Source organism: Homalodisca vitripennis, chromosome 6 (genome assembly GCF_021130785.1).
Source record: "Homalodisca vitripennis isolate AUS2020 chromosome 6, UT_GWSS_2.1, whole genome shotgun sequence".
Lineage (NCBI taxonomy): Eukaryota > Metazoa > Arthropoda > Insecta > Hemiptera > Cicadellidae > Homalodisca > Homalodisca vitripennis.
Genome location: NC_060212.1, coordinates 55596418 through 55668506, shown reverse-complemented (window position 1 = coordinate 55668506; position 72089 = coordinate 55596418). Strand labels below are relative to the sequence as shown.

General features: G+C 34.2%; 2 protein-coding genes across 5 annotated transcripts; both read left to right on the top strand.

The window, feature by feature from the left end:
* The first annotated feature begins 41666 nt into the window (after nucleotides 1-41666).
* LOC124365192 lies at nucleotides 41667-45394 on the top strand. Of its 2 annotated transcripts, XM_046821146.1 has the most exons (5): nucleotides 41667-41875; nucleotides 42504-42647; nucleotides 42985-43059; nucleotides 43691-43854; nucleotides 44734-45394. In XM_046821146.1, exons 1-5 carry the CDS (start codon nucleotides 41810-41812, stop codon nucleotides 45377-45379), a joined length of 1095 nt encoding a protein of 364 aa, XP_046677102.1. In that variant the 5' UTR covers nucleotides 41667-41809; the 3' UTR covers nucleotides 45380-45394. The 2 variants fall into 2 exon arrangements, with proteins under 2 accessions (XP_046677102.1, XP_046677103.1); XM_046821147.1 differs by lacking the exon at nucleotides 42985-43059.
* Nucleotides 45395-50115: 4721 nt separating this feature from the next.
* On the top strand, nucleotides 50116-57744 carry LOC124364337 (putative defense protein 3). 3 transcript variants are annotated; one of them, XM_046819723.1, is made up of 4 exons: nucleotides 50116-50291; nucleotides 51959-52324; nucleotides 53092-53183; nucleotides 57620-57744. In XM_046819723.1, exons 2-4 carry the CDS (start codon nucleotides 51989-51991, stop codon nucleotides 57696-57698), a joined length of 507 nt encoding a protein of 168 aa, XP_046675679.1. In that variant the 5' UTR covers nucleotides 50116-50291; nucleotides 51959-51988; the 3' UTR covers nucleotides 57699-57744. The 3 variants fall into 3 exon arrangements, with proteins under 3 accessions (XP_046675679.1, XP_046675678.1, XP_046675677.1); XM_046819722.1 differs by having other exon boundaries at nucleotides 50118-50291; nucleotides 51948-52324; XM_046819721.1 differs by having other exon boundaries at nucleotides 50118-50291; nucleotides 51934-52324.
* Nucleotides 57745-72089: the final 14345 nt, after the last annotated feature.

Genomic DNA, 72089 nt, shown 5'->3' with positions numbered 1-72089 from the left:
CGTTTAGGCGGTCAACAGCAATATTAATTTCATCCAACTGACAGTGTGTGTACATTTGCATGTCATCAGCATATAACATTGTCTTACAAAAAGTAATAGGTTCATCTATTCTATTTATGTACAAACTAAATAACAATGCCGACATTGTTGACCCCTGAGGCACCCCTACAGGGTTGCACCTCCATTCAGACAGTACACCACTTTGAGTTTTAACTCTTTGAACTCTATTTACTAAATAAGAGCAAAACCACTTAATAACTATGTCATCAAAATTATATGATTCGAGTACAGACAATAGTAGCCTATGGTTGACACACTCAAAAGCTCGACTAAAGTCCAAGAGCATTAATATTGTTAACTTCCTCTGATCCATGGCTCGTCTGATATCATCTGTTACTCTTATCAGGGCAGTTTGAGTGCTGTATACAGGGCGATAACCAGACTGGTATTTGAACAGGATATTATTTACATTAACATATATTCGCTGACCTGTTTATATGCAAGCTTATCAAGAATTTTCCCTAGGACACACAGAATATTTATAGACCTGTAGTGTTTGCATTCTAAAGGATTATCAATCTTTGGTAATGGCAGAATTAATGCTCTCTTCCACTGACTAGGATAAACACTATTATTAAGTGAATAGTTAAAAATGTAACATAAAACATATTTTATTTCATCATACACTAATTTGATGAATTTTAATGGTATGCCATCATTTCCCACTGCATTAGAGGAAATGTTTTTAATCTCACTATGAATTAATTCTACAGTAATATTAGTAAACTTAAAATTATTATGAGTATCTCCTAGTTCTCTCTTACTCTTGTAATATTCAATCAGGTTATTGTCTATACCATTATTAACACCACAAAAATAGTTATTAAGGTCATTGATGTTAACAATAGGGTCTGAAATATGTTTCTTTTCCTTACCAGCACCCTGACTATTTAAAATCTTCCATATGTCTTTGCTCGACTTTTGTTCCTCTAGTAACAAACGAAAATGACGATTCCTCGCATCTCTCTGTAATCTCTTAATTCTATTTCTTAACTGTCTGTACTCTTCCCAGTCCCCCACATTTTTGTTCTAACATAACGCTTATATTTAGAGTCTCTATGTGTCATCAACCCTTTCAGTACTTCATCTATCCAAGGACAAGGTTTTCTTTTCTTACGAATAACTCGTTCAGGTACAAATGTATTAAATAATTCTAACAATCTCTCCTCAACCACATTTACCATTTCATCAATATTATTACTACTATACACATTGCCCCAATTCGTATTTAAACATTCATTTTTTAAATTAATGATATTCACATGCTTAAAATCTCTTATAACTAATCTGTTCTTATTTACATTTAACTTAATTCTTAAATTTAATTCTACGTAAATCAATTCATGGTAAGAAATCCCTGAAACAGCCAACTGACCATGCTTTTTTACCTTATTTACATCATTCACTATAATTAAGTCCAACAGCGTATCGCTATTAGGTAAATGGTAGGTTGCATTCAGTGGTAAGATATTTAAATTAAGAGCATCAACATGATTCAATAATGCAGTTCTATCAGCAAAAACTCTATTAGAGCTGAGATCAGTATTAAAATCACCTAAAATTAATAAATTATCATGTGTGGGCATTAAATTAGCTATAATATCAAACAGCTCGGCTATTCCAGACGCTTTTGGGGGGCGATATACTGCACATAACAACAATTTCCAGACACACGTAACTTCTAACACAATATACTCTACTTTCTTACTATATCTAGAGTCGGATGAGGCTATTATTCTATAACTTAGATTACTTCTAAGGTACACAGCTATGCCACCTCCTTCTTTTCCTTCTCTGTCATACCTTATCATATTATACCCATCGATCATATAAGGCGCTGATTGCATAACTGGATCTAAAAATGTTTCTGTACCTACTATAATATCAAACATGTTATCGCTGAATAACTGAAGGAAAGATTCTCTGTGTGCTCTCAAACTTTCAACATTGATATGTGCAGTTTTTAACGTTTTTTTAGACGTACGAAAATAACTTTTAAGTTCATTTAAAGAATTCATGCTATCATTCAAAATTTCATCACTTGTTTCCATCATCAGTGAAGAAAAAAACTATACCATAAATAATGTACGCTTCCTATAAATAAACACAGAACAAAAACAATAAATAACAAGTATACAAATAGTGTGACGTTTGAGAGGTATAACACATAAACAGCATTTTCGAGTGCAACCTAAAACTAAACATACAAATAGACAGTGTACAGCAGGACGAATAAAGTCAAATGAGTCTTTGAAGGTCAGCTTCACAGTTGATGATTACATAACGCTCCCCTTGATTCTTCCGCATAAAAATTCGCCCATTCTTCACCCACAGGAAAGTGTAATGTTTATCTGCCTTCACTTGACGCGCCGCATTCAGCAACAGTCTCTTCGCCTTTGTAAGACTCTCGTTCACGTACACCGGTGTGGACTCGCCTGCCATGTAACCCAGGTCCCGGGAACTAACGTTTCTCTTCTGTCGTCTCTTCTCTAGAAAAGCCTCCATATCCAGCTTACGGACAAATTTTACCACGATTGCCCCTGAGCGTCCTGACACAGCCCCGAAACGATAACAGTTGTCTATCATGTCTCTATTGAAATCGAAACCAATCACCTGTGAAATCTTGCTAAAAATATCAAATACATTTTCTTTTGCATTAAATGGTACGCCATAGATCTCGACAACATTTTCCCTGGTAGCCTGTTCCAATGTGTCTACCTTAACAGTTAAATCAGCGTTGAGAGAGAGAGAGAGAGAGAGAGAGAGAGAGAGAGAGAGAGAGAAGAGAGGAGGAGAGAGAGAGAGAGAGAGAGAGAGAGAGAGAGAGAGAGAGAGAGAGAGAGAGAGAGAGAGAGAGAGAGAGAGAGAGAGAGAGAGAGAGAGAGAGAGAGAGAGAGAGAGAGAGAGAGAGAGAGAGAGAGAGAGAGAGAGAGAGAGAGAGAGAGAGAGAGAGAGAGAGAGAGAGAGAGAGAGAGAGAGAGAGAGAGAGAGAGAGAGAGAGAGAGAGAGAGAGAGAGAGAGAGAGAGAGAGAGAGAGAGAGAGAGAGAGAGAGAGAGAGAGAGAGAGAGAGAGAGAGAGAGAGAGAGAGAGAGAGAGAGAGAGAGAGAGAGAGAGAGAGAGAGAAGAGAGAGAGAGAGAGAGAGAGAGAGACAATTGACAAAATTGACAATTCGTTTATTTTACCTGCCCTGGCTTAGACCATAGGTCCACTCTTCCGCCAGGACAGGCTCCAAAAATAATACATTACAAAATAAAACAGAGTTGTGACGAATACATCATTTACAATAATATTTTAACTGTACTAAAATTGTATACAAAATTTTATATAATAACAATTAATAGTAATAAAATCTGTTTTCTGTACATGAAAAAAGAACAAAACTAAACAAATAAATAAATTACCACAATTATCAAAGTATTGACATTATATAAGTTGTATCAAGAATCAACATAATAATAATAACAATAAATTTTACAAAATGTAGAAATAAAATATTTTTTCTGCATATGAATAATGTAAATCTATTAAATACAAAAATTTATAATAACATTAAACAGTATAATCACAAAAAAAAAAAACACACTTTTGTCTCAAATTAATTAAATTGTTTATAATAATTAGGTATATCTCTGTAAAAGGATTCCTCTCAATTTTTCTTTAAACAATCTTTTACTTGTAGCATTTTTTTACATCGTCATCCAGTGTATTCATGTTTCTTATAGACTGAACATGGAAAGAATTGGAGTACGTAGTAGTCCTATGAATTGGAAACTGTAACGTGACATTTCCAAATCTCGTTTGCCTTGCATGTACTTGATCCATTCTGGTATAATTTTCAAACAAATAATCAGGTTTATGTTCCTTAAGAATACTGTACATAACTGTTAAAACATTATATTCAATCCTTTCTTTTATCTTTAACCACCCTAAATCTCTATAAAATGGTGTGTGACGTGATCATCTAATCTCAAACCATAAATATACCGTACGCACGCATTTTGTGCTCTCTGTAACTTAGTAATTAACGTATTATTTACATCACAATAAGCGGCCAAAGAATAATCAAAAACAGGAAAAATTAAGGACATAACTAACAACTTTTTAACATAAACAGGTGGGTTAAAGCACAATTTCTTAAATTGGTACAAACTACTGTAAACTCTTTTATGGACATAATTTACTTGATCTGTCCATGATAAAGAATTATTTATCCTTATTCCTAAATTAATTACAGATTTCTGGTATTCCAGATCTTCTCCATCTATTTTAACTCGTGTAATATTTTCTAAATTTAATTGTGACAACAGTCTTTGAGTACCAAAGATGATTGGCTTACATTTTGAAATATTCAGATTAAGACCATGATCACTGCACCATTTAAATAACACTTCCAGATCAACATTCATCATATTAACAGCATCATCAATTTTATCAATGTCACAATTAATATACAACTGCATATCATCTGCATAAAGCAACGATCTACAAAAAACAATTGGTTCATTTATTCTGTTTATATACAATGAGAACAATAGAGCAGACAAAGTGGAACCTTGGGGTACACCAACTGAATTTAATTTCCAATCTGAAAAGGTACCATTTACAGTCCTAATTCTTTGATACCTGTCACTCAAGTACGAATCAAACCAATCTATGACTACTTCACTCAAATTGTATGATTTAAGAATAGAAAGCAACAATTTATGACTGACACAGTCAAAAGCACGACTGAAATCTAAAAGCATTAAAATTGTCAGTTTTCTCTTGTCTATAGCTGATCTTATGTCGTCAGTAATTTTAATTAAAGCGGTCTGAGTACTATATGATTTTCTGTAACCTGATTGATACTTATAAAGAATATTATTTTCATTTACAAAATCACACAATTGTTTGTAAACTAACTTATCAGCGATCTTGCCCAATACACATAAAATATTAATTGATCTGTAATGCCTATACTCCAGCGGATTGTCTACTTTAGGCAATGGTAATATCAAAGACTTCTTCCACTGTTTCGGATATACTCCATTTAGCAAAGAAAAATTTAAAACATAACATAAAACATACTTAATTTCATCATAAATTATTCTAATGAACTTAAGTTGAATTCCATCATCCCCGATTGCGTTAGACGAGATGTCTTGTAATACTTTCAAAATACAATCTACAGTGACTTCCCTAAAACTAAAACTTATATTCCTAGCTTGAAACACATGTCTCTGGTTATTATAAAACTCAACAAGGTTATTATTTATATTATTGCTAATACCACAAAAATAATCATTTAAACTATCTATATTTACGACTGGGTCTGATAAACTTTTACGCTCCTTTCCACCTCCATTATCTCGAACTACCTTCCACAGATCTTTACAATTCTTATTGGTTTGAAATAACGTTTGAAAATACTGATTCCTTCCATCTCTTAAAAGCCTTTTTTATCCTATTTCGGAGAACTCTATAATTCTCCCAAATTGTAACATTTTTAGTCCTTAAAAAACGCTTGTACAATACATCTCTTTGTGACATTAAATCTTTTAATTCATTAGTAATCCAAGGACAACAAGTCTTTCGTTGTGATATTTTCCTCTCTGGCACATGTTTGTTATAAAGCTCTTTTATATTACTACTTAATATTTCTACTTTATCATCAATAGAATCGCTTAAGTACAAATCATTCCAGTTCAACGCCAAACATTCTCTTTTAAGACTATCTATCGATATATTCTTAAAATCTCTCACCATCACAGACTCCTTATTTGACACAAGTTTCATCTTTAAATTAATTTCTAAATAGATCAAATCATGATATGAGATACCAGACACTGGTTCTTGACCAAAAGTTTTAAACTCTACAAACATCATTACATATAATTAAATCAAGCCAAGTGTCTGATCTTGGTAGGTGAAAAGTAGGCTCCAACGGCAAAACAGATAAATTCAAATTGCTTATTAAATTTAACAACTCAGTCCTATCATAAAAATACCTCTCGGCACTCAAATCTGTATTAAAATCTCCTACGATGACTACATTATTATAAATTGGTAATAATTGCGCTAGGACATTAAAAAATTCAGAAATGAAACCAATTTTCGGAGGCCTATAAACTATACATAACAACAACTTCCACCCTTGAGATATTTCTACAATTAAATATTCTGGCTTACGACAATAAATTGCCTGTGACGTTGCTAAAACTTTGTAACCAAGTGACTTCTTTATATAAACACCAATACCTCCTCCCTCTTTATTTTCTCTATCGTGTCTTATAAAATTGTAACCATCAATATTGTATGGTTGGGACAAAACAACAGGTTTCAAAAATGTTTCAGTTATTGCAACTATATCAAACAAATTATTGTGAAACAAATCGATAAAAGACTCTTTGTGTACTAACAAATTTTCAACATTAACATGAGCTATTTTTACACATTTTCTCGAGCTATCAAATTTTTCTTTCAACTTTGCTACAAGAGAGATATTTCTATTAGAATCTGACATAAGACAATCTATTTGAGCTACAAACAAACAACACCGTACACCAACACAATGAGACAATATTTAAAACGGATAACCAAATAAATCAAACTTAAAACACATCCGTTTTCACACATATCATAAATAACTACATTAATAACACATTTTCCAAGGCTTTTTGCTGCTAGTCAAGCCAGCTTTTGTAAGTCCTCCATTGATTCAATTACAACAAATCGATCACCTTCATTTTTACGCATAAAGATACGTCCATTTTTAACCCACAGGAAGGTGTACAACTTGTCCCGCCTGACTTTACGGGCTTCATTGAGGAGTTTCCGCTTATCCTGAGTAAGGCTGTCATTGATATATATCGGTACCGCGTCCCCCTCCATGAACCCAAGGTCTCTGGAATTCACGTTCCTTTTCTGTTTACGTTTTGAAATAAACTGCTCCTTATCAAGTTTGCGCAGGAAACGCACAACAATACCGCCCGGTCTAGCGGAGTCCACCACAGCAGATCTATATCTGTAGCAATTATCTATCATTTCCTCTTGAAAATCAAAGCCAATTTTTGCAGACAGCTGCTTAATAATGTCCATAACATTTTCTCCTTTCTTCAATGGGACGCCGTTGATTTCTACCACATTGTCCCTCATTGCTTGTTCCAATTGATTTACTCTTTTAGTCAAAATTTCGTTATTTCTTTTTAAATTACACTGTTCCTGACTTATGATCTCAAAATCTTTGACTAACTGGGTCACACTGTTTTCAATAGATTTGATACTCTCTCCATTCTCCTGAACCCATGTAGAGTAGATTTCAAGAGAATTGGCAAACTCTTTATTTTTTTGATTAACCTCAAGACGAAACTCTTTCATTTCCTTGAGAATATCAGAAAGTGTAATATTCTCTTGTCTACAACTTGCCAATGTGGTTTCAACATTTGTCAATAGTCCTGTATGGGAATAGGCAACGGGACTAATCTTATCTGCGGCAGATAAGGCCGCGTCTGCTTTCTTATCTACCGCTACGTCTTGAACAATGCAGACAGGACACAACCAAGTTTTTTCTATCTTTAAAAAATCCTGTCTCGTCATTTTAATACATTTAAAATGAAAACTTTCGCAACAATAACTGCATTGTGCTCTATGCGTATTAAAAGAAAAGCCCTTTTTACATGTATGGCATAATGTCTTTTTAGTTACACCCGATACAAGAGTAGTACTGGAATCTGAATCAGCCTCGGAACCACCCTGTTTAAAAACAAAGGCTTTCTCACTTACTGGCGTTACTGGTGTGGCATCTCCTCTTGTACTTTTCTTCTTATCACAAATACTACACTTCCAGTTAACTTGATTAGCTATGATGTAATCATAATCAGTCTCGGTAAGGTTTCCTGCACATCCCAAATGAAAAAATCCTCTCTACACTCAATACAATTTAATTTCTTCTCCTGTAGATCAATAACTGAGTCACACTTTAAACACAGCATTTTACTATTACCATTAATACTTCACAACAATAACAATTACAATTAATTATAATCTCCAATACGAGTAGTAGAGCAGGAGCGCACGGTCCCACGATCCTTACTCCACAGCGGCCGCGCCACAACTGAGAGAGAGAGAGAGAGAGAGAGAGAGAGAGAGAGAGAGAGAGAGAGAGAGAGAGGAGAGAGAGAGAGAGAGAGAGAGAGAGAGAGAGAGAGAGAGAGAGAGGAGAGAGAGAGAGAGAGAGAGAGAGAGAGAGAGAGGAGAGAGAGAGAGAGAGAGAGAGAGAGAGAGAGAGAGAGAGAGAGAGAGAGAAGAGAGAGAGAGAGAGAGAGAGAGAGAGAGGAGAGAGAGAGAGAGAGAGAGAGGAGAGAGAGAGAGAGGAGAGAGAGAGAGAGAGAGAGAGAGAGAGAGAGAGAGAGAGAGAGAGAGAGAGAGAGAGAGAGAGAGGAGAGAGAGAGAGAAGAGAGAGAGAGAGAGAGAGAGAGAGAGAGGAGAGAGAGAGAGGAGAGAGAGAGAGAGAGAGAGAAGAGAGAGAGAGAGAGAGAGAGAGAGAGAAGAGAGAGAGAGAGAGAGAGAGAGAGAGAGAGAGAGAGAGAGAGAGAGAGAGAGAGAGAGAGAGAGAGAGAGAGAGAGAGAGAGAGAGAGAGAGAGAGAGAGAGAGAGAGAGAGAGAGAGAGAGAGAGAGAGAGAGAGAGAGAGAGAGAGAGAGGAGAGAGAGAGAGAGAGAGAGAGAGAGAGAGAGAGAGAGAGAGAGATAAATTGATAAATTGATTTATATTTATTTAACCTGCCCTGGTTTAGACCAACGGTCCACTCTTACACCAGAACAGGCAGAAAAATAAACAGAATATTACAAAACATTACAGTTGCGGGTTTTGTCTTACTATTGTTGCTAAATACAAATATATTATATAGCACGTATTACTACACTATAAACACATTTCATATTACAAGTAAGATCGCTTTTTTTGTCCAATCTTAACACGCTGTTTTCTATTATTGTACAACTCTAAAAATCCTAAAATCAATACACTTTTCCTTATTTTATCACTAATTATACACTTAAAACACAGACACATCATAGAGGACAAATTATTTGGCGTTAACTATTACACGATTATCTATTCACTATATCAATATTATCTTACAAAAGTTATGATCTTGCTGCAATTACATTGAGCTGACAGTTATATCACCGATAACAATCGATCACTATTTCTAAACATGCATGTCTTACATTACTCAGGAATTACATTTTTTTAAATCCTTTTTCTTTTTGTTAGTTCTCATATCTTAGTAACAATAAATCTTTTACTTTACCAGCAAATATGTGTGCTTTTTCAATTCTCTTTATACTACTATCCAGACTATTCAACAATCTTATTGATGTCACTAAAAACGATTTTGTGTACGTGACAGTCCTGTGAATTGGAAACTGAAACATCTCATCGCCAAATCTGGTTGCTCTTAAATGGACATTGTGCATTACATTATAACATTCAAATAAATATTCTGGTTTTTTATATTTTAAAATCTTAAAAGCTAAATTCAGTACACTAAGTTCCCTTCTTTCCTGTACTTTTAGCCATTTCAATTGTTTATAGTACGGTGTTACATGCTCATCGTATTTCAAGTTATATATATAACGTATGCAAGCATTCTGAGCTTTTTGCAATTGATTTGTTAGTACACTGTTAACATCACAGTAAGCTGCAATTCCGTAATCAATTATAGGAAACACTAAAGCCGAAACTAGTTGCTTTCTTACATCCAAAGAAGGTCTAAAACGTAAACGTCTAAATTGATATAAACATTGATATATCCTTTTAGTGACATAATTAACTTGATTATTCCAAGACAATGAATCACTGAGCCTTAGACCTAAGTTAATAACATCTCTTTCAAGCTTAATAGTCTGCTCGCCAATTTTTATCGGAGCTATGTTATTGTGAAAAATATTGTTTATTAGTCTAGAAGATCCAATTAAAATTGGTTTACATTTGGTTATATTTAGGTTCAAGCCATGATCTCTACACACCAAAAATACACAGTCATAAGGTCAATATTAAGATGGTTCGTAATTGCATGATTCAATTTATCTACGTCACAATGAATATATAGTTGCATGTCATCCGCATACATCATCGTATTACTAAACAATATATTATCACTTATCCTATTTATATACAGACTAAACAAAAGGGCTGACAACGTAGAGCCTTGTGGAACACCAACAGAATTAACTCTCCAATCAGAGGTTGCTCCACCTTGTGTCTTTACTCTTTGCATTCTATCAGACAAATAGGATTCAAACCATTCGATAGATGCATTGCCAAAATTGTAAGATTTCAAAATGGACATTAGCAGTAAATGATTGACACAGTCGAAAGCACGACTGAAATCCAACAACATAAGTACAGTTAGACGTTTATTGTCAATAGCTCTTCTAATATCGTCTGTAACTTTAATTAGCGCTGTTTGTGTACTGTAACAACTTCTGTAACCTGACTGGTACTTAAACATTATGTTATTTCTATTAACAAATTCATTTAATTGATAATATACTAACTTATCAAGTAACTTGCCCAGTACACATAATATATTTATTGGTCTAAAATGACTACATTGTACAGAATTGGCTACTTTAGGCAAAGGCAAGATATTGGCTTTTTTCCATTCATTGGGATAAACACTATTACTAATGGAGTAATTAAATATGTGACATAGCACATGCTCTATTTCCTTGAAAATTAACTTAAGAAATTTAACTTGAACCCCATCTGGACCAACTGCATTTGATGAGATTGGATTAAAAGCACGAAAAATCTGTTCCTCTGAAAACTCACAAAAATTAAACGTTTGTTCGTTAGGTTTACTTAGGCTCTCATAGTACTCAATGAGGTTCAAGTTAAAATTATTTTGAACTCCACAAAAATAATCATTCAAATTATCAAGATTAATCATAGGCTCAATTACCCTATCGGTTTGTTTACCAACACCTTGATTTCTAATAACATCCCACATTTTTTTATTTGTACCCTCAGAAGAAATGTACCCTCAGAGACTGAAAATAGCTGTTTCGTTTGTCTCTCAATAATCGTTTAACATTATTTCTCAGTACTCTGTACCTTTCCCATATATTAACATTTCTTGTTCTAACGTAATGTCTATACAAAATATCTCTCTCAGTCATCATATTTTTTACAGCAGTATCCAGCCAAGGGCAAACAGGCCTCTTTTTATGTATTCTCCTTTCCGGAACATACTTATTAAATAAAAACATTAAGATTATTAACAAGTATTTTTACTTTATCGTCAATAGATCTTTGTTCATACAAATCATTCCATTGTACATTTGCACATTCGGCTTTAAGCTCCTTAATATTAATATTCTTAAAATCTCTAACTAAATTTGTACAACTATTACTTATCTTAACTTTTAAATCTATTTCCACATATATCATGTCATGGTAAGATACCCCGGATGCTGGAACCTGCCCATAATTCTTCACCTTGTCCATGTCATTACAAATAACTAAGTCAAGCCATGTATCAGATTGCGGTAGGTGATAGGTAGGTTGTAAAGGTAAGATAGTGAAACTTAAATTATCCACCAGATTTAGTAACTGAGTTCTGTCATAAGACGGTCTACTAGTATTAAGGTCTATATTAAAATCACCTAGGACTAAGATATTCTGGTAAATAGGTACTAAATTTGCAAACACATCAAATAATTCAGCTAATTGACCCGCTTTAGGAGGTCTATAAACCACACATAATAATAATTTCCAGCCGTGACATACTTCTACAATTAAATACTCAGGTTTTTTACAGTAAGTGGGTTGAGATGATGATATTATTTTATATTTAAACATTTGATTAATATATAAAGCAACTCCTCCCCCTTCCTTACCCTCTCTGTCGTTCCTTACAATATTATATCCGTTTATTTTATATGGCAAAGATGAAAATTACAGGTTTAAGAAAGGTCTCGGAAACAGCCATGAAATCAAACCCACCATTCTTGACAAGACTAAAGAAAGAATCGTAATGCACAATTAAATTTTCCACATTAACATGAGCAGCTTTCAAACATTTTTTAGATTTATTACAACCAGCTGATCTCGTTTCTCTTTGAGTAATCAAGTTATCCAACATAGACAGGACTATAAAACATAGCACAAGACTTGTAACACTTAAATTCACAGGTGGTAAAGACACGTGACATCTTAAACATTAAACACAATAAAGCACATTGATCCATAAACAAAACATTGAAATCTGAATATAAATACAAAAAAACGCTCATGCATATTGCAACTAATATACATTCCTTAGAAACTAATATATACGTTTTTCCTGGAGATAACTCATGAAGTCATGCCAACTTTTCCAAGTCACTGACACTTTCTACAGTCACATACCGATCGCCCTCATTTTTCCGCAGGAAGATGCGTCCGTTTTTCACCCACAAATACGCGTATTGCTTACTCTTCTTTACTTCTCTCGCCGCTCTCAGTAGTTGGCGGCGCTCTCGAGTTAGAGTGTCATTGACGTAAATAACGTGACCGTCTCCAGTATTGAAACCAAGGTCCCGCGAATTGAGATTTTTCTTCTTCCGACGACAGTCAATAAATTTTATTTTATCACGTTTGCGAAGAAAGCGCACAACAATGCCATTAGCTTTTGTGGAGTCCGTATAGTTAGATTTGTATCTGTAACAATTATCGACCATTTCTTCCTCAAATTTAAATCCTATTACTTCAGACATTTTTTTCCAGTATTACTATAATATTTTCTCCCTTTTCACAAGGTATGCCCTGAATCTCAACTTCATTTCCCAACTCCCGTTGTTCCAAATCATAACATTTATTAGTCAATTCATAAACTTTCTTTTTCAAATTGACATTTTCTTGAAAAAGTGTTTCAATATTATTTGAAACAACAGTAAGCTTATTTGATACATCCTCAATTTTCTTCGCATTTTCTTCTAACCAATCTGAGTATTTTTGCAATGTGCAATTAAATTGCTGATTAGTTTCCTTTACCTCCTTACGAAAAGAAATCATTTCATTCAGTATATCAGTCAAGGTGACACCACTTGCCTTATCAGTCCCATCGGTAGATAAGGAACTGGTAGCCGCTGCCGGCTTATCAGTAGTGTGGGCAGTGGATGGCGCCACGCTACGCAATGCCTGATTAATCTTGTTATCGTCATCTACGCACATGTTACAAACCCACGACTCCTTAATCTTTAGATAATCGTCCTTAGCGATAACTGGCATTGTACACTTGAAGTGATATAAGAGATTACACCGAACACATATAGCCTTATAAGCATTGTGCGAAAACCCTTTCTTACAACTATTACACATTTTTTTAATGCCAGTATTAGATTCAGATTCACCATCTGACCCCATATTTTTAAATAGAAAATTAGATCTCTGTCCCACAGGTGTTAATGGGGTATTGTCACCTCGACTACATTTTTTTCTTTCACAAGGTTGACACTTCCAATTAACTCCACTATTAATTACGTATTCATAATCAGCATGTTTAACATGGGTTAAGCACGTAAGATGATACGTAGCTTTACAGAAAAAAACATACCAGGTGTTTGTCCATAGATGTAACATCCTGACGACACTGGAAACAGTTCATGATTATAATCTTGGCACGGGAAACTCAACGAAAACAAGTAAATTTATATATGTATTATATCGCAACAATAATGATCACCATGCGTCCACTCACTACAGCGTCTCAGCCAGATTTTCTTCAAATTTGTCATAATTTATGTATGTATTTGTATAAAATTAGTGATCACTGTTGAGATAAATAGATAAATAAATAAAAATACAATACGTGTGCTCAATTTAATCGCAAAATAGAAATATACTCAGCTAGCCTCTCATCCACTCACAAACCGAGCAGACACCATCAACTGCGATTCAAGGTGACTGAAATGGTTGGCGACAGTTATGTTTGACATTTGCTGGTAAGCCTGGATTCAGGCTACCACAAATCGATTGTAGCGACCCACCTACTCCAGACAGCTGCAGCGTCTTGATTGCGGGGGCGAACGGTAATGCGGCTTGACCACAGCAACGTTTTCTAGCTCTCGGAGCAGCGTATCTGGTCAAATAGTTATCGTATCGGTAATAAATAATAGTTGAGAAAAAGAACTAAATTGAGAAAACCAAAAAATTGAGAAAAGTAATAAATTCACGTGTAATCTATCCCAGGTAAAAAATATAATATTTGTCTTTTATAGTGACATCTAAGACAATGAAGAAAAACTGGCTTTATTTTACAATTATTACAATCAAACACTCATTATTTGATGTAAACTTAAGAAAACTGTACATTAATGTCAACCGAACTCATACTTGATAGAATTCGTCCTACAAGATCCTTTATTCCCATTATGTTTTCCAATTCTATTCTTATAAAGTTTTTTAGATTGTCAATGTTTTCGCTTGATTTAATACGAAATTAATACAATATAAATACGTCACAGAATATTAATATAAAACGAATTAACAAAAGGTCTTTGCAGGTCATTAAAATAGTTATAAAATCAGCAGCCGTAAGTAAACGTTATACAGAGCCATCAGAATCGCATTACCATTCTTCAGTCCTTCAGCAAACTCATTAGTGTATCGATCACGATTAATCACTTCATTCTCCACCACCAACCCATCACTAACCAGAAATTCATTTAACTCTTAAATATTTTATAAAGCAGCGTATAGAAACCTCTTGATAAAAAGATTTTGTCGATTCAAAATTTTGCTTTATTTTATATTACATTTGAAATGTAGATATGGTTCGAGTAAAAATGATTCTAATATTTATAACTTTAATATTTTATTAAGCTTAGTTTAATATATTTAGATTTATTTTCTGAAACAACTTAAACAAATTCAAGTAGTACAGGTTTACATAAAAGTTTTAACACTACAATTATATCTTTACACAGGGTGTAAAGAGAGTCCCGCACTGGTTTCGTAACTCATCAACGAATAAAGTTAAAGAAATAAAACTTGGTGCATCATTACTGCACCTATAAATCTACTGTTTAATGTAACTAACATTTTTTTCGTATCAAGGTTATGGCCTGCAAAGGAGTTAGAAAAAAGTCTTGAAATGACAGCATAGGTTGAGAAGTGCTTAAAAATAAGGCCTTCATTTGTAGAGTACAATGCCAACCTCCAAGCGTTCATTTTTTAAAACGTTACGGTGTTTTAAAGTTTGAAACATTTGCAGTATAGGTCCTGTTCTAGATGGCTTAATATTTTTGTCTTAGCTCAAGTTGTGAAGGTTAAACGTATTAAATAAATATTGGACTTAATAAATAGTTTGTTAGATAGTAGACATGCAAAATAGTCTACAATGGAGTTTTTACTGAAAGCTTAGTTCAAGATGTTTTTTTATTATAAAGGGATTGTGTAGCAGAAATGAATGCTAACAGGAAAAGTATTTTATGATTTATTATATTAGAAATTCTTATTTTTAGGTTGGGCTTTGGACTTTAATAATACAACTGGATGTGTTTACACAATCTCGAAAAATCCGCTGCAATGACTGTATTGAAATGTTACAGTTAAAAACACAGAGAATGATACTCCGGGATACGCACCACTGGTCCCTAAATTTGCGAAAAATAAATTGAAAGCCTGTTAAATTTAATCGGCTGTTGTTTTGTGTAAACAGTGTTTCATGACATTTCATTTAATTAATCTAAACTTCATTCTTAATTTGTTTATAGTATTGAAAAGACAGAGTGAGGTTGATAGTAGGAACAATTTATATTTTGATCTATTGTACAACTGGTGTAGATCACATAGTAAGAAAATGTCCGAATAATAACGTTGAAAGGTTTGGTGTATTTACTCGTAACTGAAACTAAAATTAATTAAATCCACTTCTATTTCTACCGTTGGAATTTTCAGTCTTATTCGCTACCCATTTACTCTTAAACAAAATGTTAATTTATTCTTCTCATGCTTATCTTCAAATTCTTTTAATATGTAATCACAAATAACTTAGTTTTAAGAATAGATCCATTATATCATCCATGTATTTTCCAGTGAGTTGTTGCCACATAGTTTATAGCTCTGTAGGCTAAACATTTTGGTATATATTCTTGATGGTATAGACTGAATTAAAGTTTTCTATAAATTAACTATTGAAATAATTTTGTTTTTTAAACATGTTTTAGTTTTAAATATCCGTTTTCAATAAATAATTTCATATCTAGCTAAAAATTAAAAAAGATCACCATCAGATATCAAAACATAGGCTACGTTATTAATAAAATGTTGCCAAATATATGTTTGTAAACTTGGTTGATTGGAACCTCTTACTCAAGCTACCTCATAAAAACCTTTGCATATGACAAGCCTTGCGAGTTCCGTTGGCTCTGCCTTTTCGTTTTAGATTAGATTTGCCTTAAAAAATAATGCAATTCATCTTAAGTTTTACATATCAACTAATTAGAACCACCAAGAGGCAGGGTAACTTCTAAAGGAACAACTTCTATGTGTTGAGCCAAGGTGAGAAAATAATGCCGGCACTCAAGGAAATTGGCTGATGATAAATAAATCATTCAAGAATGTTTCGAGAAATTCTAAGCTACTGTCTTGATGGAGACTTCTCTTTTGGAAATAATTTTTTGTTATTCCATAAGAATTGGTTTCTCTTCTTTGTGTTTATGCATTAAATTTTCTGTAAGGAAAGATTACTTTACTTGTATTTTGCACTATATTTAACATGTTCAATTCATGGCACGTAAACATTAGAGCGATTATTGCATTCAGCCTACACTAGATATCCTCCACCTGTGTTCAAACGTTTTGTCGGTTTCCACTTCCAGAAACGATAAAATTTCTATAGTCAACCATAGATCACCACTAATCCAGAAACTACTTTAATCATTTCTTGAAAAAGGGCAAGTGCAGAGTTACTAAAATATTTACAATTTAAATTAAACTAAAAATGGTGTACGGATCCCGGGTAGTGAGGGAGATAAACAATTTAATATCTTGGTTTTTAACTGGTTTAGTATAGACTGATAAAGAAGTCTCTGAATATTTGGATAAAATCTGTTACCATCTGTACAAATCTGTTTCCTTCTTGTAGGATTTCTCGTAATCAAATTTTGATGCTTGCAGCGAATTGAATCCAATTACTTACTAGTCAGAGTAATGTTCAGTCAAAGATAAGTTTTTGTACTGTATCCAATATACTCCAACACAAGATTTAGATTTCTAAAAAAACGTGTTTAAGCTGGAAGGGAATCTCAAGTAATGTTGAACAAGTCAGAGTAATGTTCAGTCAAAGATAAGTATTTGTACTGTATCCATATATCCCAAAACCCGCTTTAGATTGATGCCATTACGTTTGATGCTGGCAGCGATTCGAAAGTAATATTATACAGTTCTGAGTAATGTTCAGTCAAAGATAATCCTAATCGATATTGCGTATTTGTACTGTATCCAATATACTCTCAAATTCCGTTTAGATTGAGAAAATAACGTTTTGATGCTGGAACCGATTCGAAAGTAATATTGTACATGTCAGAATAATATTTATTTAAAGATAAGCTAGATTGTTATTTTGTATCTGTACCGTATGCAATATACTCTAATATAAAGATTTTTTGAGTTTTGAGAATATTAAGTTTACCTCCAGTTCACTTTTTTGCTGCTTCTGGTATATGACATAAAACTATGTCTGTGTTAAAATGAATTATAATATTCCTTCTTTAGTTTTATATTAATTTACGCTTGAAACATAATCTGATATAGTATTACATTTTTTACACACCAAAATTTCATTTGCAATTGCGGTTGTAGTAAGTAGTCAAGAGCGTATTTAATGGAGACTATCGTAGGATTCTTACATATTTACAAAATGATTTTAGTGAAATAGGTTTGGTAGTTAAAGATATAGTTTTAACGTCTTCAATGTTCCGATATACATTTCTGGTTTAAATGGTATGCTTTGATTATTATAAGTTAAATCACTCCGAAAAGAAATCTTTTGAAAATATTGATAACAATAATTTATTTTTAAATGTGCAAAATATTGATAAGTACTTAAAATAGAACGAATAAAATTGGTTATAGATTCGTATATACGTAGATATTTTTAGAAAAAGAATCACCTGACGGATATGTTATCGAGAATATAAATTTGTAAAAGTCAATAATATGACTACATGTATCGCTAAAGGATTCGATGAATTTTGAGGTCACGAGGGATGTTTTTGACATCCAAGTGGAATGGTTTTATCGCATTGTTTGATAAGGTACCTTGACCTGAATGTCAGCAAAAAGTGTTAAACGTTAGTTGTATCTCTGCCAGGAGAACTGCTGTGGGCGTATTGACTGCATGTCGACTAAAGAGATATATGAACCACTCGATTTAAGCTATGAGGAAATGAAGCTTCATATAAATCTCAAGCTCTTACATTTTAATATTTTATCGAGGTAATCCGTTCAGTTATAGACTGCATTAACGCTCATATCATTATCAAACTTGCCAATGGAAAATCCCAAGTAAAAAACCTCTAACCATTCTTGAAATATAATGAAGACAGAAAAGCTTCACAAACGCTCCATAAAATCCCGTGGATTAAGATATACCATTATATAAAATCGATGATGCCTATATAAACATTTATGTTGCAAAATTTCAAGTGTACTGCTTCTTTTATCTTGTTATATCTTTTGAAATTACGTATGTCTTTCATATAAGAGAATCTTTGATAGTCCTCCGAGGGATATACTTTGATAAAATTCAACTTAAAAAATTAAATATTACATTTTTATATTGTTACATATGGTTATGTTAAAACACGCAATGAAAAACAAAAACACTACATGATAACAGTATTGAGCTAAAATTTAAAGTAGGCAGTACACTACTGGTGTTTTCTTAATATTATTTCTCATTAGAAGAAATAAATCTTGGAGAAATTTTGTTGTAATCTACATAAACCGAATACTTAGATTTGGGTAGTTACTCTCCGAATACTAGCAGGTTCTAATATGGGAATCGAATGACGGCAAAAGAGATTAATACTAAAAGAACATGTTACTTTTCAGTATTTACTGAGCTGAACTTATTATCTCCTTAAATGTTTACATATACAAAAATTTCGTACAATGGAATTAATAATTTTCAATTGTAGGTAAGACTGACCTGCCCCTCTACCGAATCAATATCTATCCTAGGACTATAATGTATATTCAAGTATCTTCATCTGGTGAAAATTAGATTCTAGGTCGTTGCTTTTACTCATTCAAATAAAAAGCTATAATAAATCGATTTTGTTCAGCCTCTTTCAAACTAGTCTCGGTTATTACTGGTAAAGGTAAAGGTCTCGGGTAAAGGTACCTTGTACACTTACCACTACCTAAGCCTAGGGTATAGGTAAAACCCTTATGAAGTATACTTATGTGTTTGTCACAATAAATATTTAAAAGAAAACGATATATTCGGTGTATTAGTCCCTTTGAACTTAACACAACTTAATGTTTAGAGTAGGTTGTCGTATCAAACATGCATTAGTAATTTTCAAAATAAATAGTTCACCCGATAGAATATTTTGTGTATAGCAGTCCCGTTAGACTTACCGCAAACTAAAGCTTAGTATAAGTAAGTTCTTTTTTAACATGAATATATATTTTCCAAAAAAAAAACAGTTCACCCAGAACAATATTTTTTGTATGTGTTTGATATATATATAAAGTACTTCGACTCCCAGCGGAGCAAGTACTTTTTGTGATTCAATGTTTATTGAAATTAAATAAGGCTATTGCCATTTATACAATTTAATGTCAACAAAAGTAGTTTGACAGGTATTTGGTCTTCCGATCATATGTTAGTTTGCTTGTTTAAACGCATATGTGACAGATACGGCCAAATACAAAATAATTGAATCGGAAAAAGTAAGTGCTCTGTGGTGTAATGTTAGCACATTCACCCGGCAAGTGAGAGATCCGGGATCGACTCCCGGCGGAGCAAGTACTTTTTGTGATTTAATGTTTATTTGAAAAAAAAAAATATATATATATAATACAACGCATACAAAATATTATTGAATGAAATACTAAAAAACAAAGACCGGAAAACTATGTATGCGAAAATTATGGTTCTTTCCTCATTAAAGTATAAATATAAATAATGCCATCCTCTAAAATGGGAAAACGTGTTTAAAACATATATATGTATTTTGACTTGAACAACAAACTAATACAGGAAGATCCGATATTTTAAGGAATTTTTACACGCCCATTACATTCCTGTCTCTCGAGGTCCCGAAATTCACAGATAGGTCTTGTCTGCACCACTGCTGAGCCTACAAGCCGATCACTCAATCTTATATACAGTTCTAACATCCCTGTAGATCTCATGCATCATGGAACCGTATTTGCGTTAGTTCAAGTACTCCGGGTTACCTGGTTGAAGGTATTACTGTAGATAGAATTTTCCCATAACATTTCATTTCAGTGTATCGGGTGTTTATTGTTATATACTTTTGAACCATTATTAAGATTTTAATACTTTTATTTTAAAATTGTATTTTCATATCCAGTGCAAAGAACGTTTCATATAAATTTAAAGAATAACGACCAAAAAAATTATCTCATATCACAATCCGTTCTCAGTCATGAATAGGGGAAAATACTGATTTATGTTTTAGAAATAAACATGTAATTTGCTTCAAACAAAAACATTCAAAAAGTGTAAAAACATTATTTTACCCAATTGTAGTTTTTACTACTAATTCATAATTTTTGGGGCCTAATTAAAATAGATAGTTATATATTTTGTTATGAATACTTTCGTAAATGCTCATGCATAGCGTTAATCTTTTTATTATATTATAATAAATTATTTATATATTTAATTTATTCAGAAAATAGCTATTGAGCACGTTATTCTAAATTTATTAGTATATATGTTAAATTTTGTTAATGATATTTGGTGTTTGCATATTTCGATGTTTGATATTTAATATAACAAAACTCAATGGGCGGATTTTGAAGAGTTGACAAAATGGTCAGAGCGGTTTATTGCTGGAATATAAATCTTTGTTATCTTGTATGAAGATTAGCATCGTCAACGTAAGAGCATTCAGTTTTCAGGAACTGAACAGAGGGAAGGTGTGAACTTCATTACCTTAAATAGCCCTGGGCCAAAAGTGTTTGAGTTTTTTTCTCAACCTGTGATCCAGTTTTTGCAACAAATGACCAGAGAGGACATGGTTATTTGCAATACTGACTTACTACAGGGCTTTCAGAACTTCAGTAAAAAAAGTAGTAGCTGAAGTTCAAAAAAACGAGTTGAAAAAAAGCACGGATTGGCTTGACAGCTCCTTCTGACACACTAGGGTAGTCTATTAAGTCATTCAGATATAGGAAAGTGAGGTGACTAGAGTTATTATATCGTTCACGCAGTGAGTTACACGTTATCAAGTAATAAAAGGCAGAAGGATTTAGAGATTTAACTAGATAAGAGGGTTGGCTAAAAAGACATACTTAGTCATCAGATAATGAAGCTTGAAGGGGTGGAATAATGTTGCAATAACACACTAACTAGAACTAACTTGGTACACTAGAATTCCGACGGATAGTAGACTCAAACAAGTTTAAGAACGGAATTGTAGAGGAGACCTATCTAAGTGGTTCAGGGCTAATTTGGGCACTTTAATATTATAACAGGATGTAACAGGCAGCTCATGCTGAACTACATGGTGAACAGAGGGAAACTAAGCAATAGGCTCTATAAGCACTTAAAACTCACTAGAGATCTGTGCATACAAGTTATTAGTTTGACCCAAATCCAGAGAGAGCAAGCATAGTTTCAAGGTCACTACGCCTTTCAGGTATCTACGCAAAGTAAGTCGAGTGCGAAATTTAACTAGGATGAGGGGAGGAGCGAGGCTTCAATCTTTGACACAAGCTCACTAACTTTAATAAGTCGCCCCAAAATAGATGAGATGATTTACCGTAAAACAAGTATAAGTTCAAGAGGTTTGGTGCACAATATTACAGTAAAATATATATTTGTTAGAACATCACACTGTTGGAATCCCAATTCGATTGTTCCATAAACGTTTCACTTGATTATCCTGTTAACTAAATCCGAACAATCTGGCAACTCTAATTTTCAACACTGTTTATTCAATTAAACTCCAATTTCCACGAAACCTTTGTTGCTCTTTTACTTCTTGTTATCTTATACCTAATCCTAAACTTTCTCTTCTATTCGAGTATTCCTTATCCTAATTAACTTAACTTAACCTGAATTAAAATAGATAATTGTGTTTCTATTATACAATTAGCGCTTTAGCCTACTCCCACTAAGTTATTACAGTGAGGCGTTGGATTTATTTTTAAATATAAGAATGCAGGTACCAACTGATAGCACGCATATCTGATATCCTTTATTGAACACAAAACTTATATTAAAACGCTTTTTATCTTTTTAACTTGGAAATACTTAATCGTGGGTTATCCCTCACGTTAAGCTTTAATGGTGGAAGTATATCAAATTAGTAATAACGAAGTCAAATAAAAAAAGATATAATTTCCATCTACATAGGGCTTATTACAATTTTAATAAATAATATTGAAACTAATAGAACTTATTCTGGTATAGCTATTCCTAGGTAGTTTTATAAAGCCATTTTATCCCATATATAATATCATACATTTAAGTTTTAGTAAAATATGTGGTATTTTTGAATTTTTATCCATGGAAAGATCCTATATAGAGCGAACATATTTTTATTTGAATTTGTATGGAGACATTTGATTCTACTATAAATATCACTGTACAGTTCGAAAATGTACAGTTTTAAACTATTCATAGTCGTTTAGTTGTAGACAAATATACTAAATTTTAACGCTTTATATGAGAACACTTTCATTTACCGTATTTATTGTAAAATTATTATTTTGTATTAGCTCAAATCAATTATATATTACATTTATTTAAAGTTTTTTTAAGTATTGCAATTTACCTGAAATTAAAGTAAACTCAACCCTCACACTAAACAGGTCATTAGCAGCGGTAAACACAAACTTTATAATGAACGAGAAAGTGTCTAACTTTCAAGTGTACAACAGCGCTCCGTAAGTAATCTGTATTTACTATCTGTTCTTCACAGTGGATTGTGTATTATACCACAACGGTACAAAGTGTCTAACTTTCAAGTGTACAACAGCGCACCGTAAGTAATCAGTATTTACTGTCTGTTCTTGACAGTGGGTTGTGTATTATACCACAACGGTACAAAGTGTCTAACCTTCAAGTGTACAACAGGGCACCGTAAGTAATCAGTATTTACTGTCTGTTCTTGACAGTGGGTTGTGTATTTTATCATATATACCACAACGGTACAAAGTGTCTAACTTTCAAGTGTACAACAGCGCACCGTAAGTAATCAGTATTTACTGTCTGTTCTTGACAGTGGGTTGTGCATTTTATCATATATACCACAACGGTACAAAGTGTCTAACTTTCAAGTGTACAACAGCGCACCGTAAGTAATCAGTATTTACTGTGTGTTCTTGACAGTGGGTTGTGTATTATACCACAACGGTACAAAGTGTCTAACTTTCAAGTGTACAACAGCGCTCCGTAAGTAATCAGTATTCACGGTGTGTTCTTGACAGTGGGTTGTGTATTTTATCATATATACCACAACGGTACAAAGTGTCTAACCTTCAAGTGTACAACAGGGCACCGTAAGTAATCAGTATTTACTGTCTGTTCTTGACAGTGGGTTGTGTATTTTATCATATATACCACAACGGTACAAAGTGTCTAACTTTCAAGTGTACAACAGCGCTCCGTAAGTAATCAGTATTTACGGTGTGTTCTTGACAGTGGGTTGTGTATTTTATCATATATACCACAACGGTACACATATTTAAATGTACTATACAGGACAATATAACTAGTACAACCATAAACTCTGATAGATCAAAGTTTTAATTTTGTATGGTGATATTGTGATTTATAAAAAGGTAATTTATAATTGATTAGCAGAGTGATTTTCATCAAAGCTAATTATTAGCCATTAATTTCTCAAATAGTAAAACTATTAAAAAATCTGTGTCATCGTGTAAGCCAAGCCTGGATAACAACAACTGATGCTCCACGTTTCAAGAACTATTGTTTTTCTATCGTCAATACTTGTGATATGTATCCTCATAGAATTTATTCCTCTCATTGTAGAAATAAACTTTGTGCAAAATTTAAAACCTAGAAAGGAATCTTTATCTATATACTTTGCCAAAAGATACATTTACATTTGTTTCTCATTTAATAGAGTTTCATAAAAGTATTAAAATAATAGTCTACACGTCAAGCCGTCATTCAATGTTGTGTTAGGATAGTAAGGCTACGTGTGATAATTTGCCACATGTCAAAATCCCAAATAAGTGTTTAGAGTTTGTTTACAAACTTATTTATTTTGTTATGTTCTCGTTGACATCATGGCTACCCATAAGAATAATGTAAAAATATTTGCTTATCCAAATGTCATGGAGAGACGTGAACCATCATTGAACTCAGTGTTTCTCTTATATAATGAAGCTTCATACATAATACAGTCTATAGGGTACTTAGTTTTCGAGATAACTTCTGGACACAGATACAGACAGACAGAAAGGAAATGTTTAGAGCCCGACGAGTTATAGGCTTCGCTAAAGCTCAGTCTTAATTGGCCTTAATGATACTTCTTAATTCGTAGTTATTAAGAAGTAACCTATGTACCTAACGATACGCTTACATAGTTAGTGTTTGGTGTTCGTTACTCTCACATTAATGACTATAGTTATTTTGTACTGTTCATTTATGGTATTATAAGCGAAAAAATTACAACTTACTTAAAAGTTATCAAAGTTCGTAGATACGTGTGAAACCATATGTCCATTTAATGTCGTCAATAATTGTTAGCTGACCACAAATTCAGTAACGAGATCACGTGATTTACTTATCGATCGACCAAAATATTGCACGAGGAATCTTTCCTAATGCTTGGATCATTGATCTAACGTTAGTCCATTGCATGTAATTTTCATTTATGCATAGAAAAGTTGCGGAATAGTATTAAGCCTCACTCGCACTTTAATGTAGACTATGTAATATTTGTATAATAAAATTTATTTAAATATAACAAAACATACTTGCTGTATAGCAACAGTATACATATTAGTATAACTCTGAATAGGTACTTGTATAAAATGGCGAGTAATCTGCTGTAAAAATTAACGTAGTCTTGTTGCTCCAAAATTACAAACCCGAATACTCTGATGTATAATCGCCAGAGAAATCCAGTCACTGTCGCTGACACATGACGCTTTGAATAAATAATGACTCTTCCATTAAGATGTATGGCCGGAGTGTGCGTCTGCCTTCTTCATGTGGTTTACTGCACTTTGTGTCATCAGAATAGGAGTGGACGAATATTTCAGGATAACAATACAAATGGACTTATTCACATTTCAGGCTATATTAATTGAAATAGTTTCATTCATAGATAATAGAATCTTATATTTATTCTTAAAATGAAAGGGTACTATCTACTTGTTCTCATATATTTGTTAATATAGTTATTTATTATTTTAACGTGCATGGAATTTTAGTTGCTAAATATTTTCAAAATTCACAGTTATGTTTTGTTGGGTTAAACGTAATTCATTTTCATTTATTTATTTTGTTTTTCTGTTTTATCTACTTTAATATTTTTCTAATCCAAACAATTTATGCTCATTTTTTTCTCATTGTCCATTAGTAAAGGCCGGTGTGTAGGTCTAGGAAGAGGTCCCCTCTTGAGTGCGTATAATTATGTTTCCTTTCAAGACTTAATAGTTTCTTAACTACTTCATGTAACAGAAATAGCCGTTTACTTAGATCAAAATTTCCAGTCATAACTTCTTACATAAGGAAATGTAATGATAAATACAATGTATCTCTATTTTGATAAGTAAATGGCAATGAAAGTAAAGTAAAGTAAAACTAATCCACAAGTGAGGTAGGGCTGTTATGTATAAACACACAGGGGTACTCTATACATAAAACCTAGTAGTCTAGTTACTTTTTGACAGATTTTCTACCATAATCAGCTTAATAATAAAGATTTGTACCCTAAAAAACTAATGACAAATAAAGTCATAAAAAAACAACTTTCTCACGATATTTATTAAAAGGAGGATTTATTATAATTCCATCACACATTTGTTATTGCTTTGTAAATATTTATTTAGAAATACATCATATTATAGTTATGTCTCTTCTGTGGTTTTAAAACAAAGTTCGCCGACACAACGTATCAGCTATGAAGACGTGTATTGCCAATTACAAACACATATATAAATGTCTATCTTTTAATTTACTTTTTAGTTTTCTATCTATCTGAGATATTTAAATTCCCTGTAAGGAACTTCAGCTTGTTTATCAATCACAATACTATTAGATGAAATACAAATTAGTTAGGTAAAATATTAAGTGTTAATATTCCGTCAGGGCTAGTCAGATATAATACAATAATTATTTTTACAAACGTTTAACTATAAACAATTCTTATTCAGAACAAGCAAATTATTTTCTTTGAAGCTTATTGCTTTAAATGACATTATTTGAAAAGATCACATCATTTGCCTTCATTTTTAGGGACGTAGGTTTTAAACATTTGTGTTTGTAGTATACAATTTTGTTGTGATAGGGAAATATATCGGAGAGAATAAGACATCGACATTCTTTGCTCAATATGGTTTGACTGAAAAGTCATAACCCAAAGTTGAATGGAACAGACAAAATAAACAGCGATAAGAATTTTTCAAACGTACATGTACTAAAGCATTATATGTAAAACTCGCCTTCGGCTCACTGCGGGCTACGCCCCCGGCCCCCTTTTGGGTGTTGGCCAAATTCGGGGATAAGTGGGATTTGGTGGTTGGTCAAATTCGGACACGAGGTTTCCAAATTTCATGTATCCGATTTCGAGAATCGTACGGGTCGGAATGCTTCGCTAACGCTCAGCCAATTGATGTATGTTGTATAATAATAATAACTAAATATCGTAGAACAGTTAAAGTTATGTGTTCGCAAAATTAGAAGACAAGAAGAATTTGTTGGTAACTAAAGTCAGAGATTATGTTTGTATATTATAGTTTGATTTTCCGGATTTACCCATACTTTTGACTTTGAGGGCATTTTGCGGCCGTTAGAGATACGACAAAAAAAGAATAGATATTTCTTGTTGGAAATTTAATTTTGTGTTCGATTTTGACCTTAGATTTGAGGTTCGGCGTAAATAAAACTGAAGTGTACTTAATCTAAGTCAGTTTTATTTAACAGATTAAGAAATTGATTAGGGGGTCTAATTTAATCAGGAATTCATCTACCAGGACATTCGCGGAAGGGGGGTTATGTTATCGGGGGTTATAAGAACGCGTGATACTTTTGTGGGAAATGTGTGTCTGTGCTACGAGAATATGTGTACAGTAATTTTTATCAGAAAGGAGTAAAACGTTGATCCGGCTTTGAATTACGTAGGAAAGAACCATTCCATATCAGAGTGTTGACAATAAGTCACTATTTCATTAAATTAATTTAAAAGTACTTTATTATTATCTACTGCTGACGCTTAGCTAACGCTCAACCAATTTCGAATTTGGGGGTTTATTCACTCGTTAACTTAGCAAAGCAAGTGCAATCGGAATCTGGAATGAATTACGCAAATATTAGTTGCATACAAATTTAAATATCCAAAAATTGCTAATTCACGACAAATATTTTACTATTTAGGGCGATTTTCGGGATTACGGAAGGATATACGACAAAAACGTACAGGAACTTTTTTGTACATCTTATCAATTTATATTAGAGGAAACATTTATATTTAATCTAGGACTAAATATTCGACCGCTATCCACTCCAGAAACAAAATTCACAAGTCAAAATTACAAAATATTAGCATTTATTACCCAAAAAAATTAAGAATGTGCAAAAAGTTACTAAACCTTTTTTGTATATCGCCTTATTTTGTATTGAAATAACATATTTAATTTGTGCTAAACTTAACTGCTGGCTGCAATTTAGCCCAGAATCACACATTTCACGTAAAACTTAAAAAAATTAATGCGTTTTAAAAGCGTTTTTCGGCCAAACAATTGAGGATAGGGCAAAATGTTACTGGACCTTTTTTGTAGATCGCATTGTTTCCTACATCCGATTTTAAATTTGTTCCACCAACGGTTCGGCCGCTATCGAGCCTGGAACGTAAATGACCTTCTGTTGAAGTTAGGCTACTTTGGTTACCAATAAAGGAATAGAATTATATAAGAAAACTAAACCAATTGTGACATTAAAAAAACTCAGCCATTATATTTTGTACTGATATCATGGATTTAAGATCCCAAACGAAAGAGAAATGTCAAGTGTGTTAGTCCTTGATTTTAGGGCAGTTTCGAAAAATAAATTATATGCATTAATATTATTTTCTGTAGCAATTAGAAATTTAAAACGCATGTTCAATGTGCGCACGATCACTTGTCAACACTTCGTAAAAAGAAACATGAGAGTCGGACAGTAGGTCCCGGTCCGAGACTGTAAACCCTGTGTCCGCCTCTTAAGAAGTAGATAAGAAATGCATCGACAGTTTTATGACATGGACAGTCCGTTTACCCTTAACCTCCCTCCCCCTCTGACCTGCTGTGTGCAGCATGTATGTATAGTGGTCTTGGTTCAGTGCAGTATTATCGTTTTGCTTTATTCTCTGCAAGCTAGACTGTTTTTGACACTTGGGTACCAATCTTGAAACGAAAACCAAATTTGGATATAATTATTTCAAGGACTTTAATATGTTTACAGGATTTTTGCAATACAAAGTCATAGTATTTGTTGAGTTAGAAAATGATAACTTCTTAAATAACTATTGCCACATTATTATCTAATATATATACAACCGCATGTGTAACTGACTGACTGACTGACTCACGTATACTAATTCTAACCTACTTCCAGATGAGTTAGAGACTTGAAATTTGGTACACAGATAGCTTTCCACGTGTAACCACCAGGAAAATCCCGAAAAGTGAGAATTTTTTCATTTTCAACCCCTCAAAAAAAATTCCCAAAAAATCGCGCATTCTTCACCCCTGCAGGCATTTTTTGTAAGCCCGATAGCGGGCGAACCGTTGGAGCTAGCTCGGATCTGACGGAAAATTCATGGTCAGGAATGAAGTGAACTACAAAAAAGGTCTAATGACTTTTTGCTCTATCTTCCCATGGTTAAGCGACAAAACGCTCGAACATTTGAAATTCCAGAGATTTTTTCGATAAAAATAATGTTTCAAGCCCGATAGCGGCCGAACCGTTGGTCGTAGCTCAAATCTGATTGACCCATCACAATTAGCAAATTGCGCGATCTACAGAAAAGGTCCAGTAATCTTTTGCCCTATCTCGATTGGTTTGGCCGAAAAACGTGATTATGTACAATTTTGTTGTAACTTTTACGCGAAACTTTTGTTTTTGGGGTCGATAGCGGCGAAACCATTGGTCGGAGGTCAAAATAAGACTAACGTTTTATTTAGGAAATAAGATGACCTACAAAAAAGGTCCAGTGACTTTTTACTATATTTCCCTTAGTTTGACCGCAAAAACGCGATTAAGTGAAAATATTGGACATTTTTCGCCTAAAAATTTACATTCCGGGCTTGATAGCGGCTAAAACGGTTGGTCGTAACTCAAAACAAATTTTAAACGGGATTTAGGAAATCACGTGATCTACAGAAAAGGTTCAGTGACTTCGGGAGTTGGCTGAGCGTTAGCTAAGCGTCAATAGTAGATAGGGACAGAGGAATATTTATTATGTTCACAGACACAATTACCCTCTAAAAAAGGCCCAAGTGTGTCATTAACCCCCGGTAATATTAACCCCCCCCCGGGGATTTCCTGGTATGACCTGATAACCTCCTGTACATTCAACCCCCTGATGTGTTAACCCCCTGGGTAACATTAAACCCCCCCAGGGAATTTCCTGCCATGACCTCATGTCCGAATTTTACCAGTCACCAAATCTCTTAACCCCCCCCTGGGAAGATCCTGGTATGACCAGATAACCCCCTGGAGACTTATCCCCCGGTAACGTTAACCCCCCCTGGGAATTTGTTCATATGACCAGACAATATCCTGACGAAATTAAACCCCCTCTTGTCTTAACCTCCTTAACATTAATCACCCACCCAGGGAATTTCTCGCCTTGACTAGATAGTCTCCTGGTGATATTAAACCCCCTGTTCGACTTAAAAATACTGCCTTGAGGTCGGTTTTTATTATTATATTTATACTAAACAATTCAAGATAGCTGACCCGTGCAGACTTTTCTCCCGAGCTCATTTCTGGCTAAACCATAGGTCGTAGATCAGATCTGAGGGCACAATCGAAAAGAGAAAATTAAATTTTCGACAAGAAAGGTCCAGTCACTTTTTCTCGTATCTAACGGTTATCTAATATATATACAACCGCATGTGTAACTGACTGACTGACTGACTCTCGTATACTAATTCTAACCTACTTCCAGATGAGTTAGAGACTTGAAATTTGGTACACAGATAGCTTTCCACGTGTAACCACCAGGAAAATCCCGAAAAGTGAGAATTTTTCATTTTCAACCCCTCAAAAAAATTCCCAAAAAATCGCGCATTCTTCACCCCTGCAGGCATTTTTTGTAAGCCCGATAGCGGGCGAGGGGAATTTCTCGCCTTGACTAGATAGTCTCCTGGTGATATTAAACCCCCTGTTCGACTTAAAATACTTGCCTTGAGGTCGGTTTTTATTATGTTTATACTAAACAATTCAAGATAGCTGACCCGTGGAGACTTTTTCTCCCGAGCTCATTTCTGGCTAAACCATAGGTCGTTAGATCAGATCTGAGGGCACAATCGAAAAGACAAAATTAAATTTCCAACAAGAAAGGTCCAGTCACTTTTTGTCGTATCTCTAAACGGTTTTTAACCGCAAAAATGCCCTCAAAGTCAAAAGTTTTTACGAATCCGGAAAAAAAATCTATGAAAAAGGTCAATTTTTAAATCCCTTGTCATTTACTTAATGTCCGGACTTAACCAGTCACCGAATTCCGCTTATCCCCGAATTTGCAAGCGTTTACTTTGGGGGCCTGGGGGCGTAGCCCCCAGCGAGCCGAAGGCGAGTTATTATCTATAAACATGCATAGAGTTTTAAAACTCTAATTGCACTTTTTTATCCTTCTCAACAACCAGAATAGATTTTGTACTTTAAGACTTGTTAAAATTAAACAAAGCTAATACTAATTAAACCTCCTCATGGTCTATGAAATTTATAACTTTGAATTGTGTGTATCACTTATGTGTACGTCACATCGTGAACCGTGAAACAACCTTCACGATGTTGCATGCAAAATTGTAAATCCATTGCTCATTTCATTGGGTTACATGCATTATAATTTATCACACGATAAAATGATTATACTCAATCAATTAAACATTAATTTATTATAAAACTCTCTCGTTCCAATCATGTTTACCAATCTAAAAATCTTCACGAACCTACAGCTAAATCCAATATAGTGAGCAAAATACACAATTAGTGAACTTGGTGATGTCCATTCAGAAATGGAGCTTCATGGTGGTTCAAGTACATTCGTTCAAGTACAGGTCAATTCGTTTGGGATCCATCTTGTGCACAGACAGACAAAAATAAAATTTTACCAGCCTCTCAGTGGCACGTTTCGTTTTCAACAAAAATGAAGAATGATTACTGAAATAGGCTATTATTGCAATGCTAACAGTCAAACGCACGCTAGAAAAACCTTTTAATGACGTTAATTTGTTTTTAACAATAACTAAATCTGCCTATCTGCAGTTGGATCAAGAGATTGGATTTATAGATGATAATGAGGCGATTAATTTTGATGGATACTCTAATGAGTTTGCGGATGAATTAAAGAATGATAATGGGTTTCTGAGCTACTTTCCTCTCATTTGATTTATATCTATTGTTTCATAAACACTCCTTTTTATACAGTGGACAGCGTATCAATGTTTAAATAACCTTACAATTTAATCTGAACAAATTTAGAAACTTTGTTTATTTCACATATAAGGTGCAGTTGACGAACCATTTTCTCGCTCCTATCTGTATTTAAAACAGTATTTGTAAATATAAATTGTGTACCTCATACAAAATAAAATGTTTTAAAACTTTATGGTATTAATAAATGTTTAGTGATGTTTTCGAATAAGAGGGAATTGGTGCCAATTTTAATGAAAATATTACATGCACACACAATATAGCAAACGAGCCTAAATTTATTCTTCCTTTTTCACTTGTTACAGTGGATGATCATCCCATTTTTGAAACCTCTCGTTATTTAAATCCTTCTTTTAGGTATTAAGGCGAAAAAAACTAGTGGAACATGCAGCTAATAAGTATTCTGCATATGACCGCTGTAGTCAGCATATTTAACGCTTCCCGATATATTCATAAGCGAATCGTTCAAGATTGCAAATGAAAAACTTTCTCGAGTATTTTTATTTAATCAGTGTCACTACTTAAGGTGATATTGCCATTTTCAGGACGGCAGGGCAATGATTGCCTAAGCTGAAGTTGAGTATCTATTAAAATAGAGTATTGAATCAATAGGGGCCCTGGCACTTTGGTTAGAGTGGGTGTTAAAGTCAGTGAAGGTCTAGTTGCTATCTAACATCATTCAGAGAAATATCAAGAGATGCTTTATCTTTTCACAGGCTATCAAATTCTCTCCACCCTGCATACTTCTACTATTGGGTACTGTGTGTAGAACCATGCACTTACCAACATTGAGTCAGTCCATTGATAACTGACCTTTAGACGATTCAATCAGTCTAAATTCAGCTGATGAATGGCTGTTTTCATCTGCAAACTCTCATAAGATATATAAGGTTGGGAACTATCTGCATACAAATGAGCAGTACAAAACTTTTTAGAACACTGAAAATAGATGTGAAAAAATTGTACAGAGTTCGTCTCAGGCCTTGCGGAACACCTCTTTTCCTTAGCAACTGTCTAGATATTTCACTGCGAGCGTGGTGAATCCTATAATTTAAATAAGACTTCACCCAATCGACTACGTTATTACTAAAACTATAGTAATGCATTTTTGCAAACAACATATCACAGTATACTGAGACAAAAACTTTAGAATAATCCAGTGATATTAGAGAAATTATATAATATAAATAATCTTATAAATAAACATGAATCGCTAATTTTGCTAAGCGTTATATCGATAACGGCTAAACCGATTTGGATAGAAAAAAAAATTATTACAAACAAAGCTATGAGTCTTTGCACTTGCAGTACTCAAAACAGGTTGGTTTCCTTGACAATGCGATACTATGTGACATTAATGTCACTTAAGAAGAACACGCGAATAGACACTAACTTGCCTCAACAAGCGTAACATTTATATAATCGTGTATTTTGAAATGTTTTGCTTAGTTTCAAGGATTTTCCAATCTTCCCCCTATACCGAAAGCACAAGTGCCGGAAGCAGAGATTTTTTTATTTCAAAAGTCTATTGAAGTTTACCTATTGTATCATCTCTAGGCGGGGATAAAAAGCAAAATAAACGTCGTGTACAAGAGATAGTTACTTTAAAATCTAAGTAGGTTCTCGAAACCTACATGTATTAATTTCTTGGTGCAACAATATAAGCTCAACTGTGGAACTGTAAATAAATTAGGCCGTATGCGAATTTAAACGGCAGGACTTGATACATATTGAACGCGGTAACTTTTCAGTCTTAGGTAAGAACTAAAGATTTTCTTCATCGGGTTTAAAAAGCCATCTCTAACAATAATACTTAAAATGTAATCAGACCAAAATTAAGCTAAAAGAGCCGAAATTTGGCGTTTTTTATTGACTAAATATTCCGAAATTTATATGTAATATTTTCTATCAAGGCAGAGGGCAGGGAGAATCAACTGTCCGTAAATGTAATTTATCAAGACCAGAAATGCATAAACCTAAAAGTGCATTACTTTTAATTATGTTTAACATACAGGTATTTAGTCTCTTAGCCACTGAAACTGAAATAATATTTACCTGATATATTTATATTTCTGTTTAAAGAACATCTGAGGCTTCGACCATATTACATCATAAATACTCTCACTAAGAAGACTACGTCATTCAATTTGGAGAATTGCGTGCGAAACGGCGGGTAACTGCTAGTTATAAATAATTTATTAGTTGAAAATATTTCCTATAAGGAACATGAACTGAAGAGAAGTTGTTACCATGGTGAGAACAAAAAGTATGTTATTAAAAATAATATTAAACATGTGGCCTAATAAATAATGTGGAATGACTTGTTATCTGAAAGTTTGAATTGAGGAAAATATTAAAATAATTCTTAAACATGCTTAACATTTATATTGTATAGTTTTTATTAGTATGTTATACGATGGAATGCGTTTAGAAATTATTATACAAATTTAACTGAACCATCACACCTTTTCCCATGTGGCATGAAAAGTGATTCCCTTCAGGAAAAAGTCAAGCAAACAAGATTCTCTTTCTTCAGAGATTCCAGGAAAATGAGATATCAACAAACAAGAGAACATGTAAATAGTGTCTTTTCTGCTTCCCGGCATAAATAAGTTCTTCATACAAAATGATATATTGTTGTAATAATATAGTAGGCCAGTACTTTATAATATTTTTTATTTTAACTCAATCATTAATATTTATTACGGCATTTATGGACAAATATACAACTCTGGACTGACCGGCATATACATCACACTCTTAACAGTAAAAATGCTTTTATAGGAAATGTATATTAACATTGAAAATAATGACACTTATGATCATGACGGCTTGATATGATCTATACATCCTGGCTAACGCGCAAAAAACCCAAGCAGATTCTTGAAATATGTTTTTAACAACATGTTTATACTTAACAATAACAATTAGTGGCAGCAGGATCACAAATGTCACTTTGGGGAGTTGAAGGTCGAAGGGTCAAAAAATAACAAAAACATTTTTTTTAGCTAAATTTGTTCTCTGTATCTTTCTGTACATTTTGATACCAAACATGGCCTATAAAAGTTGTTCTAAGTATTTTTTATTTAATTTTATAAAATAGTCTGCATAGCCAATTTGCGACCAGTTCAGCTTTCACCAACTTCTATTGACGATAATTATTTCTGTATTTGTTTGCACTAGCATAGTACTCAAAGTGAAGAGTTAAAGGTTGAAGAAAAATCAATGTTGGCAACACTTACTGCATATTATTTTTTGTCTATTGCTGTTTTTCTTGTCTGCTTAGACTAACCTAGTATTGTTTACTGTTGTTTTCTGGTTTGTCAGTGAGAAAGGTAAACAAAGTGTTGTTGTTTGTGTTTATTATTTATAATAGTGAAATATTTTAGAGTTTAGTTGTAAATATGCCGAGAGTGCAAATAAAAAAACGTAAGTTTCACGGTAACAGGTTTACAAATGCTTATCCAAGGCAGGAAGCAGAGACTGAGGTTAGGCCTAGGCCTTCAGTCATCAGTTCTGCTGAAAAGATAATTGTAGGCAAATTAGATACTTATGATAGCTTTGATGTTTCAGATAAAAACTTATTAATTTCATACAACATTTTGTGTTCATTGTTTTCTAAATTTGTAGCTTGTAAGGAGTGTGGATCTGACGTTTTGATAAAAGACGATATAGAAAAGCGTAATGGGCTGGCAAGTAATTTAGTTCTAAAGTGTACAAATTATGACTGCACATTTAGTCATGAATTTTACTCTTCTAATTTTATTGATAAAAATAATACTTTAGATATCAATCTAAGAATTTTTTATGGTTTGCGGTGCATTGGAAAGGGGCCAGAAGCTCGAAAACTTTTGTGTGGAATGTTGAACTTGCCTTCGCCTTGCACCTATGTAAGTAAATATACGAACACTCTCAGAAACTCTCTAGCTACTGTTACTGATAGTTGTATGAAAAATCCCACATTAGAAGCAATAAATGAGAATATAGATGATAAAGATGAAAAAAAAAATTAGTACAGACATTCCAATTGCTTTTGATGGAACGTGGCAAAAGAGAGGATTCGTATCCAAAAATTCGTGTTGTACTGTTACGAGTGTTGATACCGGAAAAGTGTTGGATGTGGAAGTGTTGACAAAGTACTGCAGTGGATGTGAAAAAACAAAAGGCAACGAAGGTAAAATAAAAAGTCATGAACCTAATTGTTAAAAAAATTATGAGGGGACAAGTGGCGGCATGGAGTGCGTGGCTGCTGTTGCAGTTTGTCGACGATCGATACCTACGTGTGGCGTACGGTATGTAAAATTTTTAGGTGACGGCGACTCTAAGGCTCATCTGGCTGTAGTGGAAGATAATCTTTATGGTGATGACACCCCTGTTGAGATGCTTGAATGTATAGGGCATATTTCCAAGAGAATGGGCACAAGGCTGCGAAAATTAAAAGCAAGGCTTGGCGGTAAACCTCTGTCAGATGGTAAATCTATAAAAGGAGTAGGTAGACTTACAGATAAAGTTATTGATAAATTTAAGTCATATTATGGTAATGCAATTAGAGCTAATGTAAATAGTTTGGATAAAATGAAACGTTCTGTATGGTCCATATATTTCCATTACATCTCTACGGATGAACACCCGAGCCATCAGCAATGTCCACCTGCACCGGAAACTTGGTGCAAGTACAATAAAGCTGTTTATGAAAAAAAAGACTTCAAGCATAAAAATACAGTTCCTGTTGCAGTAATGGAAATTATAAAACCTATTTTTCAATCATTGGCTGATCCTAGTCTCCTTAAAAAAATGCCTACATGGAAAAACCCAAAACGTTAACGAGTCCTTCAACAATATAGTCTGGAGTAGAATACCTAAGAATGTATTTGTTGGAAGAAAAACTTTAGAAATAGGGGTATTTGATGCAATCTTGACATTCAATGATGGAAACTTAGGTAGATTAAATGTTTTGAAAGAACTTGGGATTGTTAACTACGGTATAAACACGTTGTGGCGCTGAAAAAAGCTGAAGAGGTTCGACTTCAAAAGGCCCAACGGGCAGCACAGGATGCAACCACAGAATCCAGAATTGCTAAAAGAAGAAAGAAACTTGAAGAAGAAGAAGGAGCATCCTCTCAATACTGCCCAGGTGGATTTTAACGTAAAATATTCACAATAATAAGCTGATTTTTTACATTTATGTCGTTTTCCGAAAGTTGAATTTTTTAGTTTTAGGAACCATTATCTCAGGTACTAGTAGAGTTATTGCTTTGAAATTTTTACTAGCTGTTTGTATATATGTAATGTACAAGATAAACAACAATGAATAAAATTCTTCAACTAGAAAAAAAATATAATATTAAAAATTTTTGAAAAAAAAAAAAAAAACAAATTGCGATTGAAAAAAATTTTTAATTTTCAATTTATATTACCTATCAAGCTAATTGTAGTTTATTTTACTTATTATGATGCAACAATCAAGCATAAAAAATTTCATGCTGTTAGTTGCTATGGTTACCCAGATATGTGTTCCTAAAATTCTTACTTTTAACATGGGCGGGAATGGGGCCTTTAACTCCCCTTTCGGGACAAACTTGAACATGGAATTGTTAAAACAAGTATTTTTTAAGATTGATATTTTTTCTTGAAACAAAATTATTGGTGATAAATCTTTACAATATATACCAAATATCTAAACATCATGTGTAGCATAGAGGATTACAGAATCCTTTGATAATTTGCCATAATTTAGTGATACGAGAAATCAGTATTCAAGATCTGCAATGTAATCTCTTCCTCGGATGGTTTGGCTTACTTAACTAACTAAAATATCTAAAATAATTTCGTACGCAAATTAAACAGAGCATAAAAACGCGTTTTGACACTCATAAGTCAGAAATATCTAGTTTTTGTGTAAAGTCAATATAACTACCACTAAGTCAAGCACTTAGTAAAAAGACAATAATTATAAAAAAAACTCCATATATACAATGTAGCTCAAACTACACTTCGGAAACGATACTTTGTTATCTAGACTAGTTAATATACAAACCATTTATTAGGAAACATGAAATCTTCCAGCTCTACTGTTCAGTTGTTATACCTGAAAGAGTAGCGCTGGAGTATAATGGTCAGTGGATATTGTGGTAATTATACATAATAATAAGACATTTTATAAAGAATACTGGAGTTTATAAGCTTTGATATAGTTTATAGCATATGTTTGATGATTTATTTAACAACCAATTTGGTCACGTTTTTGAGTGAAATATTTAGATCTATTTGGTTTAAAAAAGTTTAATCGAGTATTACTAATCTAAAAATTATATTTATGGTTTAAAAATTAAATTATTTAAAATATTGACTGATTTAAAATTATTAATTTTCTCCTTTTGTAGTCAATGAAAACGGTTTATTTTTTTAATAAATTCTACAACAAAAGGGTTATGTATAAGTAATTTTTATTAAAATATACGTAAACTCTTTTTTTTAAATAATTTTATTACAAACTATGGACAGTAAATTTGAAATGAATACAATCCCATAAAAAAGGTACATATATACTATGGTATAGTGTTCATTCTACAAACCTAAATAAATAATCGTGACCTCGACCACAGAGCTACCGGTTTCAACATGACTATTCGTCACAAATACGTATCCCACATATAAAGTCACATGTTTACCTTTGTAGCCTTGATAGAAGGGTTTAATTATATACGTCACAAGTGATGTATTATAGTGTTACAAACAACAGATGACAAACCTTACATTAGTAGCAGCTGTTCTCTTTGTTCTCAGACATAGCTTTAACAGATTGTCGTTAATCCTTTACCTTTTAATAGTCTGACATAACTTCACCAGTTCTTTGACAAGACTTATGTTACCTCCTCTCGGTCGTGCTGTGTTAATGGTCTCTGGGTTTAATATTTCTTTAAGTACAGACTATGAGTTCTTATAAATATATAATGAACCAATACTCAATCAATATATGTATTTGTTTTTATATTTTAATGAAACTCTCCATATCGTGTTGACTGGAGCATCTGCAGTATTCAATAAAATTCCTTCAAGATATCGCGTTTTCCAAATATATCTACAACATTATGAATGGGTGTTTGAAAATCCGTAAAGTTGTTTTTACCTTTCATAAAACAGAATACAATAAATAAAATAGTATTACGCCACACCAGGCGGCGCACACTAGGCTCCGCTGAAGTTGCATGCAACAATCTAAATTTATGGATAATTCCATTTTCGAAAAATCTTCAGGATAGATGAATAGCCTGTCATTCGTTGAGAAAGAAATTATACAAAAATTACGCCAAACTCATTTTGATGGAAATGAAATATCAAGCAAACATTTACAGTCTCTGAATGATTTCTTTCTAGAGATATCTTACCACACGATACATTCATACACGATAGTTCTTAGATGAACGCGAAACGTAGCCTACACGACAAGAGAAATATTCTGGTTTTGTATGTGCATTCAATTTAAAATTTACAACACTAGCATATATTCAAACACGAAAGTCCAATTTTTTAAATAATTTGTAGTAAATTGCTCGCCTTATTACAACTCATACGGCAAATACAGTGAATATAAAGTTAGTTTTGACCTATACCGGACTTCTCTAAGCTGTTCATAATTTGAAAATAAAACATTAAATCAGTCATAACCACTCAATTTCACTGGACATAGATTCAATAATCCATCACAAACTCATCAGTTGTAGCCCCACTTTCTGTTTTTTGGTGCAGCAGCTGACGCCTGAGATCAGACTCAGGTGCTCAGTTGTAGGTCCAGATAGATCTTTTATTACATTACACTGTACGGCTGCTATTGTTGTTAACTGCAACACCACAAAGGAAAAATAAAACTCCTTCAGGCCATTATGTGACCAGAATTGTTCTATAATTATGCTCTACGTTAACGAGGTTAATCCATCTTTGATTTACCCTTAATAAACTTCATTAATGTTGTTATTGTTACATACAAATACAGTATTACAGGAGATAACTTCGTGTATTTGAACCTCGTCTTATGAATTAAATTTATCTGAATAAATTTCCCGACTTAGTAGAAGACAAGGTAACTTTATAGTCCTCGTAACAGTTCAATACTTTTAACATCAGAATATAAAACTTAATACGGTCTTTATATTGACGTAGGGTATCGTGATGGAAACAAAATGAAACGAAATTGGGGTTTTCATAATATTACTTTATTGTAGATGAAGTCAAAATCGTATTGTTACTCCGCATTTTTGTGCTACAAATCAGCGATCTGTTTAATACTTTATGTTTCATTGTTAACTCATTTTTAAGAATTGGTAATTAAAACGGCCTAATTTCGACTGATAGTTCACTGATCGTATGATATATGAAGCCTCTATTAATGACCTAGAAATGAAGTTCCAAATGTATCACGTTGGCTCCATCCTAACTCATATGATGGTCTTCGAACTGACAATTATCTGGTTTGTCCGAATAAACAAAAACTTTATTCAGTTTTCAACTATAAACTCAAATTTCCTAACAATATTACAAATGCGAAAGTCCCTTTGTTTCTTTATTTTGCTTTCACTCAAACTATTCTATCGATTGTAATGAAATTTTACTTGGACATTCTTACGGTCCCAGGGATGAATACAAGCCTATTCTTGTTTCGAAAGTCCCTCTGGGCTATTCCGCACTGGCCTTTAAAGTAGTGAAAATGCCATCTTGGCCATTGGTCTTAAAGTTATGAAATATTTATTGAGCCAAAGCAGTGTAATATAACTTTTAACTCACTTTTAACCACTATTATGAGTCACAAACTAGTTGTCTTTTGACGAAACTAGGGTCTTCAGAGCTGTGTAGTCTAACTATATATTTATTTTTATCATTAGGAATGAAGTACAATCAGCTATGGAACCAAAAATACTAAGATTGGAGTAAATTAAAAAGACCATAAATGTAAACTTTTTGACTTTTTTTTCTTGTTCGTGGCAACAAAGCAACCTTAACATTAGCGTCGATAATACAATTCTATCGAACCAGAAGTGCTCATACAGTTTCAAACCTACGAAATCGCGTACAAAGCTGGGAGTAAATTCTAGTTAAAATATGTTTATTTACGTTATGTCCGTTTGAAATCGATATAATAATTTACAGAAAAACCAGAAAATAAAGTGAGTTAACAGTAACATCTGAACTACTACATATGAGACCCACGCTGCGTCCATCTCATGTTCATCAGTGTTAGTGTTAAGTTTAATTTTAATATAAAACTTACATGCAGGATAGAGATGGTATAGACCAGCGACTAAATTTAAAAGAAAAAGTATGTTAAGTTTAGAACCACTAGAGTATACGTAAGACGAAACAATTTTAAGATTTAAAGTAAAGTAGGAACTAAAAGTACTTAGGCAATTTCAAACTTGTTTGTCTTTGCTGAAAAGTTTACGTCTCCATATGTCGACAGTAGAAACTACTAAATCTTTTGTATAGATCAAAGGTGTTTTCAGTTCAGATAAACATATGTTTTCTCGTAAACAGAGCTACTGTAACCAAACGTAAACATGTTTGTTTTCTAAATTACAAGTTAAGTAACAATTTATAGTTGGAAACAAATTCTAGTAGAACAAATGCAATTAATTGTCTTGTTAGTTACATTAAGTACATATTGATTACTGGTACATAATAAGATGGAGATTACAGATAAAAATCAAAATAAAATTCCAGAAGACGTTTCACAAGTCAATATTTCAAATGTAGGTATTTACAACTTATTCTTTATATCTAAAATATGCTTTATAACTAAGATATACTCTACTACCTAGTATTGCAGTACCGGTACATAAATGTATAAATCTGAGCAAGGAAGAACTTTAATAGCTTATTTAATGTATATGTGGAGGGGTTGTGATTTAACCTACGCAGTGTTTGAATGTTACGGTATAGGTGGCTTTAGTGGTAAAAATCTGTTTCCCCAATAATCTAGGTTCGATATTATAGCTAGTTTGTTCGTTCTTGGAAGACTGCGAACTAAAATATTTGGATGGCTAGTTGCTTATGTTTAAAAAGATGGTATCAAACTCATGATATTTCTCTTGCCACACTAAATCATTAGTGAAACCATTGACACAGTGTAGTTTCCAATAAAGCCAGCAACCTGCAGTGTCGTGTTGTTCTTTCATGTCTATTGCACGTGCTGTTAAACTGATCCAGTATTAAATAAAAAACCACTTTTATGTGAAACCCGGTGTCTTCATGTGACCAGCAAACTATTTAGATACTTAATCAAATATGTCAAGTATATTTAGAGGTTTTAAATGTTTATACAGAATGAATATTAGAGAACTTTATTATCATTATATTTAAATATTAAAATTTTTGTAGCCAGATACATTCCAAAATAACGGCAGCAGAGACACAACCTATGCTAAGACCATGTTAAAGGAATTGCTGAGATTTGACGTTAATCATCGAACTGAAAAGGACTTACGGGAACATGTCTCTCGACTTCTCTGTTTGGTTAGAAAGGTATTGTGACATCTCATAACTGTTATCACTATAATTGGCCCAAACTAATCAATATAATTGACTGCTTTTTCACTATAATTGATACATTTTGTTATCAAGGGGACGAGTACGCAAATGACAATCCAATTACATGGTTACAACAGTTGTCGACACTTTAGTTACATAAGTGAATACAATCATAGCAAATACAAAAGGGTTTCATTATTATTTTGGTAGAAATGCAGTATTTTCAATTGTAAAGTCCTACCAAGTTTAATGTTTTACGAACTATTGCATTTATTGAATATTAATATTTAATGATATTAAAACTCAATATTTTTACTTACTTATCTTGCAGGTGGTTTTATTACTGCTAGAGAAAAATTCTCTTTGCAAAAATTTGGAGGAACAACGAACAGTACTTACTCTACAGGTAGTTAAGTCGTACATATCTTAGTTATTGTAAAATATTTAATTGTAACATTCGAGTCAGGATACCTGTTGAAACATAAGACACATGGTCAATTTAAATAACAAATATATCGTTAAAAAGTTATTTAAGTAAGTGAATTTATGATTTCATTTGAATTCATGACAGTTGAATAAGTTAAATTCAATGAAGATAGTATATATATAATGGTTCAAATAAAAAATGAGGAGCAAACATGGCCATAGTTTTAATTGTCAGTGAAGGAATATATAAAATTAAATAGAACTACATTTCAAAATTTCGACTTTTGTAGCAATGGGCCTTAATAGTAAAAGGCCCTTTTAAAAATTTCATAATTAGGAGTGATAGCGTTTAATTTTGATTTGCCTTTAAATTTGAAAAACCGTAAATCAAATACTATTAAATTTTTAACTGACGTTCATAATCAAAACTGAAGGTAATTGAGATACTGTTTCGTTCTCAAATAAGTTTTTCATCTGTCCTCAACCTTATTTTCCAATAAGACAGCACAGGGAGTCGTACTTATTATTACAATATTTCTGTGATTTGGTGAATTAAGTTTTAGTTAAATATAAGTCTGTACACTTATCATTGGTAAACAATCGGATTGCAGTGCACCTCGCTGAAGAATCTAGTAGCTGTCACGAAGGACCTGTTGGCTTTGAGAAACACTGAAGTCAAACAAATCCATAATAATATAAAAATTATGGAGGAAAGAATTCGTTTGGAAAAAATTAAGCAACAGAATATTCTTAATACTTTGTCTGAGTCTGCAAGGTAGGTATTGTAACTTGTAGGTAGGAAAGACTTAGTAACTATTGGTTGTGTGATGAATATAGTATATTATACATTGCGTTTTTGAGCTAAAATTAATAAGCGCTCTTCATTTTGCACTGACGCAATATTGTGAATTCAACAGTGATTTCTTTTGAATTATAGTATTTTAACTGTTAATTATTCCTACTAGTAATAAAGTCTTTTGGGCCACAGTACTGCCTTAACTATAATTGTCGCACTGGGATTAATCAATATTATATGATCATGACGAAATTTGGAATCTATGGTGCTTTAGGCTAGGATGGTCCATTTCCTCGGGAAGACGTGATCTGTTGCTTCCAGTATTTTGTAGTGACGCTCAAGCTGTAAGCTAATCGGAATTTACTTCATAAATTTTCTCCTGGGTGATATAATGATTTTAAGCCGTTCAGTCTAGAACAATTGGCAGTAGGTTATATTCTTAGAATAAATAAAACATGAAAGGAAATGGTTGTATTTAAAAACCACTCAGACAATGAAAGTATGCGTGACCTGTATACAAATAAAAATAGAGTCCATGTAATGTTTAAGCTATTTATATTTAAAACATTAAAGTGCTTCATTTCTCAAAATTGTTTCCTCTGGCTGTTTAAGATTTCCCCCTGTTTGTTTAAACTGACGTCTACTCGTCACTCGATTTTAGACACTCATTCTGCATTAGTAGAGTAACTCTTGCAGATATTCCAAAGGGAGTAATTTAATAACAATGTTGACCCTCTAATATGTACTCGTTTTCAGGTATACACATTAATGTTTTATACTATAATAAACGTTTTAAGACACATAAACCATAAGTTTATAAGAGTAAATAAACAGTTACATGAATGTTATTGGTCACAGGTTGAATGAAGACATTAAGGCACAGTACTATTGTCAAATGGAGATGTTCAACGACCTGCGAGCTAGGTACGAGGAGAAGGTGGCGCTCCTGGTGGCCGAGAACACGCACTTGTCAGGGTTGTTGGCGGAGCAGAACACTAATATGGTAGGGCATGGAAGGGAGGGGAGACATTGTGACAGTCCTGAAGAAAAAAGAGAAAGTAAACAGTTATCTGATGTATTCGGTCAATGTGAACCACACGAGATAACTACTGATCTAGCAAATCACTTAAGTGATAGAAAATCGTTATGTGACATTCTGACCAATGAAGATAAAAATATAGTACCGAAAGATCCTAGTATTGATAAGCACTCTAAATCATGTCCTTATGATGTCACCGATAAAGTAACGAAGAAACAAAAGGGGTACGGAGAGGGAGAAGTACAAGTAGAAGTAATAATAAAACTAGAGGGAGATAACGAAGAGAAGATTGCCACATCAGGACCAGAGATAATTCCATCTCAGGAACTTACAGAAAATGTTATGGACAAGGAAATAGCAGAACACACAGGACAGGGGGAGGGGGAGACGTCTTGTCTTTACAGCCTGATATATGACATATTTACACACTTATTACTTATTACCCTTTGTTTGATTAAAAACTAGATATCTTTTATCACATATTACTCAGTTCTTATTTAATAATGTCTGGTACAGATTTAATTCTTAGAAATGTTAGACGAATATTTTTCTTCGTTCTATGCAAATTTACTTAATAAAAATACTGTTACCTGCGGCAATCGCTTACAGAAAAACATCGTGGGCATATTCCGTTTGAACAACTTTCTAAACTAATTTTTATGTTAGGTGATTATCACTGAACACTTTTCTTGGGATTTATTTTAGACTTTCTTTTAAAGACCAGTGTTTTGGGGTTCATCGGAGAGTGAAACGATTTTTATAAGTACCAAAAACTAGCTCGAATGTTGGAGAGATATTTCATGTTATTAGACTACTTGAGTAACAATTAAACTATTCAAACAATTTATGTCATCGTTGAGATTTGGCAGATGCTAAAGTCGAAGTTCTTACCTTTTCAGTTAACAAACTTATGACGTAATGAATAATGGGGCTCTATGTCATTTTGAAACGGAAATTGATTTTGCATTGAAGCCTCTATCTACAATACACACAAGTACACAGCTTAGAGAAGTCTATTTTAGTCAAAAAATGTGTACTTTGGCCGTTGTAATTTATCCGGTCTATGGTATTTCTGGCACTATAGTTGACTTTTTCAAAAGGCCTACTTTAGTAAAAAAAAAAACAACAAATATATGTTTTATAAAAGTCGTTACAACTGTAACGAAATTTTGATAGTAACTTTTCCTGGATATATATCCGATGTTTTTACGCTAAAAACTAATTGGATGAAACATTCTTTAACTTAGTAAATATGACTGTGTATTAAATAAATGTGTCTAAAAACAAAATGCTTAAATATAAACATACTCAACAATATAAAAAGAAATAGAATACCAAATATTTATTATTATTATTTTACGAGCAGCCTGCGGGGCAGTAATTTAAATCCGTAGCTTGAGTGAGTTTTTATGACTGTTTTTATTGCTGTTCCTAAGTGTCATTACCTTCAGCTCCTGAAGATAGAAATACATTTTAGTATAGTTTATTTGGGTAAAAACATATTCATTTAGCGAATGTGTAATGCAGTGACATATGATTTTGATTTTTTGATAAGAAACGGGTACTCAGAAAAATTTGCCCATCGTTTTGAGAAAACTTGATTCTATTCTGTCAGCAATACTTTTGTGTACACATGATGTGTAAACACTAAGTTTTCGTAAGCTTCAAATACTACTTCATCACTGTTACGTGAAATTTAAGATTTCAATTAAATTCGTCTTATTTTCAGTATTTTATTAACAAGAACATTAAGTTATTTCACAATAGAAGAATACACTTTTTCGTATTAAGAATGCTTGTACTCTTTACAAAAAATAAAGTGAGAAATTAATCGTTGTCCTTATTAGTTTTATTATTGTTCTAATCCTTTAATTATTTCATGGAAGGGTTTATTGGTTAGAAGAAACAGGTCTTAAAAACTATATATGTATGTATGTATGCAGGTATACATAAATGAGATTTCCAATTTTCACAATAGTGAGTTACAGGTATAATTTATTTCATATAATAGGCTACAAAAATTAAAAATATATTTTTTAATAAATAAAGAATAATAAGAAATGTACTACATGTACTAAAGTTAATGTTGTCCTTTTTGTTTATGGCACAACTGATATTTAACGACTAAATTTACAGTAAATTTTTACGTTATCAAATATGCTGATTAACTTTAAAATTGAAGAAACAATCCTAATACTTCTTAAAGTTAATACGGAGTATACGGCATTGGGTCTAAAATTGTCAACATTGAGTAGCTATACTTTTAGTGCTACAATTATATGATAGATTATTATTTTTTATTGAATTTAGTTCACAGTTCTCAGCGTCAAGTACAGCAAAAACATCATCTAGGGCGGTTTTTGAGACCTTTTGTCTTTACTGAGCAGTTAATTTGAAGATGTTTAGGAGAATGTTTCCTTTGCTTCTTCACAAACAGATTGGGCTTGAGCAGATGAATTAGTCTGTTACATATACTGGATATATTGAACCTGCTTTGCAGTTAGGGCACACATTTTAATTTTATTTTCCAAATAAAGTTTACTGCCTCTTGAATTAGAATAAAGTTAATCTGGGCATTGCATTAAATGTAGCAATAATTCATTGGTATTTGGAGTTAATCTTTATTGTTAGGTGAACCTGACTTCATACTCAAATGTGGGAAGTATGAATTTTATATTATGCCTAATATTGTCATAAACACTAACAGTTAGTTGCAAATGAATATTACAGTTTCTTACATGTGAACGTTGTATTTGCTAATGAAATATTTTCAGTTATTTAATATTTAATAAAATTCGCTAAAAATCTTCAATCCAAATTTTTATTGTGGCATCACGCAGTATAGAATAATTTATTTGTTTAAATTTGTTTTCACAAAATGCACTCTCATTAATAATTACATTTAGATAGTTCGGTACTTTGGGATTATACCGACCACACCCAGACATGAATCGTTATTTCACATTTCGTTTCTACTGATTACTAGATTAGCGTAGAACAATATTTCGTCAATATAAAACAGGAATTGTCTTATCGCAAACACCTCCCCATCCTCAGACAGAGGTCAAAGTCGAGCGTCTAGTAGATAACGTGATTGCAGAGTCTCGCCGCCCGCCCGTTCAGCTGGTGCATCGCTTTGTTGTACTTCCGTGTTTTACCTCTACATTTCTCCAAACACAAAAATTCAACAAAAACAAACATTTACCAAACTAAACTTTTTATTAAAAAAAACACTCAAAACTTGTTTTTATTCTTGATCACATTCCGCCACCCAAAATGCGAGTGCCTCCGGCCATCAGCGCGGGCTTCGACAGCACCTTCGGTGCTGCCCCGCGCTGATGTCGACGAAAGAAAAACATCCCTCGAGATAGTACCTATCAGTAAAATATCAAATTCTAGAGGGGCTAATCAGAAATATAAATTGAATTGTAATGGAAAGGCAATGATGTACCGTGCAAATCACGTGATGCCGCGCGGCCTGCCGTAATCAGGATTCTCGAGAAAGATAAGATAACAGCGACAACAATACCGATCACAATACCTGGAAATGCTTGTAAGTTTGTAATTTTGTAATTGAAGAGTTGTTTTTTCGTTCTATCATGTTTGTTTCTATAAATTTCTATTTTTGTGTTCTTCATACTGGTGTGGTCGGTATAATCCCAAAGTACCGATAGTTCTTTCGAGAAGTTCTGCCAGTTTGTACGAATAAATGGCCACTAATTAAAAACATATCGTAATCTCTATAGTTTATGATTTAAAGGGAGCATGGCTTATGCGTTGACGGATTTCGTTGAAGAAAGTATAGTTTGAATTCTTATAATAATTTCAACATTGTTGATATCTTGTACATTTTTTATAACTGATGAAAAACAGCTAATCCATTTCAGCCAACAAAATGTTGGTTAATTCCGGGATTGTGCAAGCACACTTCTAAAGTGATTGTGTTTGTTTATGCGTAAACGGATTTCGTTAAAAAGTACAGTTGGAATGGTAATACAAATTGCAAAGTAGTTAGTATATTATACATTTTTAATAACTATAGTAGGTGTTTTGTTACTTCATGATGTTTTATTTTTATAATATTAAAACAAATTACACAGTTATTTTTTGAGTTTTCTTATTTGTCATAGCATATGTGGAAAGTTTGGTATACGTAGCTTTACTACTTCAAGAAATAATAATTTGTTTTAATAAAATACAAAACGGTCGCCTAAACGACAAACTTTCCGACCTTTGTTTGAATAATATTCTTTTTGGAATCATGAGTACTTTCAGCCACAGAAGTTTGTGGCACACTTTTCTGAACACTCTGCATATCTTTCGAGACGGAGTACATTTATTTTAACCAGAGCTGCTACTACCGTAGAAAAAATTAATTTAAAATTGAGATATGACAATTTCATATTATATTGTAAGTTAAAAACATTGAAAACAATACGCACTTTGTTTTTCCTCCACACTGGCCTGTATATTTCAACTCAAGTACTGTAATCTATAAAAGACCACGGAATGTTGCAGAGACATTCTATTTATTCCAACGGTACCTTCAGGCCCTAAAACTCCTGTCATTTGAATAAAAAATAAAGCATTTACTACTTGCTAATGTCAAATTTTAGAAAATGGATCAGGAGATTAGAATATTTTCTATTGACCATCACTTATTATATGGGTGTTTGGTTTGTCATTTAAAAACGATAAGCTTATGTTGTCAGTTGTTCAGCAGGAAACTGTGTTCGAAGCTACGGCTTCCTACCGTATACTTTCTGATATTGTATCAAGTAATAAGTTATTTTCTTATTGTTGAGTTGTTTACTGACTACTGAAATACATCTGTATAAGATTGGAACTGAATTGAAATTGATTCATTTGCTTGTCGCTTGCAATGTACTGAATAAGTAGTCGTTTTAGAATACAAACGATATATATGTAATCATTATAGGTAAAATCTAAATTTTAAAGCTGACTTGTATTATTTCGGAATAAAAAAGTTATTAAAAATTACTTAGTAGAACTACACACAGAGGCCTTTCTTTATACTCCTCAATCGTCAGAACCATATATTGATTAATAAAAATAATAAGAGGAGTCTGTTTACAAAACTTGCCTCAGTTTATTATAGAAAGATTATAGCTGTGATAAAGCTGTTATTTATTTAGTCTGTGTAAATGTGTAACGACCGCATAAATGCATAATTTATACACAATCAGCGACATCGGTCAGTTATGGCAGAAGTGAGACAAGTGACATTGATATCAGATGGAGAGATCTGATAAAACTTACATTATACATTTATATCGGCATTCTTGTGTATCGTTTTGTTGGTTTAAAATGAACTTCAAAGTTTCTTCTTAAGTTACAGTGTCTGTACATAATACAGGTAAGCCAACACCAGTCACTATCAAGTAATAATTGTATTATACCTTGTAGATATGCTGATCTGTTGCCATCATCACAAAGTGGGTTACACAAGTTAATGTCAAAACTTACAATAAACAGGAAAGTGATTGTGAACTTGATATTTATAACTATACCGTTTCACTAACATTTTGGAGTACAAAATTAATATGTTTTGATTAACTATCAGTTGTATGCTAACTTGACTTTTAGTTTTCATTGTAAAGTGGCACTAATTATTCTGCTTAGTGTCAGGTTAGATATATTATGCTGGTCATGATATAAGACGGTTTTAATTTTTGTATTACAAAATAGAAATTAAATTTTGGTTTGAAATTGCTTATTGTTTTAATTGGGGCAAAGTACATACTACACATCGTACTACCATATAAAAATGTGTAATGATTGTAAATAATTCTAAACGTTATCTCATAATATATAAAACATTGATATGATAGCTATTTTGCATTTCTTGCAATAATACTTTATTTTTATCAATTGTAATTAGGTTGAATCCTTAAACAGTAATAGGTTTTACTAATAAATTTTACTGCGTCGAAAGTTTTCGTAATGTTATATGTCTCATGATGGATTTGGCCAAGAAGTTTTGTTTATAGTTGTAAATTCCTGGAATTTGTACTAACTTCAGACCACTATTTAATAAAACTGATAAAAATAAATTATAATTTCATAAAATGTATATATTTGTTGAGTTCATTCATTTTCGTAAATTAAACGAGAACGTGATATCTATTTCTATAAATTTGATATAAAAACTATATTTATCATAATAATGCATTATCATTATTCATAGGACTTTGCCACGAATTGGGCCTTTTAAAACGTCTTCTGCACGTAGGGTAATGCTTGTCACATCAGTTTATAATGAAAACATTTGAAGCTTCATTGCAATATAACATTTGAATTGAAGAAAAACACATTGAGACTGAGAAAGTAGAAACTTGTTTCAATAATAAAATTTAAAGGTAATAAAAATTATATGGTTGAATGAATATGGAAACTTTTACAAAAATCACAGAGCTTTCGCAATACAGTATACAATATGCAAGGTCATGGAGCAATACAAAACGTTTCGGTTCATTGGCTGTAGTCTTGCGTGGGCTAATTGCTGAATTCATACCAATAATATAATACCTGTTAAACCAAAATAATACCTGACACACCAATATAGTAGTACTAAATGTTAATAACACAACAGTTTTCCAAATAGTTTATTTTTTGTACGAGGCCTTTCGAAACAAAAGTTTTCATCATCAGGCGAGTCCACAAATAAATATTTACATTATTTTTTTCATAATTAATATTAAAATACTTTATGCCAATATTTTTCTATAAACTCTGTGTAATGTTTTGTATCGCACACTGTTCATCTGTTAAATAGTTTAAAAGTCCGAAAATATTTAACAAAAATCTACCAAAAATCTTATATATGGAAAACATTTAGTAAAATTAATTTCAATGTGCCGTACGCAATAGGTTGACAATTTTTCGATCTATTTAAGGTATATTCATAAGTTATACTTGCGTATTGTTAAGAAAAATGAAACGTAGTTTTAAATCAAATAAATTTGCCATTAAATCAATTAAGTAAATTATTTTACCAGACTAATCAAAATAGGCATAAGACAGCCGAGCAGGAGTCAGACACACGTGACGTAGATGCTGCCAGGAGCAGGAGTGACTGTCTGGTTAGCGCTTCCAGCACTGCTGCTAGCTGCCGAGGACCTGGACTCCAGCACCTGCCTCACCCTCGACCCATTCGACAGCGCGCTGCCCCAGACCACACCCTCACCCTACACCCTCTCCTGTAGCAAGACTGGGAAGATCACGAACCAGGACTCCGTCATCTTCACCATCAAGTCCTCGCGACCTCGGGTCGACTTCCGACGGTTCGTGGTGCAGGCACTGGACCGTGAGAGCGGTGTGGCCGTAGGTATGTTCGTGGACACAGGAGACGCCGACATCACCGTCGTCAACTGTTTTGGTCGTTCTGAGGTATTGTCTTATTGATGTTGTAAGTGGTACTGAAATACAAATAATAGGTTTTACTGACGATATATAAGATACATACCTTCATAAGATGTTGGTTGGTATATTGCGGTAATCCTCAGGAGTACAAATTAGGCACTTAAAACTAATTATCAAATGTTGTGGTTCAGAGAGCAAGTTTTGTGTTAGTTTTATTCTCACATCACGGTTATAATTACAACAAAGAGTTTCGTGAGACAGCTGTGTGATATAGTGACCATATGATAACTAACAGAGCTGAAGCTGTAACACAGGGGCAGGTATATGATCTGTGATTATTGCCCATCGTATGTAAGGCGAGCACAGCCACAGATGGGATTATTCTAACGTGACAAGTTATAATTCGTCTTCAAAGTTAGTTTCTTACCTAAATTTTAATGGAAATATTCATCTTTACTGCAATTTTAGCAATATACAAAAATGAAATAATGCATGCAAACAGTATAGGTGTACGTAGTTAAAATACGAAGTATTGGCATTAGACGTAGATTGCATAAACTAATAAAAACTAAATAGTGTAATATTTGCACATTGTTTCTGGATAAAACTATGTGCTTATGTTGGCTGAGAAGTAAATACATTCACATAATATGAATAAGATTAATCAAGTGTGAAGGCTTACATGGGACCAGTATATAAATAGTATTAAGCTAGATGTTCTATCATGAATTATAATCCCCCTGTATGTAAAACAGTATTAAGTGGTAACTGCACTAAGTGTTATTGTGTTACAGAACACTGCGATAGAGTTCGATACAGAGCCGAAGACAGAAGCGCGCATGAGATGGATGCCTGACTTTGACTACGCAGGCAATATCACATTCTTGTAAGCGATTCCATGTAATCTATTAGAGAGTTAAACAAGCAATAGAGTTATTGTGCTCCATCTCACAATAAACCCAAGCCCGAGGATGAAATGTTTCCAGACCATAGATTATGGACTAAAGTTTGAGTTGTTGCGAAACTTTATTAATATTGCATAGAGTAAGCTTGCATGTTGGCGTGTAAACCCAAAAACTATATCAATATTTTGTCATAGAGATAAATAAATAAAATGCTATCAAATTTGTAATACGTACCAACTGTACAATTAAAATATGTTACCAGCACACTAAACACCAAAAACACAGATGAAATAAAACTAGCTAACAATATTGAGGCATTAAGTAATTATTTTAATTCACAGGGTTTTCAATCACCATGGGCCAATTTTACAATTACCATTATATGTGACAATTTTCAATCAATGGTAACATTTGTGTAAGTCGGTAATTAGCTCCCCCACATAGAAGTAGGCTGCCTAGTCGCTTAAGTAACTAACTATTCAATTTATTTCTTAAGAGTCAGCTATGCAGGCACTGCCGTGATTTTAGGCCTATAAGAACTACTTTAAACTTCAAAATTCTAAACACTTGTATGGATTTATTTTCTATCGTATACGTATGAGGCATGTCTCGTTTTATATAAATTATTAATATCCATATGGATGCTGCGTTACTTTTACCAGGTTTTTATTAGTTATTTAAACAAAATTCTAATGTTTTGTAACTTATCGGTTAAATATTTAAAAAGTATAAACTTTACAAGAAAAACAAAAAACCGTTTGGCTACGTACAACTCTCTTCCCGTTCTGATTCTACAACCAAAAATAAGGTTGTAAAGTGCTTAAAGTTTAATATTGTTTTATAAGGTAAAGCTCAAGGTATTACTACAATTTGTTCCTAAACTTATGTTCCACCTTAATTAGTGAGAAACTCGCCGATAAATCGCTAACAAAAAAAACATCTCTGTGTGACTCTCACCAGCGAAAGTGAAATCCAGTAGAGATTGCAGTGTCCCACTTTAGCTGGTGCGTATGTAACGTATTGCTTGTGCTCTTGACTAGTCCTAGTTTGTACAGTGAACTCGCTTGGGTACATTTTCTCTAGTCTGAACTTCTTAGTTAACCATTTATGATATAAAGTTTTTGAGTGACAGTCCATTGATGCACTTTTTATGTTTTAAGTGCATGTTTATTTACAAGGTGTTTTCCATTTCAGAAATTAGATGATTGCAAGCATACCCGAACTCCTCAGGAATTAAAAATATTACAGGAGTTTTATTAAATTCTGTTGCTAGATTCTTCTACATTGAAGTTAGAATGGACTACGATACAAGATGAATGTTGGAAAGTAACATTGTCCCAGCAGTACAAGTAATTACTCGGGACACTTACAATCTTTACCTCCAAGCCAGTGTATCACTACATAATTCTTATACTGGATATGGTTAGGTCGGCATGGTGCTTTGGACTAACCAACTCGCTCACCCGATCTTACCTCTAGAATTTTCTTTTAGGGGTTTTAGAAAAATGTACTAAACCAGATTAACAAAATCTAATGAGTTTATGCTGACTCAACACTAGCCTATAACTAACACCAGAACTGTTGTGTCATCTGAGTCTTGTTGGGCAATCTTTAGAGTAACTAGCATATATTTTGAGTTCAGAAAAGGTTCAGGTATGATTTTGAATTTTGTTGTGATTATTTATTATTAAGTTATGATAAAATTACTAAATATTCAACAATTGCTGAGAAAAGTATTGATTTTAGTGTTTCTTAAATTACAATTACTCTGAAACACCCCGATTTTTAAACTGTATTGGGATAAAGCCCTCTAGTTTATGGCACTGTTCCTATTTTACAAGATCTGTTATAATAAAATGTTACTCGGAGTTTGGTTCGCGACAAAAATATTTAGGAGGAGTGAATGTCTGGTTTAGTTATTGTGTACAGTACAATAAAATGGAGTTTCGAAGTACCATACGTAATTTAAGGACAAAGGTATCACACATAAAGACATGGGCGGATGGGCTACGCTTTTACTTTTTGGTCTTTCAATGAATAGAGTTCACCTTTGGAACTAGAGAAACTATTGTATCATGTTGCGAATCTCTAGGATCCGATCTCTTGTTGCGGATCTTGACCTTCTTATCAAGATTTATCTCACAGTTGAAGGACGGGCAGAAAAATAGACAGATAAAGTATGCATTCAATTTGATAGCATTTGAGAGCGTTCCTCTTTCCAAGGCAAGGAACCGGAATTTTGTAAAAGTTGGAAACGGACTATTAAAAGGTGTTAGTGGCTATCGCACGGGTTGGATGCAGTGCTCCAGCTGTTGACTGCCTCCATGATCAGGATTTAAAGAACTCAATAATTTCACTTTAAGTTTGCTATTTTAATATAACTCGTATAATGGAAGGAACTAATATTATACTTGTAAAATATATACCATCTTTCATGGAATCCATGACAATCTTTAATTGCATTACTTTAATAAATGACGTAATTAAAAATAAACTCTTATGTTCTATTGTTACCATTTTGTATTAGGGTTTGTCCATAGTAATGCGATATATCAATAAAAGTGTACGGTAACGGCAGCAGGTTTATTAGAACCGTATAACGTACTTAAAACTATTTCAATATTAAAGGCATGCAAATAATAAACACAAATTAAGTTTATTCCAACATTGACTTCTTGTAAGTTACTTTAATTTTATAGCATATATATATATATTATATATATATATATATATATATATATATGTATATATAATTTCAATAAACATTGAATCGCAAAAATTACTTGCTCCGCCGGGAGTCGAACCCGGATCTCTCACTTGCCGGGTGAGAGTATGCCAGGTGACAGATACGGCCAAATACAAAATAATTGAATCGGAAAAATTAAGCGCTCTGTGGTGTAATGGTAGCACATTCACCCGGCAAGTGAGAGATCCGGGTTCGACTCCCGGCGGAGCAAGTAATTTTTGCGATTCAATGTTTATTGAAATTAAATAAGGCTATTGCCATTTATACAGTTTAATGTAAATAAAAGTCGTTTGACAGGTATTTGGTCTTCCGATCATATGTTAGTTTGCTTATTTAAACGCATATGTGACAGATACGGCCAAATACAAAATAATTGAATCGGAAAAATTAAGCGCTCTGTGGTGTAATGGTAGCACATTCACCCGGCAAGTGAGAGATCCGGGTTTGACTCCCGGCGGAGTAAGTAATTTTTGCGATTCAATGTTTATTGAAATTAAATAAGGCTATTGCCATTTATACAGTTTAATGTAAATAAAAGTCGTTTGACAGGTATTTGGTCTTCCGATCATATGTTAGTTTGCTTATTTAAACGCATATGTGACAGATACGGCCAAATACAAAATAATTGAATCGGAAAAATTAAGCGCTCTGTGGTGTAATGGTAGCACATTCACCCGGCAAGTGAGAGATCCGGGTTCGACTCCCGGCGGAGCAAGTAATTTTTGCGATTCAATGTTTATTGAAATTAAATAAGGCTATTGCCATTTATACAGTTTAATGTAAATAAAAGTCGTTTGACAGGTATTTGGTCTTCCGATCATATGTTAGTTTGCTTATTTAAACGCATATGTGACAGATACGGCCAAATACAAAATAATTGAATCGGAAAAATTAAGCGCTCTGTGGTGTAATGGTAGCACATTCACCCGGCAAGTGAGAGATCCGGGTTCGACTCCCGGCGGAGCAAGTAATTTTTGCGATTCAATGTTTATTGAAATTAAATAAGGCTATTGCCATTTATACAGTTTAATGTAAATAAAAGTCGTTTGACAGGTATTTGGTCTTCCGATCATATGTTAGTTTGCTTATTTAAACGCATATGTGACAGATACGGCCAAATACAAAATAATTGAATCGGAAAAATTAAGCGCTCTGTGGTGTAATGGTAGCACATTCACCCGGCAAGTGAGAGATCCGGGTTCGACTCCCGGCGGAGCAAGTAATTTTTGCGATTCAATGTTTATTGAAATTAAATAAGGCTATTGCCATTTATACAGTTTAATGTAAATAAAAGTCGTTTGACAGGTATTTGGTCTTCCGATCATATGTTAGTTTGCTTATTTAAACGCATATGTGACAGATACGGCCAAATACAAAATAATTGAATCGGAAAAATTAAGCGCTCTGTGGTGTAATGGTAGCACATTCACCCGGCAAGTGAGAGATCCGGGTTCGACTCCCGGCGGAGCAAGTAATTTTTGCGATTCAATGTTTATTGAAATTAAATAAGGTTATTGCCATTTATACAGTTTAATATATATATATATATATATATATATATATATATATATATATATATATATATATATATATAGACTGAATTATCCCATTCCAACTTTATATTGGCAAGTAATATTGTGCTATAGTATTTTTATTATTTTTCTGTTTTAGGGCCACAATAGTCCAGTCCGGAGAGATATTCTGGCTGAGAGAAAAGGGAGATTCAATCTCTGTATACAACCCGTGGTAGAAATGTACATATTATAAGTGATGTTTGTAGATTTTCTTGACTGTAAGTCGTACTGTTTTATTATTTTAAACCTCTCTTTCACGCTAGTCAAATTTCGTTCACGAACAATAAACAAGGAAGAAATCTCTTAAAAGTTATATTTCCACATTTGTAACGAAATTGTTATACTTACCAAGTTTTAGATTGCAATGCGGATAGAAAACACTAAGAACTGTATTTACTAATGATATCAAACATACTGTATACATTACAATATGGGGAGACTAGTTAAGTGTTAAAGCAAGACCATCTTTTTGTAGCTCCCCGAGTGCTATATAAAAGATTTTTACATTACAAAGTTTATTTTTCAGTGAATAATAAACTAGTTTCCAATATGTTAAAAATCTATTGTATTTTGTCGTCGAAGAGCAATAAATTTGTAATTTTAAATAATTAATTTTGTCTGGTTAAGCAAATTTTTCGACGAGTTGAATATACAGTGGGGAATAAACAAGGAAAAAAACAGGATGAGTCATACGTCTATAAAGTTTACTGTAAAATGGCATTTTATGAGTAAGATAGATATTTTATTTCAATTACAATATTTTACTTGTATAAAAATGGTTTATTGATAGTAAATGTATTATAAATACAAATATTAGTGTTATTGTAACAGCATTTTATACATAGTAGAATTTGTTACATAATTATTTGAAAACTGAGGATATTACTTAAAGAAAACAACGCAATGTTATAACGAGGAAACTATATGGATATGGATGTATGTGAAGGCCAAGTAGATCTGCAGTATCTATTAAATTCATCGAAGGACCAAGATGTGTGTTCAGATACAAAGTTCTATATTAGAGAAGTTAGTTGCGGCCCGCTATAGACCCTGCAGTTCCTCTGTCGCAGTATCGCTCATATGTTACATATCTAATTTGCGGTGGAAATATCTACATGGCAGGAACTTCTTCAAGTACTTTCTTGGATACAGAACCTTATAATAATCAATAACACTCGTCACTTCTTAGATTCAATATTATTAAATGAAAAGAATTTTACATAATATTAAAAAATATAATTCTTTAAATATGTGTGATTGTGGGCTTGTGTGATAATGTGTTTATATTAAGAGTCTTTGATAATGTTTTAAGCACCGACCGTAACAAAATATTAGTGGTCTTTGAATTTAGGTTTTTAGCACAATAAAACAAATTATTTTGAAAGTTGTGTATACTAAATAATGCTTTCCAAAATAATAGCCCATTATCTACTTCAAAAATACCATACACTAAATTTTTCTAAACGTTTTCTCTAAACACAAAACTGTCAATTTATATAGAATACAATACAATGAAAATTGAGAAAAACCTACACACAAAGTGTGAATCTAATACCAAGCTTTTCGAAATCTAATTTATAAACGTCTTTAAAACATATTCATTTACACAATTTTGTTTTCAGAACACAAAAAATATGTTTAATGTTAATGACTTATGTTTAAAAGAAGTGTTAATAATTCCAGGGACAAAACTTAGCACATTTATACTGATGTTTCGCCACTCAAAGTCAACTACTAATGCGATTCGACGTACAAACTATCTGTCATAGTGATCCTCTTTTAGAAAGATTCATTTCTTCGATCATTTAAAAGTGCAGTGTTGTAAACGGTGGTCCAAAGTCAAAACTGTATTTTATGGAAACGCAATAGTATAAAAAGAGACAGAGTTTGTGCAAGATTTTTTTTCTACTTTTTGTGTTATTGTACGTTTAATATCGTTTAGTAATGTAATACCGCATATTTTTAAATTTTACTTCTCAGACCAGCTCGTTCAAGTCCAGGGACTGTAAGATCAGATACCGTCCTATTGGAGTGAAATCTTTTAATAAGCAATAAAACCTGTTAAAAAGTACAGAAATTGTGTATAGTTAACAAACCTTTACACAATGTTACATTTATAATTTAAAAAAGAGAAATATGTTAATAATGAGCAGTTTTATTGAAAATTTATGAAACTGTTTGTATGCTACACACAATGTAAAGGGACCAAACCTGTAAGTGTTGCTGGACAAATGTGACATTTACCAGCAGAACGTCACCGAGACACTTTGTGCAATTTATTGGAAATGTATCTAACTGTGTCTGTACGGGGCAGAAGTTAAAAATTAATAATCGGAGGACCAATTATGAAAATAAAAATAAAACAATGTGCAGAATGGCGGGAAAGTGGGCAGGTAACAAGAGGTGAGAGGAGAATACAACACAAGTGATGGAGTTTTAACAGTACCTTGGAAAACTCGCTGTGTGTAGAGATCCACAGGGGGAAGCAGCAACGACAGGAGTGCTTAGGCGCGACGTAATTGGCGCGTAGCGAACGGGCGTCACCGCTGGCGGCCGCGGTTAGAACGACGAATAATCCGCACTGGACACTGTCTTCTCCACTAATACCCTGAAATTACCTCCAAAGGAGTGTGGGAGGAGGATGGTAATGCACATTAAAGAAAAACACTTGAAAACAAAGTCAATACGAAAGGGTCGAGCACAAAGAGTGACCCACGAACTGTAGAGCTACATGGTCTCCGGCCGATGATTCCACTCAGAATGCCGGGAAGCGGCTCGCTCCAGGGGACGCTATCGCCCTGGTTGGTTAGAGGGGTATCTGCTATTCGCCGAACGGGCAGCAGTCGCAAAGCGGAAGAGCGCCCAGAATACTTCAAGGACAGGACCCTTTAAGATATCAGGGGGTGTGGCGCTGATTGGAACAGCGGACGACTGATTTGGGACCACGCTCCCTCTCTCTCTTATACCTAAATGCGTCTGGGCTAGATTATGCTTATCTATATTAAATTAAATATTGAACATACCGGCGGCTTTGAATCATCAGGATTCAACAAATCAAAGTGGCATGATCGAGAAAGAACATGAGAAATAAAGCTAAAGACTAACATCTTAAACTAGGTCTTAACTATCTATCCTAAAGTGTTGAGATAGACTTAAGCTATTGGTGACAAGAACGGCAGCAGGAACACTTTGACTGCCGGGCGTGTGAAGGTACCTTGGGGGGTCTTGAGTTCTACCACACGCACTACACTGTCACGTCCAGGGAAAAGCTTAGTTATTCTAGCGAGGGGCCAACACAGCGAGGGAGAGTCTTGTTGGACCAATACTAGATCGCCAACTTGTAAATTTCGGGAGGGCCGCTCCCACTTAAGTCTTTGCTGGAGGGAATGGAGGTACTCCCTGCTCCAGCGTTTCCACACTCGCTGGGAGAAAGCCTGCACTAGCTGCCAATGAGCCAGCCTGTTATCCGGCAAATCTGCAAGGTTGCGTTCGGGCACAGCCACTAGCGGAGCTCCAATCAGGAAGTGCCCCGGAGTGAGAGGTTGTAAATCGTTGGGGTCACTGGAGAGCGCAGTAAGCGGGCGGGAATTCAACATTGCTTCCACCTGGCAAGTGAGGGTGGTAAATTGGGCAAGAGTGGGAACATAGGTGCCCAGAACTCTTTTCAAGTGAAATTTGGCGCTCTTAATGGCGCTTTCCCAGAGGCCGCCATGGTGGGGAGCTGCAGGGGGGTTAAAATGAAAGTTAATTTTCTGGCCGAGGGAAAATTGGTGAATTTGGAGCTTGCCAGAGGAAGTGATTAGTTGCTGTAAAGAGTTTCTCGCACCAACAAAGTTTGTACCACAGTCACTATAGATGTCGGTACATAGGCCTCTACGTGAAACAAAACGTGTGAGTGCGGCTATAAATGCGTCCGTGGACAGATCAGTGGCGACTTCTATATGTACAGACTTAGTCACTAGGCACACAAAGAGACAGATGTAAGCTTTAGTGTGTCGGATAGAGCGGAGGTTGTGAATCTTGACGTTGAAGGGACCACCATAGTCAATGCCTGTCGACAAGAAAGGTCGAGCGGGAATTATGCGGGCTTTGGGTAGATCACCCATGAGAGGGAACAAAGGCTTGGGTCTTTGTTTAAAGCAAGGGAGGCATTGAAAAATGCGCGAGCGCACCACACTACGAGCAGAGAGAATCCAGACATGCTGGGCTAAAAGGGACATGGTTAATTGAACCCCTGAATGTAAGTTTTGTAGGTGAGTGTGGTCTATTAGTAAGTTAACAACATGGTGAGATTTAGGCAAAATACAGGGGTGGCGCACTTCTTCCGTCAAGTCAGCAAGCTTTAGTCGACCACCAACACGGAGGAGTCCTTCAGCATCAATGAAGGGAGCAAGGCGCTGTAGCTTGATGGAGCAGTTCTTGTTGTCTCGAAGGGCTGCCAGGTCATCAGGAAAAGATTCTCGTTGAACTAATTGGAAGAGGCGAAGTTGAGCAGCTCGCACCTCGACGACAGAAAGAGGACCCACATGATGTTCTTGCCGGTGGCTATGAGAGACGAACCGGAGGAGATACGCCAACACATGGAGCAGCTTGGTCCAGGAGGAGAAACGAGTGAGTAGATCCCAAGGAGGCTGGGAGGCTGCAACGAAGACGGACAGCGGAACGGGCTTCAACTCGTCCAAGGAAGAATCATCGAGCGGAGAAAAACTGGAAGTGGGCCAATCTGGAGGAGGTAGTTGCAGCCACAAGGGTCCGTGCCACCAAAGAGTGTGATGAACAAGTTCCGAAGGGAGGATCCCACGAGAAGCACAGTCTGCAGGGTTGTCAGCACTAGACACATGACGCCAAGAAGAGGGAGGAATGAGCTCTTGGATTTGAGCTACACGATTCGCTACATACGTTTTGAGGCGGTAAGGGAGAGTATGTATCCAGGACAGAGTCACAGTCGAATCACACCACAAAGTTGTAGAGTCAATACTTAATACACTGGAATACTGAGACTGTACATAATGAACTAAATTAGCCAGGAGGTGAGCCGCGCACAACTCTAATCGCGGTAAAGTTACTCGTTTTAGCGGGGCAGCACGAGTTTTTGAAATTATTTGGGTCACACTCACTTCACTATCAGTGTTTATGCACCTTATATACACAACAGCGGCGTAACCGGTCTCGGATGCGTCCGAGAAACCATGTAGTTCACATGAGCTAGAGGGGGTGGCCATTATCGGCCGAGGGATCGACACTTCAACAATGTTTTTTAAGTCGATCACAAAGTCTCGCCATTTTAGCGCGAGGTCCGGAGACAAGGGTTCATCCCAAGATACACCGGAAGTCCACAACACTTGCATGAAGCGCTTTGCTATCATTATGCAAGGGGACAAAAAACCGCACGGGTCGTAAATCCGAGCGATCAGACTTAGCACTTTCCGCTTAGTCGGGGCATCACATGTGAAGTTGAGGTTATATTTAAAACAGTCTGTCACAGGTGACCAATGGATACCTAAGATGGAGAACAGAGGGTCCGACGAAGGTTGAAGAAACACAGGGGATTCTTGATGAGAGGCAGGCAATGGTTGAAGTAATTTTGGGCAATTAGAAACCCATTTCCTCAGTTCAAAGCCGCCTAAGCGGAGAAGCTCGATCAGCTGATGTTGAAGTTGGAGAGCTTCGTCTTCAGTGGACGCTCCGGCTATCAAATCGTCCACATAGCTATGGTGTTTCAGAATGTGAGCTGCCTGAGGGAAATTGGAACCTTCATCTTGTGTCAATTGTCGGAGAGTTTTTTATGGCGAGGTAGGGTGAACAGTTCATACCATACGTCACCGTGGTCAGCTGGTAAGTAGAGAGCGGAAGGGAGGGGTTTTCACGCCAAAGGATGAGCTGAAACCTTTGGTCGTCTGGATGAATCTTAATTTGGCGGTACATCTGCCGGATGTCGCACGAAAAAACAAAATTTTTCAGCCGGAAGTGGAGAAGGATATCACAAATATTATTTTGTAACTTTGGACCGGTGAGAAGTACGTCGTTGAGGGATAGGCCTGAGCCGGTCTTGGCACTGGCGTCAAAAACAACACGAAGCTTGGTAGTGCTACTATACTCCTTCACTACCCCATGATGTGGGAGAAAATAATGCGGAGCAGATAAATCAGGATGGGGAAGACATTTCATGTGTCCGAGCGTCTCGTACTCGGTCATGAACTCGATATAGAGCGCCTTCAGGGGGGAGTTATTTCTGGCGTGGATCCGCCTCTCCATAGACTCCAGGCGATGAGCGGCGGTTGACCTTGACGTTCCCAATTTAGTGTGGGCGAGGTTGTCAACAAAGGGAAGCTTGACTACATAGCGACCTTCCGAGTCACGTGTATGCGATGTCTCAAACAGTTTATCACACGCGATTTCTTCTTCCGATTTTTTACTACAGATCGGAAGTTCTTCCTGTGTCCAAAATCGTTGAAGGGAGGAGTGGAGGTCAGTATCTGTGGTCGAGAGGAGAGAGATGGCGAGATTAGAGGTTCTTTGCGCGGTAGAGAGACACGGCGCACTTCCAACAATCACATATCCAAAAATAGTGCCAAGAGCAGAAGGCATATTCGCCCCGAGAGAGTGTCGCTCATTGGTAAGCAGTTGAGGGAAGAGAGAGTTGCCGATGAGGACATCGATTGGACCAGGCTTGCCAAAGGTCGGGTCCGCGAGAACAAAAGATTTTGTTCGCATGAGTACTTCCGGGTTAAGTTCTACCCGCGGAAGTTCGAGAGAGATTTTTTCCAGTACATGGAAGGAATGGTTTTGGGCAATTAAGTGTCCCGATAATGTTTCAAGATTGAGATCTAGTGACCCTCTGGTGTTAGTCATGTTTTGGGCTAACCCAATGACAGTGAGGTTAGAAGGCTGGCGACGTGAGCCTAACAGCTGAGCAGCACGCTCAGAAACAAAGTCGGACATACTGCCAGAATCCAATAAGGCGCGGAAAATATATGACTGGCCATTGTGGGCAGTGAGTTTGACCAGTGCTGTACAGAGCAGCACGGTGCTTGTTTCAGTGAGAGAGGTGGAGCGCGCGGCACAAGTCAGTGTTGTGTTGACAGCTAGCGGGGGGGGGGGGGGGTAGAGGCGCAGTGGCGGAAGAGCTAGGCCTATCGGCACTGTTATTAAAGTGCAGAAGCGAATGGTGTTTCCTGTGGCAAGTCGAACATGTGTTCTTGGATCTGCACTCTTTAATCGGATGATTTCCCAAGCATGAAATGCACCGCTGGTTACCTTTAACGAGGTTGTACCGCTCATTAGGAGACTTGTCCTTAAACAGAGGACATTGGTAAATTTTGTGCCCAGATTTCCGGCAACAAAAACAAAGAGCTTCGTAGTTTGAATTAATTTTAGCGTCAGTAGCTAACAAATTCATTTGCTTGGGGGAGGCGAACTGAACACGCTTTTCAACCCTCGGTCTGGAAGAGGTAGACAGTATTTTCGTCTCAGAGTGGGTGTGAAGGCTAGCGTCTTCAATCTGGGAGCATTCCAGATTTAAAAATGTTATAATCTCCGTGACCTTGGGGAGGGAATGCGGAGCGGCGCCAGGCTCTCTTTGGGACTCACGATACTGTTCCAATTTCTGGACAGTTTTGCTGTCAAGTTTGCGCAACAAGTGAGCTGACAATAGAGGATTATCAGAGGCGATATCACAGTCCAGGGCTTTCAAGGACTCTGAATGTTCATAAAATGTTGTTATGAACGCTCTAAGTTGTTTAGCATTGTTGCTAGCGACTGCGGGCATGTCAAGTATATAATTTAGATGGAGAGTAGTGAGGCGGCGTATGTTATGATATCTGTCCCGCAACAACTGATAAGCAATGAGGTAATTGGCGGGGGTGAGATTGAGCGACTTCACTAAGTTCAGAGGTTCGCCTTCCAATATGCTCAGTAAATACTGGAACTTAGCGACGTTAGAGAGTGAAGCACTGCGGTGTACTGTAGTGTCAAACAGGTTGATAAATGAAATCCATTTCATAGGAGAACCATCAAACGTCTGTAAGTTTAATTTAGGCAACTTGACTCCAGTTACCGTCGTGGGGAACAACGCGGGATGATCAGAATGTGATGAGGACGCGGGAGTTGTGGGTTCAGTGACAAGATGAACCTCGATCAAGCTAGAAATAGCGACATATAGGTCGTTAACCTCATCCTGATCTTTGGAAAGAGTATCTTGATCCGCTGCTTCACTGTCACCTTCGATGACACGTTGAAGGTTAAGTTCAAAGTCCGCGCGTTTCTTCTTTAGTTCCGCGAACACTGTGTTTAATTGTCTGATTTGAACTGGTGTCAAAGGTGGAGCGCTGGTAGTGATTTTCGTGACGGTTTCGTTAAGAGAAGCAAAACGAGATTTGATAAGATCTGTTGATTTACGATAAGTTTCGTATTTGAATTCCTTGGGAGCCATTGTGATATCGAAAGGGGCAACGCAGTTTTACAAATGAGAATTACCAAAGGTTTCCCGATAGTGCCACAAAACAATAAAATGAGACAATTAACAAAGATAATTTAAAAAACAATGGAGGGATACCGTAATGTAAACAAATCAATGTAAGCGAAAGGGGGGAACAAGTTAAGTTGAGATAAGACAAAATTAGATTACATTAAGTGCCGGTATGTCCACCTAAGCTACCTTAATAGCCAATCTAAGTACCAATGTTATGTAACCCTAAGGCGAGAAAATATTTTAAATGGAGCAATTATTAGTAAAAATAATATAAGAGAGACAGTGATAATTGTTATTAAACAATTAAGTAACCCGTGAGAGATATCCTAAGTTAATCAGGTTGATAAAGAGACACAATGTAGAGAACGGTGAATGAACCTTTTAAAATAAAATTGACAAAATACAATGGAGTGTAGAGAAATAAGTAGCTAATATGTAGGTTAGAGATAAGAAATGTTGCTTTCAATAATTTGGCAAGAGTACACCATAGAATTGACCTACAATCACCAATACTATCGATCAGAGAGTTAATCTAACACTTCTTAACATAATTTACGCTAGAACATGAAACAACAATGATATAATTGAAATGAAAAGGAGAGCAAATCAGTTCAAGTTAAATCTTAAATTGACATGAGAACTTAGAATGGCAATTAATTGGTTGCTTATTTAACAAGTAAATTACAATGGAACAAAGCGAAATGTTATTCAATAGCAAATTGAATAGTGAGCAATATATTGCTTTAGAAACAATTACAAGGAACAATTAAATTTCCACTAGCACAAAGTTACATTAATGGAATGGAGAATTATTGTGAGTTAATTAATACTATCAAAGAAAGAGTGGTCAATTAACTAAACCAGATATTGCCCTGTTGTTAACTAAATACATTACTAGTATATTACTAATGTGAGAGAGAGTATGGGTGGACTCGTGTCCGAGTCTCTATTCAGAGATATAAACAGAGTTCCGTTACGGCGAGAGAAATGCAGTATCAAAAACCGGTACAGCTGACTGCAGCGGAGGCCGTGCATTCAAGTATCGATCGGGCCATCAGCTGTTGAGGGGCGGTCGTAAAATTAGACTGCCTACGGACAATTACGTAATAGTTGTTGACGTCAACGATCCAGTTGCGCGAGAGAAGAAACAATGTTACCAGTACAACACGTTCGCAGCGCCACCATACAAGCCGGTAGCGTCGGTACGGCAGATTCAAAATGGCGTAACGACGCCTGTTACAATTAATTAATTACAACACAAATTACTGTAATCTACAGGACTGATTCACAATAATCCGGCCCGGAGGACCAAAAATGTACGGGGCAGAAGTTAAAAATTAATAATCGGAGGACCAATTATGAAAATAAAAATAAAACAATGTGCAGAATGGCGGGAAAGTGGGCAGGTAACAAGAGGTGAGAGGAGAATACAACACAAGTGATGGAGTTTTAACAGTACCTTGGAAAACTCGCTGTGTGTAGAGATCCACAGGGGGAAGCCGCAACGACAGGAGTGCTTAGGCGCGACGTAATTGGCGCGTAGCGAACGGGCGTCACCGCTGGCGGCCGCGGTAGAACGACGAATAATCCGCACTGGACACTGTCTTCTCCACTAATACCCTGAAATTACCTCCAAAGGAGTGTGGGAGGAGGATGGTAATGCACATTAAAGAAAAACACTTGAAAACAAAGTCAATACGAAAGGGTCGAGCACAAAGAGTGACCCACGAACTGTAGAGCTACATGGTCTCCGGCCGATGATTCCACTCAGAATGCCGGGAAGCGGCTCGCTCCAGGGGACGCTATCGCCCTGGTTGGTTAGAGGGGTATCTGCTATTCGCCGAACGGGCAGCAGTCGCAAAGCGGAAGAGCGCCCAGAATACTTCAAGGACAGGACCCTTTAAGATATCAGGGGGTGTGGCGCTGATTGGAACAGCGGACGACTGATTTGGGACCACGCTCCCTCTCTCTCTTATACCTAAATGCGTCTGGGCTAGATTATGCTTATCTATATTAAATTAAATATTGAACAGTGTCCGTAATGTACGTGACATTTCAATTACCTACATTACATTATTGTGTGTCAATCCAAATAAAGGACATGTTTAACTTTTAAGGCATTAATATAAAAGTATTTTTATTGAGGCTTTAATAAAATGAATGCCTTCAACACCACACTCAAAAGTCTCCACAACATCATTCATTACTTTAGTAGATAGTACATTAGTATTAATCTATGTTTTATTTGATAAAAATATATTTTCAAAATTCTCCATTTAAGTAGCGAAAATTATAAGGATTGAGTTAAATTTTGATAATTCTACAACTTCCTAAATTTAGAACATCCGATTTAAGAAGAAAACTAATTATTTTATGTGATTGAATGGTAAATATTCTGATACCTTTGTAATAAATATTGATGAAGGTTTTTAAACTATGATATAAATTACTATAGATTTATGAAATAAAAAAGGATAACTATATTATTATATAAAGGAAGATTTTAACGAATATTAAAAATAAACAGTAGTTATTTTGAATTAATTTGGGGTTTTAGAATCAAAATAAATACATTAAAGAAATTATAAATTTAAAACGTTTGGCATTGAAATTGATTGTCATTTTGCAGAATCTAGTTTTGAAAGTCAATCTGTACATATTTAACTACATAATGCTTTTGAAATATTATAGGTCTCACCAAACTTTCCTTTAGGTCAAACGTATTGAAAAACAAAATCAAATTGCTTAAATTTCTATTAGAATAAATAATGAGTCATTCAAAATATTGTTTATCTATTCCAGGTTTTTAAAGGAAATTTGTAAAAAAATAATTAATGTGACTGTTTATTAAATATAAGATTGATATAAATATAATTTCTAGATTTAAAGAAATATAATTGAGGTTCATCAAAATAAATCAGCAAAAATTATTTTTTTCTTTAATAATGAATCTTTAGTAACAATTAATGTGGTATTTATATGCAACGGAAAAATGATTAATTACACATTTCATATAAAAAAATTACATATATACAAATATCCATTCAATAACAAAAATACTTAAAGATTGTTGAGAGAAATAATGCATCTTGGATCAAAGCCATGATGTTCTTGAAATGTATAAAAGTGAAAATAAAAAAATGACACAATTTAATTAAATGCTGACAACGATGGTACAATTTTGCATTTAGAATTAAATAATAAGGGTTGTATTAATATAGAATCTTTATAAAAAGTAGCGCCTACAATAATACATAAACACACTATGTTTATTAATGAATATGGAATATATCCTCTAATTTTAAGATCAAACAAAAATCATTTTTAAGAAAACCATTACATTAGTTAAAAAACTGAAATAATTTCAAAGCAAAGTGTAAATATTGAGTTAATAACCCTTACTTAGTTTGTAAGTAAGAGTCTAATGAAGATATTGATCACGTTGTACCGTTTTTATAGCACATATTTTAAATTTATATGGAGCAAATACTTTATAAATTAAACAACTTTTCGGAAATACTTGCTTTATTCCGAAATTCAAGTTCACCCAAAAGTTTACAAAGTTTACAAACTTTTGATTCAATTTTATTCAAAAAATCACTCAATCAATCAAATCTAATTAAGGTACTGTCTGATCAAATGTCTGATCAAAAGGTACTGAAATTAAAATTAAACTAAAAATGTATACTTCTCCAAAAATGGTTTAAATTAACAAAACAAAATAAAAGTTCTCTTCTCAAAATACTCAAAATTAATATAACACAAAACTTGATATTTACTTTATCACCAAAATTTAATTCACAAAACTTCAAAAATTTGAATTAAATTTTCAGACTCTGAAAGATGGGAAACTTTAGAAATTTTTAATACAGTATTATAAAATAAAAGATATTAACTATACGCTGGTACGGGACTTACTACTTTGAAGATTACGGAGGCAGATCGGATCTTAAAACGCACTAAAAATTTTAAATACTTCAAATTGACTTTACCCACGAAAATAAATTACTCTAAATCCCAACTATTGGGTTAGAGAAAGAACTTCAGCTACTAACTCGACCGCTACACGTACTCCTCAATCGCCAAGACTCGACTGACCGCGAGCCGGGAGGAACGCATCACCCGATACGTCACTGACCGATCAGCTGATTGCCGGTCCAACTGAACAAACAATGTCCCCGCACCGCGTCTAGTTAATAAGAGCCTACTTCCTACCGCGATTCAGCATAAATGAATTAGAACTATGGTACAACGTATTCATCCAAAGTAAAATGAATGACATGTGGGAATGTAAAGTAATCAGTGTTTAAATAGAGACATATTATTAAGAGAACTTAAAACAGATTACACCTAATTTTGCAAATTTACTAAGATTAGGTGATCTACACAGTATAAAAATGTCTATAACAAAATAAACAAATCTGAAAATATTATATATATACATATACAATAGATATTTTTTTAAAACAAATACAACAGAATACCTACTTATTCATCATATAGCATTGAAACTTACCACATTTTTTATCTTTATCTAAGTAAGCTTTAAACAAACAATTATAAAAAACGAGTATCATAAATTGATATTATTTATGATTTTTTATAACTAACGCAAATAAACCCTTAAGATAATGGCAGACTGAATATAATAATAACTTTTTAGTCCGTTTCTGCCGAGTTGTTTATAACCAGCTTCTAATTCAAATTATGAATTCAGAATTTATAATAGCTAATTAGAAAAAAAATATGTTACCGTAAATAAACTTGAATTATGTGTTATTATTTTCATGTTATTTAAGATTTATAATAACATTATTTTAAATCTAAATATTACCGTTTTTGAACAAGGCACTATAATAAACCATGCTACACCAAAATGTACTATTTAGTGTTGCATGTTACATGCTTGCTTGTTGTGTGTGGATGATTAATATAATTTTGTTTTAATTATTAGTAGTATTTAATAAGAAACCTAAGATTTTACTAAAGTATGTGGTTATTATCTTAGTATAACGTTATACCAAATTTTAGTAAGAACTTTTGTAGGTGCCATTCTAAAACCATTAAAACCAAGTGTAATTTAGTTACATAAATGTATGTAGCACACACTCTGTACTGCCGTAGACAAGTGCCGCAGACAACATTACCAATATTACCACCTATATCGGCTCGCAGTGTAAAAGTGACATGGTTAACGTGTGTCCTACATGTAGAGGGTCCTGTTATTGCTATTAGTCTCATGTTGGGCCGGGACAAGTGTGTGTTATGGACTCGACTATCGCTACACAGTATTTCGGAGTCATCTTTTTGACTGGATCTCTCACTTTTTACTGTACCAAAAGCTTTAATATGACTTTTATAGAATCTTTGATTACTTCAAATAATAATGAAGTCTGGAAAAAAATGTTTAAATATAACAGCCCAAAAGGATAAATGCGACCTCAATATTGAAAATTAAGAGAGAAAGTTCTTTATATACAAGGCTGGAGTACGTCACACCATGTACAACAGGCTAGTCTGAGGTTGCTTACATCTCAGATCTAGCTCAGTTTTCCTATGGACAAATATCTATTTTGGACATAAAAAAACCAGTCGTTACGATGTGATAGACACGATCTTTAAGCACGGTGGAGCAACCGAGCTTACAACACATAACTTAGCTATGGCAGGAAGGGTTGATTCAATTGAATTTGAGTTTAGCTCCAGTTCATCTTCCTTTTATTGCAGTGTATGGTATCTGAGGCTGTCTCAGATTTGCCTCCTGAAATTTGGAGTCATGTTCGTCTGAATAAATGCAAAGAAATTCTACGACAAAACAAAACAAAATATTTACATCGTTTCGACATCAGAGATACCTATAAATAAACACCTTCAAATATAAATTGAATTTGAGGAAGGTGAACTGAAGCTAAACATAAATTCAATTGTATCAACCCTTCCTACCATAGCTACGTCATGTCTTCAAAACAGTGTTTAAATAATTAAAGTTACAGTGAGCTAATGAGGATACTAACTAAACGTAAGTTTGTGCTGATATCACATGTGGTCTCCAGTTTATAACATTAAATATAACATTTATCTCTTTTCTTTTACCTCT

Coding starts and splice junctions, on each gene's coding strand:
- LOC124365192 (XM_046821146.1), top strand. CDS start 41,810: ATGGAGATTACAGATAAAAATCAAAATAAAATTCCAGAAGACGTTTCA. Junction 42,648..42,984: donor TTCTCTGTTTGGTTAGAAAG/GTATTGTGACAT, acceptor CTTATCTTGCAG/GTGGTTTTATTACTGCTAGA. Junction 43,060..43,690: donor GAACAGTACTTACTCTACAG/GTAGTTAAGTCG, acceptor ATCGGATTGCAG/TGCACCTCGCTGAAGAATCT.
- LOC124364337 (XM_046819723.1), top strand. CDS start 51,989: ATGCTGCCAGGAGCAGGAGTGACTGTCTGGTTAGCGCTTCCAGCACTG. Junction 52,325..53,091: donor ACTGTTTTGGTCGTTCTGAG/GTATTGTCTTAT, acceptor ATTGTGTTACAG/AACACTGCGATAGAGTTCGA. Junction 53,184..57,619: donor GCAGGCAATATCACATTCTT/GTAAGCGATTCC, acceptor TTTCTGTTTTAG/GGCCACAATAGTCCAGTCCG.